The following is a 72,089-nucleotide window of genomic DNA, read 5'->3' as shown; positions in this document are numbered from 1 at the left end:
TCAGTGGCTATTAGCCACAGTGTGTATATATATATATATGTGTGTGTTTGTGTGTGTGTATATATAATTTTCGGCCACTGTGCGACACAGAGTGTTGGACTGGATGGGCCATTGGCCTGATCCAACTTGGCTTCTCTTATGTTCTTATAGCAGATTTTTATCAATGATATTATTATTACAATTGCATTTCGGTGTGGATCAGGAATATTTGGGTTACAGAAACAACAAATTGACTACACTACCCACTACTCCCAGAGAGTAGTGGAGCAGATGATCTCTGAACCTACCAGGGGTGGGGCGATCCTGGATTTGGTCCTAAGTAATGCCCAAGACTTGGTGAGAGAAGTAAAAGTGATCGCACCGCTTGCAAGAAGTGACCATAACGTTATTGATTTCACCATTTGTATAAATAGAGAGTTGCCCCAAAAGACCAGCACAACCACATTTAACTTTAAAAGGGGTAAATTCTCTGAGATGAGGAGGCATGTGAAGAGGAAACTGAAAGGAAAGGTAAATACAGTCAAAACCCTTGGGGAAGCTTGGAGGCTATTTAAAACTACAATCTTAGAAGCTGAGATAAAATATATACCACAAGTTAGGAAAGGCACAAACAGTTATAAGAGAAGGCCTGCATGGTTAACAAACAAAGTAATGGAAGCTGTAAAAGGTAAGAAGGACTCCTTTAAGCAGTGGAAAGCTAGTCCAAGTGAGATTAATAGAAGGAAACACAGGCAGTGGCAAATCAAATGCAAGACTGTGTTTTTTTTATTAATGCCATATTAATCTGCCAAAGGTAACATTTTTTTTCACCATCACACATACCTGGAAAACCTGTTGTTGGTTTCAAATGTTCTAAAATGTACAAATATTTTTCAATTTAAAGATATATCTGAAGTGTTTCAGTGCAAACCCTGGCTTGTCCTGAAGAATGAGATGAATCAATCAAGAAAAAAACCATGATTGGCAAATCAGAACAAAACAAAACATGGCCCTCAGTTAACAACCCAGAGAGTGGAGAAGGACCTTAGAAAACAGAAATATATACCTCATTAAAAATGGTTTGCCATACAATCATATTCTCATGAATGATGAATTTTTCTCCTTCAGCTGCATTGGGATTTACCTGTCCAATTTTTACCCTGTGGAATGACTTGTTTGGGAATGTGATCACGTTTGTTATATCAAATCCATCTCCCATATCCCATTTATCATTAAAAGAGACTCTTTCTCCAGCTGAGTTATTAAATGCAATGCCTTGTAGAACAGGGTGGACCTAGTTGAAAGCAGAAAAGGAAGCAAAACACTGAAGTCTGAGTGCTGATATAATACAAATGTTATAACTTCATATCATTTCAGAAAAACTAAGTCTATTAATTTTTCATTTACAGTGAATGAAAAGAAATATACAGTGACTATTTTGCTTTTCTGATTATCACTAGGAATAAGAAGGCACAAAAGTTGATTCTATATACTGTGTTTATTATCGGGCCAGTCAGGAAAAGTGCTCTTTTTCTACCATCATAGACATGCTAAAGAGACATTTTCTTGGATCAATTGTACCTGCCATGCTAAAGAGACGTTTTCTTGGATCAATTGTACCTGCCAAGGTTGGACATCATAAAGTTCCATTATTCCACCACTGTCCATTGCCCTGTGATTGAATTGGGATGAGTACAGCACATGAACAGCATGTGCTATGGCATAGACAGCATTGTAAATACTGTAGCTGTGACCAGTCATGCCCATTTCAAAAAGGGAACTAGGAAGACTCTCCAACCTCTCCTCCCCAGTACATGTTTCACTGATGGCCACTGGCTCCTGGGGATTGGGATAGAAACAGTCAAATGCCTGCTCCCAGAAAACCTTGAGAAAACCATTCTCTTGTTTCTCAAAGGGCTTTACATCTTGAAGAAAGTTCTGGAAGCCAGGAGGTTCATGTGAGTGAAATGTGAAGGAAATGGTTCCATAGAAGAACTCAAAATCCCATCCCCTCTGAAGACTTGTCAGTGAAAAATCAATTTGTGGTGTCATAATCCACACTTTTCTCAATGATGCATCTTCCTTATAACTGGGATTGCCTAGAAATAGAAGAGTGAGGCCCAAAAGGACCGCTGAGTCTCCATAGAGGATAAATGTGTTGGCTTTGCAGTCTCTAAAAGGTAGATATATATTTAAAAACATATCAGTGACATCATCCATGTCGTTCCAATTGTGTTGGGTGGGAATTTTCAGTCTCAAAGCTGAGCAGATGCCATTTTGGGAAAGCAGTGGCTCCAGGGCCTTCAAGAAATGCTCTCCCTGGTCATCATCCCCAGCAAGAAGGGCAACCCAGTTCCACTGGAAATGGAGAAGTAACTGGATGATCCCGCAATTCAGATGAGCTTCATTCGGAGCCATGTGGTAAAAGGAAGGGGACTGGTTTGCATCCCTCTCTTCTGGGGCAAGTGAGCCATACGTCAGCTGAAAGGAATTGTACATATATATTAGATGTGTTAAGAGAACTGCAAGTGTCTTGTTTTATCAGAATAGTTCATGAAGGAATCTGCAGATCTAGCAAGAGTTGAAACATTGTTCTCATTGGTTCATCACAGCTGGTGGAGACCTAGGGTGATTTGTTGAAAATCCAAGTTTTAAAAGCATCTCATACTTTCACTTGAACATGTTGCGTCGCCTAATAATGAGTCAAGAACTGGTCTAATGGTCAATAATGCCTATTTGGTTGGCAGTGGCTCTCCAGGCATTTATGTTAAGGGTTTATCAGGTCACCTAAACCATAACTTTAACTGAGGATGCCAGAGACTGAGGCTGCCACTTTATCAGCAAAGCAGATGCTTTACTGCTTATCCTCAGTACTTCCTCATTATATCATCCTTGTTCTTCTCCTCCCTTGAGTGAAACAACTTTCTTTGCATTCATTTTTACTGACATTCACACCCCATCTTCTTTTACATCCCATAAAACTCCCAGAAAAGAAGAAAAATTGCAGATTTATACCCCACCCTTCTCTCTGAATCAGAGACTCAGAGCGACTTAAAATCTTCAATATCTTCTCCCCACTGTGAGGTGAGTGGGTCTGGAGAGGGCTTTCACAGCAGCTGCCTTTTCAAGGACAACTCCTGCGAGAGCTATGGCTAACCCAAGGCCATTCCAGCAGGTGCAAGTGTATGAGTGGGGATTCAAGCCCGGTTCTCCCAGATAAGAGTCTGCGCACTCAACCAGTACACCAAACCACTAAACCAAATAATAATTGGTTACATCACTTCTTCTAATCATAGACCTTATTTATTTGATTTGATTTTTAGCCCGCCGTAGAACAGGCTCAGGGCAGGTTACATCGTAAAGACAGTCAACAGTAAAAACAGTAAAAGACCAATTTAAAATATATACAATCTAACATTACCTGTGGAATCTTGTAGAGACTGAGGATGTCTGACTTGAGGAAGGAGGTATCAGAGCTAAATCTCCCAACGACAGCAATTATGTTTTTATGGGCATCACATTCAAAGTTAGGTAAATATCGATGCACGTTAAAGAGCAACCTGAGGGTGGTCTCCTTATCATAGCAGCTGTCATAGCTGTGAAACCCAAGAGTGACATTGGGCAAGAATGTGGGATTTTTGTTGATTTCTACTATAGCAAACACCATAGCCAGGACACGTTGGTAGGATTTTGTAGCTGTACTATAAGAGATATGGAGATACGAAAAACAATGATGTCAACAGGAGAAGGAAAAAAGCTCGAGAGATGAGTGTTTTGTCACGCACTGGAACAAGAAATTGTGGAGGAGTTTGAATGTGAGCATGTCAATTTGTTTGGGTGTGCTACCACACAGACGTCTAACCATTAGAAGATGGTAGAACACAAAGCCTGGCAATTCAATAACAACGCTTTCTGAGAAATCTTTTCATCTCACTGTTCTATGTAAAAAAAATTATAAACTCTTGTCCTACTTCATTATGACCCAAAGAACAGTTCCACTCTTGGTTGGGCGAGGCTGTGGTGACTAAATGAAAGCACCCTCCCCAAGACAGCACAGAATGTAGAGTTAGCAGAGAGTTACTTGTGCAGTGATTCAAATAAGGGTGCTACAAACATCCTCTGCCTATAAAAGTTTGGAGGATGTCTGTTATGTATATGGACTCAAGGGAAGACTTTGGATGTTTCCGCTCGGCTCATTGGAGCCATACGGACTGAGCTTGGGGACTTGGCAACAAAGGGCTGCAGGATTAAATCCCTGCAGCCCAGGACCAATCACAAGCCCCCACCGGTTTGAATGACCCAATAACGTGCTTGCGCAGGAACCCAGAGATGTATATAAGTTTGGCCCATGGGCCCCAACGCCAGTCTCGTAATGTGACCTTATACTCTTATTAAAAGAGCTTGTTATCACTTACTCTGAGTCTCTGCCATGCATAAAAGCCACTATATAATAATGTCTTAATGCTGTCTGCTTCCCCTCTAGCTCAGGAAAGTCTTCCTTCTGGATGCACGCACGACAGATGGATCGTAAACAAGCCTCAGGCAATAAGATTCTGAATGTGATTGGAAAAGAGGAACCCAGAGCGGGGGAGGGACAAACACGGGTCTATCTTCCCCACCCCAGCCCCTTCAACCATCCATATCCTTCCATCAACTTGTATTAAAATGCAGGGTTAGGCAAAGTGCCCAAGAGGTACCTAATGATTCCTTACTAAGGATTCCTGTATAACTCCTGAGCAGGATATTGTCTGAAGTCTATTTCATGCACATGGTAGAAAAAATGAGAAGCAATTTCACCAATGAGGAGATCTCCCAGCTGGAACCATTCAAGAGGAACAGGGAGTGCATCCTTCATGCCACACTTGGTGGGCTCTGCTTTGCATGCAGTTGAAGGTAAAAGCAGCAGCATGACCACCAGCACTAGTTCCAACATCCTGCCAAGAATGAAAATCAGTTCAGTTTGCTTTATTACGGTCCATGACCAAATACACAGCACAATGCAGGCCAACAACAACCACATAAAAATTGTAAAAATCAAGATGGACCTAAATAGGTGAAACGTAAGATATTTAAAAAATAAATGTGAAAATAACATATAGGACATTAGTATGAATAATAAGATATGGCAAATAATACAGTAGTGGTCAAAAATCTTCTAGCTTAATAAATATAGTACATATAATAAAAAAAATAAAAATTATACAGCTCCAGAAAGAAATGTTAACTGGAATACACTGGTTAAAATTACAATCTGGTACCTCGACATTAACTTGTAAGAACCATAAAATGCAATTTGATTGCATGGGAACAAAATTTGGCAACTTTATGCATGGTCTCTGTATTTATATCAGTTTCAGTAGCATTTGTGATGGTATACAGAGTACTCAGGCCTTTAAGAAAAGATAAAATACAAGCTTGGAAATATTCAAAAAACTGTCAGTTCAGGACCCCTTCTTTACAAAATCCTCACGAATTCTCCTAGCTGACGCCATAAATTTGGCACAATTAATTGTGAATTGGGGGTTAAAATCTGATAACAGCGTATTTCTGATTTTGAAATCAGAAAATCTAAGACATCCCTCCAACAAAGAATAAATGTACCTGGCTCGTATGCCAGGGTATAGGCCTCACCCAAACAAAACATGGGGCATTTTCCCACAGAGCTTACCGCGGAGCGACGTCCCTCTTCACCGCGCAGCGTCTGGATGGATTTCCCACCAACTGCTCTGCAGAACCATGAAGAGCTGCGGCTTTTGTGTTGCTAACATAAACTGGTTTTTAGCGGTTTACATTTGCAACGGAAAAGGCCCGGCAATTCCTGGTTCTGCGGAGCAGTTGGTGGGAAATCCGCGCAGATGCTGCGCGGTGAAGAGGGACGTCGCTCCACGGTAAGCTCTGTGGGAAAACGCCCATGGTCAATCATTTCAACTTTATCTTCACCACAAAGACAAACCCACTCAGCCATAGGCAGCTTTCTAAAGCAGCCCTCAATGACTGCTGAAGGAAAGATATTGCAAAGGGCCATAGAAAAGGCCCTTCTGTGGGATGGTAGTGTTAGAGTTGAGAGATAGGGGACTGGAGCTAACACATATCTCCTTTGAGGGGGAGCTAGAAAATCCGGGAGCTTGACAATATCATTCTGTCTCCTTCTTCTGCCTTCTCAGACTCAGGTTTCCTTCAAGAGGCTACTATGAAGCATGGTTGAGTCTCCAGATTTCCTTTCTGGAAAGAAACTGACTTTCCGTGATTAAGATTTCAGCAACAAAAGCCCATGCCTGTTCAGAGCAAATATGTTCTGATCACAAATCTGTCTTGGGAAGGCAACACCTGAAGAATCAATAGCTTGATGGTTTTGTAACTATTTCGATGTTATTTCTATTTCTAGAATGGTCTCAAAGGCCAAAGGAGCTTTGGAACAGAAATCAAATCACAGTGATTTGTTCAATTCCAGCAGGAAATAATTACTTCTTGCAGCAGTAACTTTAGAAAGTTTGGCACCAGACAGGTTAGAGTTTTGTCGGCTTTGAACACAAGTTTGTTATGTACCTTAATGCAAACAAAGGGAGACAGATTCAAAAGTGCTATGATGAGCAAATATGAAGAAAATGAACCTGTGACTTTGGTAGTGGATCCAATGCAAAACTTTCTGTATGTGCAGACAATGTTGAATTGAATTAACTGGTGTCCAGTTGAACTAATTCTTTCAGGGGTTTTTTTTTGGGGGGAGGGAGTGAATAGTTTTATTTGTTTACAAAATTCATCCTTTTGGCAAGTTTCTAAAAGTGGCTCACAGTTTCTATTTTAACAAGAAGATCTTTTGCCCTAGATCCATTAGGGGATAGGATGTAACATTCTGAATACATTGAACTAAGCCTGCTGAGGAAATATTGCCAATCCCAATTGTTCCCCTAAGTTTTCTCCTGTTCCAGTTGTCCCACTCTTTGCTTATAAATCCATCAAGGTTTTCCTGCAGAACTTGGAGTCCACCAAAGTGAACACCAGGCAATCTGGTTTGCCAAGAATTCTTCATGGGTTTCAAGCAGGCAATAGAAAAATTAGGGTTGCGGAACCCGAGATGTTTAACTCACTTGGTCAAATCATAGTTCAGATTGAACTGCGATACTAGCAATGAATCAAAGTAACTACTCTAGATATCTCCTGAATGTGTCTATCATCCGCCTCTCTGTCTACTGAGATTGCTGCCACCCACAGAAGGAGCACTTTAAAAATTTATTTTAAATACATTCATATAAAAAAATTATTAGCTGCCTTTCTACCTTAAAAAAAACTTGAGGCAGCTTACACTGTACATAGTAATAAAATATAGTAAAATGCAAACCATATGTAAGATCCATGTATTAAAATCATGGTTGAAAATTGACAGAAGGCAGAATAGTGGATTAAAATTCACAATGAACTGTCATTATCAGCTGCTTCCTAAAGTCTGAGAGTGAAGGAACCTGGGGTGAAATTCTAGCAGGAGCTCTTTTGCATATTAGGCCACACACCCTGATTTATCCAGTCCTCTTGGAGGCCCTGTACTAAAAGCCCTGTAAGCTTTTGGAGGATTAGCTACATTAGGGGGGGGGGGGTTGTGGCCTATTATGCAAAGGAGCTCCTGCTAGAATTCCACCCCTGGAAGGGACTGAGTATACTTCCTTGGGGAGGTTGTCCCATCATCATGGAATTAACATTCAACCCTGCAGCTGAGTAGCTGGCATCCAGAAGAGAAGAAGCCCATACTCTCTTCACATAAAATCACTACAAATAGATAATCACATTATATCTGACGCTGCTTGGCCTGAAGGTGACCCTTGAATGCTACTCAGAAAACCAGCTTGGGAAACTATTTGGAAGTGATTCAAAAGGCTGATTTGCAAGGCATTTTGTCTTCCTCCCAAATGAAATAACGATGGATTTCTTGGGGAAAACACTGCCTTGTTTTGCATTAACCTCTTTCATCCCCAAAACTTCTTCCACTTAGTATGCTTATCATTGTTTAGTGTAATCCTAATACCTGATAGTAAGAGCCCCTTGGCGCAGAGTGGTAAAGCTGCGGTACTGCAGTCTGAACTCTCTGCTCAAGACCTGAGTTCGATCCTGGCAGAAGTTAGTTTCAGGTAGCCAGCTCAGGTTGACGCAACTTTCCATCCTTCCGAGGTGGGTATAATGAGTACCCAGCTTGCTGGGGGGAAAGTGTAGATGACTGGGAAAGGCAATGGCAAACCACCCCGTAAAAACTCTGCTGTAAAAACGTTGTGAAAGCAACGTCACCCCAGAGTTGGAAACGACTGGTGCTTGCACAGAGGACTACCTTTACCTTTTTAATACCTGATAATATCTCCCCATTCTATACACTCCAACTCCTCTCAGTTGTTTGATATCTCTGTCCAGAGAGAACCATTCGGCATGATCTCTGTCTTTGAAAAAGTTCCTGTAAACACATCAAGGCTATAGTTCTTTTGATGCAAACACATCAGCATTCCCTTAGATATCATTTTTGGATATAAATATAAGCACACTGCCCCCATTACAGGGTTTGTGTGTTCCTGACATCAATATAAGAACATACGAGAAGCCATGTTGGACCAGGCCAATGGCCCATCCAGTCCAGCACTCTGAGTCACATAAGAACATAAGAGAAGCTATGTTGGATCAGGCCAATGGCTCATCCAGTCCAACACTCTGTGTCACATAAGAACATAAGAGAAGCCATGTTGGATCAGGCCAATGGCCCCTCCAGTCCAGCACTCTGTGTCACATAAGAGAAGCCATGTTGGATCAGGCCAATGGCCCATCCAGTCCAACACACTGTCACACAGTGGTAAAAAAAAACCCAGGTGCTATCAGGAGGTCCACCTGTATGTCCAAGGCACGAGAAGCCATCCCACTGTTGCCCCCAAATGCTGACTGCTTTCTCTTCTATGAATATATGAGACTGGTATATATTCCCCTCCCTCGCCAGCATTTCCCGCTACTACCTTTATTTGCCTCTGAGTTAGTGTGTGTGATTTTCAAGTGTACTCTGTGTGTGTATGCTTTTGCTTATATTATTAGTTCTCAATAAAAACGCTATTAGTTGAACATCAGCCTGGTTTATTTCAGAATGCTCTGAGGGAAAGGATCCCTGTATACAACGGTGGATATCCCAAGTTACCCACCTTTTGCTAGTTAATTCCCCCCATCAACTAAATATCAGGCCATTTTGAGTAACAATGGGGCTGCCACTGAACAACCCTCACTCATTACCCATCAGACAAAGAAACTGGACCAATGGGACAGCTAGCGTGGCCACTCCCTGTGAACTCAGTTCCTTGGCAGGAATGTACAGAAGAAGAGATCCCAATGACAAGCCATGTAGGGCTTTAGAGGTCAACACCAACACTGAATTGGACTCAGGAGCAGGTGGGAAACCAATGTAATTTTTTTACAACTGGGATCATAACATCCTAACATTGTTCGCTGACCAGTGGCTGCTTTATTCTTCACTAAAGGTAGCCTCCCCACCCTTTTCAAAGGTTTCCTCAAGTATAGCACATTGCAATAATAATGTACCGGATTCGCTTCAAGGTGCTGGTTTTAACCTTTAAAGCTCTACATGGCCGGGGCCGGCATACCTTAGGGACCGCCTTTCCCCATATATGCTCCAGCGAGCACTTTGGTCCGGATTGCAAAATTTGCTGGTACTCCCCAGTGTCAAGGAAGTGAGGCATGCCTCTGTTGTCTTTTTTTGTGGGCTTTTTCTTTGCTGATCCAGTGTTATGGAATAGGCTTCCAGAGGAAGTTAAAAGATCTGCATCTTGCTCACAGTTCTGTAGAGCTTGCAAAAGAGAACTCTTTAGAACAGATTTCCCTCTTCAATGTAATAGCAGTGTATGTACAATGAAAGACAGCATTTTATGGTGAAGGTTATTTTTAAAGCTTGTCTAGTGGTTATTCTGCTGTGTTGGAGGGTTTTTTTTTATAGAAACCTGTGCTTGTACTGGTTCTTATTGTTGTTACCCACTTTGGGTCCCAGTTAGCTGGGAGAAAGTGAGGCTTAATATTTAAGAGAAATCCAGAATGAAAGATCTAGAAATATCAGATTGTCAATTATAAGAACCGTTTCGTCTCCATAGAAGATAACTGCATTGGCTTTGCTGTCTCTGAAAGGTAAATACTTACATATATACAAAACCAATTTCAATGACATGGATTATATTACTGATATATATATATATATATATATATATATATATATATATATATATATATATCAATGATATAATCCATGTCATTGAATTTGGTTTTGTATGGAATTTTCTGCATCAAAGCCCAACAGATTGCATTTCGTGAAAGCGATGGCCCCAGGAGCTTCAAGAAATGTTCTCCACTGTCATCATCCCCAGCAAAAAGCCCAACCCACATCCTTTAGAAATTGAGATGTAACTGGACAATCCCCATATTTCGATGAGCTTCATTTGGAACCATGCAGTAAAAGTAAAAGGAAGCAGATAGTTTTCCATCTCTTGCTTCTGGGGTTAATGATCCATAAGTCAGCTAAAAATTAGTGTTCACATATATTGAACGAGTAGAACCACTAAGAATTAAAACCAAACACTGTTCTGGCTAATTTATCTCAGCTTTTAAACAAATAGGATAGTTTCTGGGGAATCCATGTGCTGAAGGTATCTCACATTGTCACATAAACACACGGAGATGCTTTATACTGAATCAGGTGACTGGTCTGAAGGAATTCCGCTTGTTTGGCAGTGGGTCCCCAGGCATTTATATATTTTTAAAATGTTTTGAGGATGTGTTATTCCTTTCTGCTGCCCTCCAGAAATGTAAATATTCTTCTTTGTGAATCAAGACATGCCAGATGGACGGCAAACAAGTCTTATTAAAGATTATTCTGAATGTGATTGAAAAGAAAGAGTGCTGGGACAGAACTAGGGTTCTTTTTCTCAACATCTTTTCCCTTGCACATTTCAAAGTTCAAGGGTGAAGCCAGGCCACGTTCACAAGAGAAATATAATAATTCTTTAGTATGGATCCTTATGCAACTCTTGAACTGGATGTTGATGGACAGCTATTTCATAAAAGTGATAAACTATCTGGAAAACAATTCCACCTATGAGGAGATCTCCCGGCTGGTACCAGTCATGGGGAAAGGAGAGTAGATCCTTCATGTGACACTTTGTGATCTCAGCTTTCTGTGAAATTGGAGGTAGAAGCAGCAGCACTAGTTCGAACATCGTGCCAGCAATGCATATCTTTCCTATGCCTATTTACAGCCTCAGCCAGCCTTCATCAGGCTACATGGGACACCAAAGGAAATTATCTGAAAGGAAGGGAATTCATCATCAAGGCGGGAGGGGGGGAGGAGCTGGCAACAGAAACACCTACTGCATCAGAGTGAAAATAGTCATAGAATCATAGAGTTGGAAGGGACCTCCAGGGTCATCTAATCCAACCCCCTGAACAATGCAGGAAACTCACAAATGCCTACCCCTAAATTCACAGGTTCTTCATTGCTGTGAGATGGCCATCTAGGTTCTGTTTTAAAACCTCCAAGGAAGTCTGACGAGCTGGCTTTAAAAGGCAACTGGCAAAAAAAGTTATCACACTGACATTTTGTTCTTCCTTCCAGCTACTGATGACTCTATGGTTCTATAACTATTTCAATACTTATCATCTTCTAGAATTTTCTGAAAGCCAACAGAGGTTTGGAATGAAGATCAAATTACAGTGATTTGGACAATCCCAGTGGGAAATGATTCATTTTGCAAACAAGAACCCTAGAAACTTTCATACCAAACACTTTTTTGTGTGGCTTGGAACACAAGTTTGTTCTGCTCCTTATCATAGGAAAAATGTAGGCACATTTAAGACTAGTATGACAACCAGGGGTGGAATTCTAGCAGGAGCTCCTTTGCATATTAGGCCACACACCCCTGATGTAACCAATCCTCCGGGAGCTTACAAAAATAGCCTTGTAAACTCTTGGAGGATTCGCTACATCAGGGGTTGTGTGGCCTAATATGCAAAGGAGCTCCTGTTAGAATTCCACCCCTGATGACAACCAAAGATGAAGAGGATAAAGTCATGATTTTGATAGGGAACTTGATGCAGAACTTTCAGTATATGTAGTCAATTTGCAGTACATTTATGCAGAAATCACAGTGAGTTCAGTGGACCAAACTCTAGGCATAGTTTTTGTAGACCACAATTTAATTTATTGAGAACATTCATTGATTCAGCCAGAGTTGCTCAAAATGGTGCTCTGTTTCTATTCTGAAAGGAGGCTCATTGCCCAAATCCTCTTGTATCTAGGAGACAGGTGTTAAGTTTTTTGATATGACAAAGTAGGCTGCTATGGAAATCCAAGCTGTTCCCCTGAATTCTGTCATGTCTCCCTGTTTGGTCATGGATCCATCATAGCTTTCCTGCAGAATTTCAGCCCATGGAGTTGACAGTCACATGTTCTGGTTTGCCAGGACATATTTATGGGATTCAAGTAGGCAACAGAAAAAGGATATTTTTGGAGTACCAAATAGGGAGTGGTATTTGGCTTGCTTGGTCAAAACATATATATATGGTTGAACTGCAGCGCAATGAATACATTAGCAATGAATCAGAGTTTCTAATAAAGAATATCACCTGAAAGATGTGCATTGTCTCCCTATCACTCTGTTTGGATAGCCACACCCAAAAGGAACTCCCACATTGCAGGTTTTCTATTGGTGACCTTTTGGTCTTTAAGTTCAATACGTGGTAGTAGAGATAGAACTTCATGACCTGGGGCATGCAGACTTGAAGGATGGCCTTTGCTGAAATGAGCTGCTGCAGCGGTTTTGCTCAACAAAGCAATGCTCTTGGCAGAGACTGACCAAGAGAGAGATCTTGGGGTCATGGAAGATAACTCACTGAAAATGTCGAGACTGTGCAATTGCAATAAAAAAGGCCAACACAATGCTGGGAATTATTAGGAAGGGAATTGAAAACAAATCAGCAACTATCATTATGCCACTGTACAAATCGTTGGTGCGACCTCATTTGAAATACTGTGTACAATTATGGTCACCACATCGCAAAAAAAGATATTATAGCATTGGAAAAAGTGCAGAAAAGGGCAACTAGAATGATTAAAGGGTTGGAACACTTTCCCTATGAAGAAAAGCTAAAATGCTTGGGGCTCTTCAGCTTGGAGAATTGTCGACTGAGGGGTGACATGACAGAGGTTTACAAGATTATGCATGGGACAGAGAAGGGAGATAAAGAAGTACTGTTCTCCCTTTCTCACAATACGAGAACTTGTGGACATTGAATGAAATTGCTGAGCAGTCAGGTTAAAACAGATAAAAGAAAGTAATTCTTCACTCAAAGGGTGATTAACACATAGAATTAATAAACAATGAAAAAAACAACAACACATGGAATTAACTACCAAGGGAGGTGGTGGTGGCTACAAGCAAAATCAGCTTCAAGAGGGGATTGGATACGCTTATGGAGCAGAGGTCCATCAGTGGCTATTAGACACAGCTTATCATTGGAAAGGTCTGTCTGGGGCAGTGATGCTTTGTAATTCTTGGTGCTGGGGGAGGGGATAGTTGGAGGGCTTCTAGTACTCCTGATGGCACTTTGGGTTTTTTGGCCACTGTGTGAAACACAATGTTGGACTGGATGGGCCATTGGCCCGATCCAACAGGGCTTCTCTTATGTTCTTATCAAGGGCAGCATGTTTCTTGACTGATCCTGAGATGCTTCTCAGAGGAAAATAATATCAAGTAGCTTAAAGAAGAACCTAGCTATTTCTCCCAACCAAAGTTCTTCTGTGGAGTCACATTGGTGTCCCCCCCAAACTTGTGAAATGCTTAAAACTAATTTCTGACATTCTATAGTACATTTCAAGAAACAATAACCTGTCTGGCTCCTGAGACAAATCCTCCCTTCCGTTCTTTTCACTGGTTAGTACCCTGATTTGACCTAGTGGACCATGCTCCCAAATGAGATCAGGAGGGTCTGTAAAATTGAGTTGTTTCACCAGACATTCAGGTTGAGGCAGCAGACATGAAAGAATATGCCCCCACAACAGTCAATTGCTTCAATTGCTTCAATTACTCCATGGATCATTCACATTTATTGTCTCCAGTAACAGCTGAGTTGTTAAATCGAAATGATCCACCACCTTTTTCTGGCATGGGCTTACTAAGCACTGAAATGTAACTGACTGCTGAACTTCCCGTTAGGTATTTTAAATGAGTCATTGGAATTCTTCCTTGGAATTAATGTTTTGTAGATTCAATGTTTTATGGAATGTTTAATTGTTTGATAAAACAGAAGGCATTCTGAGTCTATTTGCAGGGTATGTTGGGATATAAATCTTAATCAATCAATCAGACAATGTAAAGTAAAAAATCCCCTTCTTAAAACTTCACTACCTTTCCTATCTTTTATAAGTGTGCCATCTTGTTGGTGTGTGTGTGTGTTAGGACAAATGTAACTAAAGAAAAAAAGAAAGAAAGGGTGCAGTCAGACAGAACATTAACCGCAACTCACCCACGCCCCCCATGCGGAGTTAAAGCGGACGTCCAGACATTCACATCTGTCAAACGATGTGGAGTCGTTATCATCCCAACTTGCTCCGCATGAATGGCGCATTAATTTGACAGTACATAAAGTCCAGCCCTTTTTCAAAACAGCAACACAAGATCGGCTTTTTGTTGTTTGGACAGCTGACGCGCGATACTGCCTCCCACCCAGCAGACATGCACATTGCCAGATCATCCGGGAATCTGAAATGATGCTTCTGCTTCTCCAATCAACACAGGATCAGAGGGGGGGAAACGTTACCCCACTTTTCAGAACAGGAAAAAAATCTTTTTTTTTCAATGTGAGGTTTTCAAGATATCATTGTCACTGCCAATTTCTAGGAAAATAATTCCTGCCAGTGCCTTGGTTTGGATGGGCAATGTTAATGCCGGAAACTTTCCCCCTTCCCCCCCTGCCACTGAAGCAATGTTTGATTTCCCAGCTCCAAGCAGTTGGGCGCATTCTCAATGGACTCCCCCCCTCCCAGAAATCACCATCACCGTGTGATCGATCAACTGCGTTTCACTAACGGGACCAACTCTTTATACGACCATTCATATGAACATCGCCACATCATAATTTTCTGCCCCGGTCCAGAAAAAGGCTCTTCCTTCTCACTTTAAGTGGTCCATCTTGCAGCACCCAATGAGAGGAAATAGGAATCACAATGGTTAGTTAGTTTTTTCTCCTTATTAGTGCCTCTTTCCTGTTCAGCTCAGGTCTCAATACAATGATATAGCATTTGGGGGAAAAGATACAGCCTAGTAACCCAGCACTAGACACCAAAATAGAAAAGATCTCCACGGCTGTCATGGATTTCCCTTTGCTGCTCAGATAGGCTGGAACAAAAGAAACCCAAACACTACAAAAGATCAGCATGCTGAAAGTGATGAACTTGGCTTCATTAAAACTGTACGGCAACTTCCTGGCTAGAAAAGCCACAATCAAGCTGATGAGAGATAGAAGCCCCATGTAGCCCAAGACAACATAAAACATAGTGACAGACCCCTCGTTACATTCTAGTATGATACTTTTTGTCAGAGACTCTGTGTCAAAATCAGGAAAAGGTGGTGAGGTTGCCAGCCAAACCATACAAATGCTGGCTTGAACAAGGGAACAGGAAAGGATGATGGAGTTAGCCAGCCATTTCCCCACCCACTTCCTCATGCTGGACCCTGGTTTGGTGGCCATGAAAGCTACAACCACAGTAATGGTTTTGGCCAAAACACAGGAAACAGCCACTGTGAAGATGATGCTGAAAGCAGACTGTCGGAGGAAGCAGGTCACCTTCCTTGGTCGGCCAAGGAATAGAAGAGAAGAAAGTGAGCAGAGCAGGAGAGCGATGAGAAGTACGTAGGTGATCTCTCGGTTGTTGGCTTTGACGATGGGGGTGTCTTTGTGCTTAATGAAGATTCCGAGCACTGTGGCTGTGAGGAGGGAAAAACAGACAGCTGAGGAAGCCAAACTAATTCCTAAAGGTTCTTCAAAAGACAAGAAACTCAATGACTTGGGGATGCATCCATCTTTGTCTTTGCTTGGATATTGATCACTGCGGCATTTGATGCAATCGTCCATATCTGAAAGAAAGAAAATAAAAGATGAAGAGGGCCTATCACATTGATAGTTGACACGGGACAAATTATATTTGGTGCAGAAGAAATGTGGAGAACATTGTTCATTTTTACTTTTGGGGTTTCAAATGGTGCTATTCCAAAAACCCAGATACCATCTGGGTTTATTACAGCTATTATTGTTATTTTTATGGTTGTTATTGTTGCCATTGTTGTTCTACATTGCTTTTAGGTATTTATCTTTATGCTGATGCAACAAGACTTTGGTTTCTGATGCCAGTCTCCAAGTTGTACCAGTTGTACCAAAGTGAGCATTGCACAACCAGTAAGCTTTCCCAGTATGATGCTGAGGATCCCACTCATCCCTTGTCTTCATTACTCAGACATAACCCCAGGTTTTTTTTTTTATGGGGCAAATTGAGAAGATGTCTTTTAGTGGCTATTAGCCACAGCTTATTGTTGGAACTCTCTGTCTGGGGCAGCGGGGGGGCACAGTGGAAGGGCTTCTAGCCCCACTGGTGGACCTTCTGATGGCACCTGGGGTTTTTTGGCCACTGTGTGACACAGAGTGTTGGACTGGATGTGCCACTGGCCTGATCCAACATGGCTTCTCTTATGTTTGTTTTTTTAAATGACTGCTTTTCAATGGACCCTTCCTTCATACAAAGCCTGACCAGACCATTTGGTTCCAGAATCAATGTAGGATTCAGAACTTGTAGACATAGCTATGGGAAAGCATTGTGAATCCCCAGATGAAAGAAACTGAATTTGGTGACCATTCTGTAAAACTGATGGTAATGCAGAATAAGGATTTTTTTGCCATCACTCAGTTTTATTGAGGTTTCAGGGAAACCCTGGATGATGCCAATTTTTGACACTGCAAAGGCTCACTGTGTTACTTCTCCAGTGAACAATTTGCAGGTAGATTCACTTCTATCCAGCATGACTTCAATATAATTTATGACCATTAAAGTTTAGGGTGATACCTGTGAGTCATATGGGACTACCCAGATGGGTAATTAAAGTACCCATAAAAGAAGCAATCATCTTGGGAAAAAGACAGTCCTGAAATGTATTCCTTGTGCCCAAGTGATTTCATCAATTATTCTAGTCTAATCATTCAAAAGTATGTTGGCTTTATATCAGCAGACTCCTTGGTTGTGACGCATTGATAAGATCCTTTTCTAAACCATTTTGGAAAAGGTTTTGGATCTGAAATTACTTAGGCTGCCTATTGGATGCGTTTCACAAAATTAAAGAGAGGCAGAAGTCACCATAACAAGGCTTCTTTCAATTCCATTAAAATGTGACAGTCAAATCATCTGAAGTAACTGTACATAGTGATGCGTGATATCACCTACCTGTTTGGCTTGAAATCTTCCCTTCTGGGCATGGAACACAATCGTAGCAGCAAAATTCCTCCCCTTCTCTCTTTTTCTTATGATAGCCAGGTTTGCAGTAATCACTACACACAGAAAGGGGCACTGTCTAAAGAAGTTTTGGAAGAGAAACATTAGACATTAAAGTTTATCAGCTGAGATATGCAGAAAGACATCAGCAATTACGATCATCATGATATCATTGTGATATCTACAACCAGTAAAGTCTTCACCCACTACAACACATGTTTTATCATTGATATTATTATTACAATTGCATTTCTTTGATGGATCAGGAATATCTGGATTATGCAGACAACACATTGACTACACCACACACTGTCACCTCCCAGAGAATAATTTCCCCATCGCTGTCATATCTATCTGTCAAAGTTAATGAGGTTTTCAGGGGGGGGGGGGGCAATTTTTCACTATCTCAAATGTCTGGAAAATATGCAATTGGTTTCAATTTTTTTAAAAAATACAGATGTTTTAATAATAATAATAATAATAATAATAATAATAATAATAATAATAATAATAATAATAATAAGTTTTTATTTATACCCCGCCCTCCCCACCAAGGCAGCCTCAGTGCGGCTTACAAGCATGATATAAATATCATGATATAACAATAAAACAAGTAATAGAATCAATAAACAAGTGACATAAATAAATACAATATATAAGTTAACATTAAAATTAATCTAAAAACAGTACAATGGTGCTACAATCTCTGTTTGTACAAAATGGCTTGATATTAATTCTGGTTCCATCTTAAAAGGCTAGTTGGAAGAGGGCGGTTTTGCAAGCCCTACGGAACTGATCAGGATCCCATAGGGCCCTCACCTCTTCCGGTAGCTGATTCCACCATTGGGAAGCCTTTATAGAGAAGGCCTGCTCCCTGGTTGTTTTTGGTTTGGCCTCCTTAGGCCCAGGGATTTCCAAAAGATTTTGTGAGCTGGAATGCAGTGCTCTCTGGGGAACATATGGAGAGAGGTGGTCCCTAAGGTAGGCAGGTCCTCGGCCATATAGGGCTTAAATTTAAATATATATTTGAATTGTTTGAATACATGCTATGACCTGTCTTGAAAATGAGTCTAATAAAGCAAGAAAAAGACCACAATATGCAAATCACAACAAAAAAATGGCCCTCGGCTAACAACCTGAAGAGTGGAGGAACACCTAACAAAACTGAAACAGATACCTCATTAAAAACAGTCTGCCATACAATCATATTCTCATGAATGATGAATTTTTCTCCTTCAGCTGCATTGGGATTTACGTCTCCAATTTTCACTCTGTGGAATGACTTGTTTGGGAACATGACCAGGTTGGTTATATCAAATCCACCTCGCACTTCCCTTTTACCATTAAAAGACACTGCTTCTCCAGCTGAGTTGTTGAAGGTAATGCTTTGTAGAACACGGTGGACCTAGTTGAAAGGGGCAAACAAAGCAAAACATTGGAGTCTGAGTGTTGAGATATGCCAATGTTCTTCTTTCATATCATTTCAAAATTTCAAAGAAAAAAACCCTGTTATTTTTTTCAGTTGAAGAAGACTGACAGTACACAGTATTTTTTTTCCTACTCTGATTATCACAAGGAATACGAATGCACAAAAAGTTGACTCCAGATTCTGTATTTTATTATTAGACCAGAGACAAAAAGTAGGATATTTTCTCATCTTCTGCCAACATAGACATGGTAACAGAGACATTTTCTTGAATCAGTATTACCTTCCAAGTCTGGAGATCTTGAAGTTCCATAATCTTCCCACTATCTGTTGCCTTGGGATTGAATCTGGATGAATATAGTACTTGAATAGCATGTGCTATGGCATTGACTGCATTGTAAATGCTGTAGCTGTGACCAGTCATGTTCATTTCAAAAAGAGAACTAGGAAGACTCTCCAGACTCTCCTCCCCAGTGCATGTGCCACTGGTGGCCACTGGCTCCTGGGGATTGGGATAGATACAGTCAAATGCTTGCTCCCAGAACACCTTGAGAAAACCATTCCCTTCTTTCTCAAAGGTCCTTACATCTTGAAGAAAATTTTGGAAACCTTGAGGCTGATTTGAGTGAATTGTGAAGGAAAGGGTCCCATGGAAGAACTCGAAATCCCAGCCCCTCTGAAGGCTTGTTAGTGCAAAATCAATTTGTGGTGTCATAATCCACACTTTTCTTAATGACACATCATCCTTATAACTGGGATTGCCTAGAAATATGATGGTGCCAAGCATTATTAGGGCCATTGAGTCTCCATAGAAGATAAATGTTTTGGCTTTGCAGTCTCTGAAAGGTAAATATGTATTTAAAAATATATCAGTGAGATAATCCATATCATTCCAGTTGGGTTTGTTTGGAATTTTCTGTATCAAAGCCAAACAGATGCCATTTTGGGAAAGCAGTGGCTCCAGGACCTTCAAGAAATGTTCTCCACTGTCATCATCCCCAGTGAGAATCCCAACCCATGTCCATTGGAAATGGAGAAGTAAGTGGATGATCCCCATATTCAGATGGGCTTCATTGGGGACCATGTGGTAAAAGGAAGGGAACTGGTTTGCATCCCTCTCTTCTAGTGCAAATGAACCATACGTCAGCTGAAAAGAATATATGTTTTAGATGTGTTAAGGAACTCGTTGACTGCAAGTGACTGATTTTATATGACGATTTTGTGAAGGAAGTTGTAGATTTGGCAAGAGTTGATTCATCTCAGGTGGTGGTGACATAGGATGGTTGTTGGAAATCTGTGTTTTAAAAGCATCTCACACTATTACGTAAACAGATTGTGTTGCCTCATAATGAGTCAGCAACTAGAATAATGGCCAATAATGGCTATTTTGATTGACAGTGCCTCTCCAGGTATTTATGTTAAGGGTTTGTCACATCAACTAACACATAAGCATAACAGAAAATGTCAGAGATTGAATCTGCCAGTTTCTAAACAAAACAGATGTTCTACCACTTATCCCCAGAACTTCTTGACTTCTCCTTATTCTATTTCCTTGCATGAAGCAACTTTCCTTGTATTCATTTTTACTGACATTAACCCACCCCCCCATCTTCCTTAACACTCCCCAAACTCCCAGAACATAAATATAATGATTTTTACATCCTAATCACAGATCTTACCTGTGGAATCTTGTATAGATATCTGACATGTGGAAAGAGGTATCAGAGCTAAATCCCCCAATGACAGCTACTATGTTTTTGTGGACATCACATTCATAGTTAGGAACATATCGATGCAATTTATAGAGCAAACCAAGGGTGGTACGATAGGTCATTTTCATATCATAGCAGCTATCATAGATGTGGAACCCAAGAGTGATGTTGAACAAGAATGTGGGGTTTTGGTTGATCTCTTTTATGGCAAACACCAGAGCCAGGACATGCTGGTAAAATTTTATCATTGTACTGAAAACAGAGATATGAAGATATGAAAGGAATAATATCAACAGGGGGGGAAGTTTGAGAGATTAATGTTTTGTTACGTATTGGAAGAAAAATTCTGAAGGAGTTTAATTGTGAGCAGGTCAGTGTGGTTGTGTGTGTTACTATACATGTTTGAACATTAAAAGATAATACAGCAAAAAAAGCCTGGCATTTGAATAGCAACACTTATTGAGATATATTTTCAACTCACTGTTTTATATATATATATATATATATATATATATATACATACACACACACACACACACACACACACTACTCTATCATGAGCCAAAGAATAATCACACCCTTGGTTGGGCTAGGTTGTTATTAATAAATGAAAGAACACTACACAAGACAGTACGGAATACAGAGATAGAGAATTTCTTGTGTGGAGATTCAGATAAGGGTGTTATAAGCATGTCTCCATCAACAAAAGTTTGGAGAGTGTGTTAATGCTGTCTGCTGCTCTCCAGCTCAGGAAGAGTTGTTCTTTCTGGATGAAGACAAGTTTTTAAAATGACTAATTTTATGGACTACAAACAAGCTTTGATCAATAAGATTCTGAATATGATCGGAAAAGAGGAACACCGGCGGGGAGGGCCAAGAGTCTTCTTCCCCGTCCCCTTTGACTACCCATGCCCGTCAATAAACCTGTGCTAAAATGCAAGGTCAGGCAGAAATACCTAATAATTCCTTACTATGGATCCCTGTATAACTCTTGAGCTGGATGTTGTTCGAAGTTTATTTCATGCAAATGGTAAAATAAATGAGAAGCAATTTCACCAATGAGAAGATCTCCCGGCTGGAACCATTCATGCAGAACAGGGAGTGGATCCTTCACACCACACTTGATGGCCTCTGTTTTGGATGTAATTGAAGGTAGAAGCAGCAGCAGCACTAGTTCCAACATACTACCAGGAATAAGAATCCTTCTTGTGCCTTCTCACAGACTCAGCCTTCCTTCATTAACATACCTCTTCAGAGCAAAAATGATCTGATAGCATGTCTGTCTTCAAAAGGCAACTTCTGAAGAATTAAATTCATCTTCAGAGAGTTCTCCTTCCAGCTGTCAATAGCTGGATGGTTTTTATAACTATACATTTGCTATTTCTAGAATGTTCTCCAAAGCCAAGGGAGCTTTGAAGGAGACAGCAAATTACAGTGATTTGGACAATTCCAATGGGAAATAACTACTTTAGAAAACTTGGTACCAAACAGGTTACATTTTTGTCTGTTTTGAACTCATGTTTATTATGCATCATTTTTTTTAGCATTATTGCTGGGACTTGTCCTGAGCATGTTTGCAAGGAGGGTAGAATATAAATAAAGAAAAAAAAATAAAATCTGAAGTAATGCAAGCAAAGGGAGACAGATTCGTAATTGCTCTGATGAGCAAACTTGAAGAAAATGAAGCTGTGACTTTGATAGGGGATCCAATGCAAAACCTTCTGTATGTGCAGACAATGTGCAGTATATTTTATCAGAACTCATGGTGGTCAATCAAATTAACTCCTTCTCCAAGGTTTTTTTTTTTTGTAAAATGGTTTTATTTATTTACAAAATTCATCCTTTTTGGCCACAGTCATAAAAGTGACTCACAGCTTCCATTCTAAAAAGAACATCATTGCCCAGATCTATTAGGGTGTAGGGGTGTAAGATTCTAAGGCTTGTAGAGGAAAAATTGCGAATCCCACTGGTTCCTCTAAATTTTCTCCTGTTCCAGTTGACTCACTATACCTTCATGAATCCATCAAGGCTATCCTGCAGAACTTTGGTCCAGTCAAGGTGAAGGGCAGACACTGGTTTGCCTAGAGACCTTTATGGGTTTCAAGTAGGCAACAGAAAGATTAGGGATGTGGAGCTCAGGGTGAGAAAGCATGCTTGGCTTGTTTGGTCAAATCATAGATAAAACTAAACTGCAGCACTAGCAATGAACCAGTTTAACTAATAAAACATATCTCTTCCTAGATGTCTGTAGTCTGACTCTTTGTATACACAGATCGCCGCCCTCAGAAGAAACATTTTTTTCAAAAAAATATATTTCATTTAAATATATTCATCTAAGATATTTATTAGCTGCCCTTCTACCTTATAAGAACTGAAGGCAGCTTCCAATGTAAATAGTAATAAAATATAATAAAATGTGTAGAATATGTAAGACCCACAACTTAAAATCATAGCTTAAAACTGACATTAGGAAGAAGAATTAATCAAAATCTGTTAAGAATAATCTGTCTTCCACTGTCTTCTAAAGATCAAGACTGAAGGGGCTAGGCACACCTTCCTGGGGTGGTTGATCCATAATATTGGGACTTCCACTGAACAGCCCTTTCTCGTGTACAAATCAGACAAAAAAAAAGACCCTAGATCAATGAAACAGTCAGTAGGGCCACTTCATGTCAACTCAGTTCCTTGGCCGGAATGTGTGGGAAAAGATACTCCCATTTCAAGCCAGGTAGAGTTTTAGAGGCCAACACCAACAGTGTGAATTGGACTTAGAGCAGATTGGAAGCCAGCGTAATTATTGAAGGATTTGGATCACATTATTCTGATAATGGGCACGGACCAGCAGTCTAGCTGCAGTATGGTTCACTAGCTGAAGCCTCTGCACCTTTTCCAAGGATTTCTTCAAGTACAAACCAGTTTAGAAGGACCCAAGGAATGGATCATTGTGAGTAGATCAGAATGAGTTGGGAATGGGCACAGCTGGCGCCCCACCTGAAGCTGGGAGAAAGCCCTTCAAATCACAGGATTTCTTAAGGTGGTTTCTTAGGATGATTAGAAGCAGGAAAGGTAGGGAGGCAGTGGGGTGCTTGGATGACCAAGGGGTAAAGGGATTACTGAATGATGATAGCGAAATGGCTGAGAAGCTGAATGCATTCTTTACCTCTGTCTTCAATGTGGAAGATGAGAAGTGTTTGCCCACTCCAGAAATTATGATTTCAGGAGGAGTGTTGAAAGACATGAGTCAGATTGAGGTGATGAGAGAAGGTCTTACAACTGATAGACAATTTAAAAACTGATAACTCACCAGGACCGGATGGCATACATCCAAGAGTTCTGGAAGAACTCAAAGGTGAAATTGTGGATCTCCTGACAAAAATATGTAATCTTTCATTAAAATCTGTTCTCTTTCTGAAAACTGGATGGTAGCTAATATCACCATGATGGCCCCATGATTAGCTTAGAAATTTGGGGTACAGCCTTGGTCTCCGCTGACAACCACCAAAGAAGAGCACTGGTTTTGCTTTTAAATCACTGAAATGATGGCAGTGGAGTTTAATATGGTCTGAACTGGTGTCTTGCCACCTCCTGATTGATATGGGAGCTTGTTGGGTCAAAGTGTAGAAGGAAAGAAAAAAACACAAATTGAGTTGTTCATGTTTATTTATTTGTATACTTGAAATTGTTGTTTTTCTAAATTTTGAATATTATAATTACCATTTTATATTGCCCCCCCCAGTCGGAATAATGAGACAGAAACAGAAGTGGAATAAAGGGCCACTTTATTAACTTAAACGGCAAGGGAAAAAACATGGAGACAGATCAAGCCAGGGGTCAAGCCAGACCACCTCCTTGACCTGAAAATGGGTGAGCCCCCAAAGCCCCGGGTATGAGCCAACCCAACGGCTCAGACCCAGCCAGCCCAGCTACATGATCCCACTCACCAAAGCTCCACCATCCTCAAAGCTGTACAGCCCGGAATGTGGACACTCTCCATGTGATGGGAGCCCCAGCCTCCCCGGAGCCAACCTTGGGCCGTACAGCTTAACGGTCACCCAGGGAGGCCATTCACAAAAATGGTGCGGTGCCACAGGAGCTCACCAATCCCCAACATATTCCCAACAAAAACAGCCAGTGACCAACTAATTAAATGGCACCGCCAATCCAATTGCCAGCACCCACTACCCACAGTACAGGGTAGGCAAAAACACTCCCCTGAATTGGCCAATTGTCAGGGGGTGAAAAATTCCTACCCGGCCCCTATAAACAGGTGACCAGCTTTTGCCTGTACTGCATGATGGGCGGGCCGAGAAATTTTCTAAACTGCGTTGCAGGGGGCGGGGCTGGCCTTTTAAGGCCGCGCCTAGCCCCCACCGACCCTGGGATGATCCAACTGCCTCCATCCAACCAGGGAGGCAATGAACGGCGATTGACTGCTCGGCAGACAGCCATTTTGCATTCAAAAAGGGAATTTACTGATTATTTTCTTTAAACTCCAACTACCATAATGAACTCACCCATCTGTACATAATTTCATGATTTATTCAAGTTATAAAAATGTGCATTATCATCTGGTATGCTAACATAGTTGTGGCAACAGATAATTAGATTAAATTCTTGTATTCTCGGAAGCGTATTATAGAAATCACCCAACACTTTGTGTAAAATGACAAATTAAGCTTTATTGGAGAACTATTTTACAAAGTGATAACTAATATGCTGCATGGTACAGCATATAACAGGAGGAGAAGAAAAAAGCAGTTAGCTCACAACTGAAACCAGAATGCTCGGAGATGCAAATTAGCATCCTCAAACTAACCAATGAACAAACAGTACTTCACATTCACAATACCTGATGTGCTGTCAGGACCCGCGTGTGGGAGTAGGTGGGGTAGACACCTGCCTAGGGCGCTACCCCACCTGAGGGAGCCACCTGGCACCCCCTTACTCCCTTGCACTTTGGAAGCCTCCAAAGAGCGCAGCATTTTAGCTGCACCCGGCTGCTTTCATCCCAAAAGTGGTGGGCTGCCGCTAAATGCCGTGCTCTCTAAAGAGATTCAAGGAAGCCTCCAAGGAAGTCTCCGAAGAGCCAGGTCACCCTATGAGATGACATCACTTTGTTACATCATCGTGGCACACGCACGCATGGAATGACCGGGGGGGCACGGCACCACGGTCTGCCTCTAGTGGCAGAACCCCTAGTGCTGGGTCTGCTAACACAGATACATTTCCCTGTGGAGGCATTACCTTCCAAGGCTGGAAAGCTTGAAGTTCTGCTATTTGACCATTGATCTTTGCTCTGTGATCCATCTAGATGAGCACATGGAATAACTAGTGCTCCCTTCTCATTTGGTGGCCAAAGTATTTCAGCTTCAGCTCCCAGGGAACAGTCTGGTTTGATTTGCCTTAGAACTGACTGATTTGATCTTCCTGCAGTCCAAGGGACTCTCAAGATTCTTCTCCAGCACCACAGCTCAAAACCATCTATTGTTCTGTGCTCTGCCTTCCTTATGATCCAACTCTCACAGCCATACATTACTACTGGGAATACCATCGCTTTGACAATATGGACTTTTGTTGGCAGGATGATGTCTCTACTTTTTATTACACTGCTCAGGTTCGCCATAGCTGTCCTCCCAAGGAGCAAACATCTTTTAATTTCATGGCTACAGTCACCATTTGCAGTGATCTTGGATCCCAGAAATGTGAAGTCTGTCACTGCTTTCATGTCTTCCCCTTCTATTTGCCATGGTGTGACTGACCTTAAATAGTCAGATTCATAACTTGAAGACAAAAGGGGCAGTGACCACTGGGCAGTAGCCCTGACTGGAGTGGACATTTGATCTTAGGCCTATCGAATGGTTCCCATTGAGGGCCAATGGAGTCCAGGATTCTCTTACCATGTGACAATCTGGAAACCAGGTGGTAACTACCTGTGACACCTCCAGGAAATTTTAGCAAAGGAGGAAAGGAAAAACAATGGATGTGTCCAGTTGGAAGCTAGTCTCGATGTTGGGTATTGACCTGTTGACGAGTCCCTGGTTCCGTTGGTGCAACCTCCTTTCATCTGATCCAGCAGGAGTCCATATGCATAGATGTGATTGCAGCTGCGAACGTGATGTGGCTGCTTTGCAGTAATGATGGCTAAGAAGGAACTGAATTGTCCTTGTTCCATCTTCCCTCTGGAAAATGGCTCAGTTCAGTTCAGACCTTTATTGGCATAAAAGCAATCATGATTTACAATCAAAAGTAGGTACAAAGGCCTGAAGTATAGTAAGAACAATACAATCAATTAAATTACAAGCAAGCAATACAAGCAAGCAATTAAAATGGCAGCCAATAATACTAATCGAAAGTAGACACCCAGCAATTAAAATACAGTGGTATGCCTAGATTTAATTTTATAGGCTTCTACTAAGAAATTCGCAACACATGTAGTAATGTGGGGATTAACATCTTCTAAAAAAGTAGGTTAGAGTTTTCCTATTAGGAAATACATTATGTTGGAGATATTCAGCTAAAAATTGTCTATGTTGTGAGGCCAGGAAAGGACATTCCAAAATAATATGGGTTATAGAATCAAGGACTCTTAATTCACATGGACATAATCTATTTTGGAGAGGTATCTGTCTGAACCTACCAAAGAGAACTGTTGATGGGAAGGCATTTAAAGGCGCCAGAGTAAAAGTCCGATAGAATGGGGAATCTAAAGTTTTTTTAAAAATGGGGTATCTTCCCATGTCTTTGGAGTATACCTAGATTGGCTGCAGAGCAAACAGGGCGATGTGAGGGGAACACTTTTTGTATTTGTGATCCATAAGCCTTAGTTGGATTGTTCTTAAAATATATAGTTCATCACATAAGAAAAGAGTGTCCACCTCAATACCAAGTTTTTGTAGTTTCTGGGTAAATGAGAGAGCCAAGTAATGCTATGACTGTCTTTCATCAGTTAGTCTAGTAAACTTCCTGGATCCGTTCTGAAATGAATTTGTAGCCAGAATTTAAAAGCCATAATCCAGGCTCTGGTTTCTAGAAGATGTAAACCTAGCTCTGCACAAATGGATGAGTAGGGGACACATTTGGGAGCACCTAAAATCTGACGGTTTTGAGCAGACTTCGGAGGATGGTGGAAGACAGGAGGGCCTGGTGTGACTTTGTCCATGGGGTCGCAAAGAGTCGGACTCGACTGTGCGGCTGAACAACAGCAATAAAATTTGACGGAAGAATGATGATTGCACATTCTCCACATGGGGGCTAAAGGCTCCAATCCACAAAGGCATTCCATATAGCAATTGAGGAAGGATTTTGGCATTGTAAATTTTCAGAGTTGCTGGAATGAACGGGTTACCTCCTAAGAAACAGAACTATTTAATTTGTGCCAGAGAACATTTTACTAAACTTACAGCTCTATCACGATGTGTTGGCCATCTAAGGTTGTAGTTAAAGGTAATTCCCAGACACTTGTAAGCCTTCACTGGTTTGATTTCTTCTGTACCAATGCAGCATTTAAATAGGTGCCAGCTCTTTGAGAAAAAAGCAGGATTTTTGATTTTTCATAATTAATTACCAGTCGATGGCTTTCCCCCTGGCTTTATTTATTTATTGATTTTATTTATATCCCGCCCTACCCCACCGAAGTGGGGTGGTTCATGGTTTCCCTCTCAGTGTGGTGAAGCCTAGTCAGTAGTGGTGGGGATGACTGGGACTGTAGCCTTCCTGCCTGTTACTGTGTATTTGAAATGTGCATTCAGAGCCTTATGTATGGCTCTGTGTTAGTCTCTGGGATAAAACTCCCCATTCCTAGCACTATTTGACTTAAGTGCGAGGAGTTGAAATGCAGTCTATTGCAGATGACCACCCATAGCACACAGTCCTTGGTGGGTGGTTAAGAGGGGATCTTTGGGAGACCATGGCCTCTGGGTCCCAAGAGTGGGGGGGGGGACCACTTTCTTTTGCTACCAAACTTTTTCAGAGCTGTTGTAGTCACAAATGATTATTTCCCATTGGAATTGTCCAAATCACTGTAATTTGATTTCCATTCCAAACCTTCTGCGGCCTTTCAGAAAGTTCTAGAAAGTAAACAGCCTGGATATAGCTTTAAAGCCACTGAGGACTGATAGCTAGATGGAGGTACTCTCTGAACATGGAAGTGATTTTCCCTCACGTTTTGCCTTTTCAAGCCAGGTATCCCATTGGGGGGTTTTCTCTCTGAACTGTCATATGTTTGTGTTGCGGAAAGTTTTACCATGGCAAATGCATTTTCTTTTAGAACATTTATTGGCAGACTCCGCTGCCACCCAAGGTAACCTTATGAAGGAAGGATAAGCCTATTACAAAGATGTGAGGAAAATTCACAGTGCTGACAGGATGTTGAAACTAAGGGTGCTGCTGCTTCTGGTTCTGCCTCCAATTGTCTGCAAAACAGAGACCACCAAATGTAGCATGAAAGATCCCCTCCCGGTTCCACATGAATGGTACCAGCCAGGAGACCTCCTCATTGGTGAAATTGTTTCTCAGATAATTTACCATTTGCATATAATAAACTTCAAAAGACATCCAGCTCAGGAGTTGTATAGGTTACCAAAGTAAGTCATTATTTTTGCTCTTGGGAACTTGGCTTCACTCTACATATTAACATAGATTTATGTTAAGATGTGCAAAGAAAATGAATTCTAGAAGGAGGGGGGAAGTGAATTTTTGTTCCATCTTGGTGCTCCTCTTCTTCAGTGACATTTGGAATCTTTTCTAGTTGGGCTTTTTTTGCAGTACATCTGGCCTATTTTCATCCACAAAGAATAATTCTTCCAGCTCTAAAAGGCAGCAGAAAGCAGTAACACACCCTCTAAATTTGCATAGACAAGGACAAGCGTATAATATGCTGACCTGAATGACTGAACATAACATAAGAACATAAGAGAAGCCATGTTGGATCAGGCCAATGGCCCATCCAGTCCAACACTCTGTATCACACAGTGGCCAATATGTGTGTGTGTACACACACACACACACAATTGACTGCCTCAATAAATCTTCCTATTTTCTCCACTGTCTTGTGTAGGCTTTCATATATTCTGTTCTTTTGGACTATGATAGAATGGAAGAAAAAAAAAGCTGTCTATAGTAATAATTCTCTTATCATCATGGCCAACTCGAACATGGCCATTGGCTAACATTTATGGAACAAACAATTGGCCCATCACACATTGGTCAGTGTTTCTGGCCTTCCATCAGCTGACTTCCCTGCCTTGCTTGCTCAGGCCCAGGAATGTTGAACAAACTGCCAGAAGCAGTCTTTCCTAAGAGTCAGCCACATCTCCAACTCTTCTCTGCGTCCTCTCTGTCAACTGGCCTCAGAAAGGGCTTCAGAGCTACTGCAGCCTCACGAAAGGCACACTCAGCTTCTGAAGGCTGGAGAAAAAGCTAGAGTCCTGAAAAGTGGCTGTTGCTAGGCAGCCCAGGCTGCTTTGGTCAGGAATGGGAGAGGCCTCAGGTTAATAGAATGAACCCTCCATGTATTGTCTGTAGTTCAATTGTGATCCCAGGAGATATTCAGGCTCCACCTGGAGGTTGGCTACACTAGTTCTGGCGGCACCCTCTGGGTGCCTTGATGCTACCAGACATTTCATCCCAGGGAACTGTGCTTGCTAATTTCCTGGTGAGGGCTGGAGATCACTCAGAAATGCTTTCCAGATGACAGACATCATCTCCCCTCGTGGTGGTAGGGAGAGTGATTTATTAAGGCAGTCATTCAGGTCACTTGGGTGGGTGGAAAGACAGCAAGGGTGAGGTGCACTCATCCAAAGCCTCTTTCTAGGCCCTGTTGTATCTCCCTCCACAATGGGCCTTATTCCTAGAAATATATAAGACAGAATTGAAAATATATCTCAAGTTCCATTTTTCAAATATGAGGCTGCATTATCTTTTAGTGTTCAAACATCTGCATAGTCATAGACATACATGAACACACACATGTTCAAACTCCTTCACAATTGCTATTCCAAGTCATGATACCTCTCAAATGATTTATCTGTTGATACCATTGTTTCCATATCTCCATATCTCTGTCTACAGTATGGTGCCCAAGCTCCACCAGCATGTCCTGGCCTTGGTGTTTGCTGCAAACAACATCAACAAGAATCCTAGAATCTTGCCCAATGTCACTCTTGGGTTCCACATCTGTGACAACTACTATGATACGAGAATGACATATCGCAGTACTTTTGATTTGCTCTTCAAATCGCAAAGATATTTTCCAAACTATGAATGTGATACATACAAAAATCTAGTAGCCATCATTGGGGCATTGAGCTCTGAGACCTCATTCCACATGTCAGACGTCTTAAGCCTCTACAAGATTCCACAGGTAAGAATTGTGATGAGAAGAAGTGATTCAACAAACTACATCTTCTCTAGGACTTTTGCTGGGGTTAAGAGAGATGGAGAGATGTGAATATTTGAAAAAAAACAATAATAAGTTTGCTTTGCATATGTGAGTAAAATAACAGTGAGAAGGCAGTCAAGAAAGGCTGGAATGAAGTGGTGGAGCATCTGCTTTCTCAGCAAAAAGGTCCCAGGATAAAATCCTTGGCAACTCTGGATGAAAGGGTCAAGTAATAGGCTCTGTGAAGGATCTCCATCAGAATGCCTGGAAATGTGCTCTGAATCAGAGTACAAAATACCATATTTGATAGATTGGGGTCTGGATCATTATAAGGGGAATCCATGTGTTCACAGATAATGTTCAATTTTTTTGAGAGAGAGAGCTCCAGGAATTTCCCTATATACGCACAACCTGAAACGAGTAGACCAAAAGAGCCTTTGACTTTAACTCTTGCCAAATCAAAATTTCTTTCACAAAACATCCATGTGATTACTTGTACTCAAGGGGTTCTTCTAACATACATCTAACATGTGTGTACTTCATTTTAGCTGTCATATGGTTCATTTACCTCAGAGGAGAGAGATGCTAAACAGTCTCCTTCATTCTACCGCATGGCCCCAAATGAAGCCCACCAGAATATTGGGATCCTCTGGTTACTTCAACATTTCCAGTGGACATGGGTTGGGATTTTTGCTGTGGATGATGACAGTGGAGAACAGTTCTTGAAGGTCCTGGAGCCATTGCTTTCTCAAAATGGAATCTGTTTAGCTTTGACGCAGAGAATTCCAACCCAAACCAGTTGGGATGAGGTTAATTTCATCCCTGAGTTCTTTGTAAATACATATTTACCTTTTACAGAAACTAAAGCCAATACATTTATTCTTTATGGAGATTCAATGGTACTCGTGTTATTTTTTACTCATTTAATTATGACCGATCCCAGTTATAAGGAAGATGCATCATTGAGAAAAGTGTGGATTATGACACCACAAGTTGATTTTGCATTAACAGGCCTTCAGAGGGGCTGGGATATTGAGTTTTTCCATGGGACTCTTTCCTTCACAATTCACTCAAATGAACTTCCTGGCTTCCAGAACTTCCTTCAAGAAATAAATCCATATAAGAAACAAGGAAATGGTTTTCTCAGTGACTTTTGGGAACAAGCATTTGACTGTTCCTATCCAAATCCCCAGGAGCCAGTGGCCATCAGTGAAACATGTACTGGGGAGGAGAGGCTGGAGAATCTTCCTAGTTCCTTTTTTGAAATGAGCATGACTGGCCACAGCTACAGCATTTACAATGCAGTCTATGCCATAGCACATGCTATTCATGTGCTGTACTCATCCCGATTCAATCACAGGGCAACTGATGGTGGTAAAATAATGGAACTTCAAGATCTCCAGCCTCAACAGGTAATGTTGATCCAAAGAAACCTCTCTCTGACTATGTTGTTATAAGATTATACAATATTCTGCTTTCCACAAGTGGTCCAGTGATATAACCAGGATTCTATGACTTTATTATTTATTTATTTTTGCTTTCTTTTTTCTTGTGATAATCAGAGAATGGGATGGGTGGGGAATGTACAGTATCCTTCATGTGAAAAAATAACCATTAACAGGCTAGAAAGTTTAACAATGGTGTATCTCAACATCCAGGCTATAATATGTTGCTTTGTTTCCCCCTTTCAACTAGATCCACCCCTTTCTACAAGGCGTTACATTCAACAACTCAGCTGGAGAAACACTGTCTTTTAATGATAAATGGGAAATGGAAGGTGGTCTTGATATAACGAACATAGTCACATTCCCAAACAAGTCCTTCCATAGAATGAAAATTGGAAGGGTAAATTCCCATGCTGTTGAAATTCAAAAATTTATCATCCATGAGAATACTATAGTGTGGCAAGAAATTTTTAACAAGGTATGTATTTCATTCTTCTCAGAGGCTACTTCACTTATCAGATGGCTCAGGAACTTGTTTTTATTATTTTTGTTATTATTTCTTTCCTTATAGTCTTTTTATTTGTTTGATCAGACTCAATGTTCAAGAGAGGCCACAGCCTGCATTCAAACACTAGAGAGATATGTAGCTTAAAAATGCCAAATATCTTCTTAATTACTCTTTGTATGGCAAAAGTCATAAACAGAAAGCCATCACACAAGATATGCTACTTTAATTATAATGTGATTTTACTACAGGAACCAAAAGATTAGCCACATGCAAAGTTACTTGTTTATCTTCATCTCTAAATAACCAAGAAGACTTAGAAAAGGAAAAATCAATTCAGTTTCAAATCTGAAAAAAATCAAGACAATCCAAAAGATTTGCCACCACAGTAGGGCTTTTATGTATTACTGGTTATTAAATCAGAAAAAAACCCTAAAATTTTACTGGTTTAAATTTCCCTTTTGGAGGTGACAAAATAAACCAACAATAGCAATAAAAGTTCATGATCATGACTACTCTCTAAATCCAAACTAATCAAATAAAAATTACAAAAAAGGAAGTACTTTTTCAACCAAAGGGTGATTAACATGTGGAATTCACTGCCACAAGAGGTGGTGGCAGCTACAAGCATAGATAGCTTCAAGAGGGGAATGGATAAGCATATGGAACAGAGGTCCATCAGTGGCTATTAGTTGCAGCTTATTGTTGGAACTCTCTGTCTGGGGCAGTGATGCTCTGTATTCTTGTGCTTGGAGGGGGGGGGCACAGTGGAACGGCTTCAAGTCCCACTGTGGATCTCTTGATGGCATTTAGGTTTTTAGGCCACTTTGTGACACAGAGTGTTGGACTGAATGGGCCATTGGTCTGATCCAACATGGCTTCTCTTATGTTCTTAAAAAGCAAACCAACAATTCTGCCAAAGAACATGTGTGTGTGTCTGTGTTGGATTAAGCTGCTCCTGAACATAGATTCAGCCTGGGCTCAGAAAAAAAAAAATAAACAGCCAGGCTTACCAAGGACAACCGCTTACGAACCTAAAAACAATATCTGAACTACAATCTACAAACAATAAACCCAAACAAAAAAAAGAAAAGAACACATTAAAACCTTATCATCCCAATAAACCAGTAAAAGTAAAAACTACAGGGAAATAGAAGAGCAGTTTAACACAGCTGCAACGCCACTCAACCAGAACTGGAGGTACTTAGTACTGACAAAAGGCATGCAAAATACCTGCATTCTTTACCACATTCAAAAAAATTGCATATCTTCCAAAAATCTGAGATAATGAGAAATATTTTTCACTATGCCTTCATTAAAATTGGTAGATTGGCATGTCAATCATGGTATACTTTTTCTTTGATGGGAGACGCAGAGGTGAGTAGTCCATTCCTTTTCTTCATGCCCCAATAATAATAACTTAAGGGTGATGAAAAAATAGGTGGAGTACATAAGATTTAGCCCTTGCACAAAGAAAGAAAGAAAGAAAGAAAGAAAGAAAGAAAGAAAGAAAGAAAGAAAGAAAGAAAGAAAGAAAGAAAGAAAGAAAGAAAGGAAGAAAGGAAGGAAGGAAGGAAGGAAGGAAGGAAGGAAGGAAGAAAGAAAGGAAGAAAGGAAGAAAGGAAGGAAGAAAGAAAGAAAGAAAGAAAGAAAGAAAGAAAGAAAGAAAGAAATCTTCTGCTGCTCAAGATTTGTGAATCAATGAGCTTCTAAGAGTACAAAAGGAAAGGAAAGTACATAAGGAAGGAAAAACTGATTGTAGTGAGCATACATGAAAATCAGTGTATGAATGAAGGGAAAAATTTGTTATTCTTTATTTTTAAGATTTGAGTGGGATCGCCCCCATAATTGCTTATATTCTTGTAGGACTTTGGTGGCTTGGAATTAAAATTAATGCACTTTTTGTGCATAATGTGCTTTGGGTTTACTTGTATAGGTCCCTGAACCAATTTCCACCAACTGTCCTGTTGGGGAGAGGGGAAGAAAAAATGAGCAAGAATCTCAGCTTTGCCATTATTCCTTATGTGGGGCCAGGGGGAGGATTCCAGGAGGAATGGTTGGTTTTCAGCCATGACATTAAAATTACAGGGATTAAAATGCTGCCTTTCTGCTAAACAACCTTCACATTTCAAGACAATTAGACAAAGGGTTTTACCACTGAACAAACTGGCAGAGAGAAAAAAGGCAACTTGCCTTCAAAAATGATTGAGGGACAATTCTGTTCTTCTCCATTGCAAAGATCCAATCAGAAGGGTAAAATAAAATTGCCCTGGAAATCAGTAGAATCAACAAAAAACAGAATTGTATGTTGAATTGCTGGAAGCATCCTTAAAAAAAAAGATCGTTCAGGAATAAGGATTTGTGATTCCCAAGAATCTCAGATTTTTATTCCTGTTTTGGGAAATCACTGTGACAATCCAAATTAGCAATTTCCATGTAAAACATTTGATTGTAAACTTCATAATGATCAGTACTGCTCACTTGTGTCTTCATACCTCTGCTGATGCACAATAATACTACTTCCTTCCAAAACTCCCTTCCCACTTTTTCAATAGGCAGTGCCCCTATCTATGTGCAATGATTACTGCAACCCTGGCTTTCATAAGAAAAAGAAGGAAGGGGAGACCTTTTGCTGCTACGATTGTGTGCACTGCCCAGAAATGGAGATTTCAAGTCAAAAGGGTAGGTGATGCAATGTGTCATCATTCAGGGTTAGTTCAGATGATCTGACAGGGTTCACTTTCTAACAGGAGCTGCTTTGCATATTAGGCCACACAACTCTGATGTAGCCCATCCTCCAAGAGTTTACAGTAGGCCCTGTAAGAAGAGCCCTGTAAGCTCTTAGAGGATTGGATACATCAGGAATGTGTGGCCTAGTATGTAAAGGACCTTCTGCTAGAAAGTGAGCCCTGCTATTCAATTTTGATGGAATGGAAGAAAAGAATCATTTTGTTTATCTTCACCCATCTCTCTCTTAGTGAAGATTGTACCTCAGGAAGACCAAAGTATTTTTATTTTGAAACCTACTAAAAGCTTGGTTGGAAAAGGCTCTTGGCAATCCATCACATTCAAGAAATTTTGTTTCTTGAATGATTTGCCCATGAAGTGGTATGTGTCAATGACCAACTGTTGATCAAATTAGTTGGGTTCAAGATGTACATTGCAGGACAGCCTTTTTCAAGATGTTCCCTTTAAGAAAAATTCAAAAAGCTTTTTTATTGAACACATAAACATCATACATAGAAGAAAGCAAGATAAAACAGTAAATAAGCATTGAAGCATAATACATAATTAATAAAGCATGATATCTTATAGAGATCCAGGACATTTTTTGTAGCAGGAACTCCTTTGCATATTAGGCCACACCCAACTGATGTAGCCAATTCTCTTGAAGCTTTCAGTAGGCCCTGTAAGCTGTTGGAGGATTGCCTACACGAGGGTATGTGGCCTAATATGCAAAAGAGATCCTGCTACAAAAAAAGCCCTGAAGAGATTAGATGATGAATGATTCTTCTATTCTTCTGAGTAGATCAAATAGCATTTGACATTCATAAACCTCATACTATTCAAAAATCCGTACCACTATCTTTGTTACAGGCAGTCCTACTTCATCTCAAGTCTGTAGAAAAGGTGTTCCCTTTTTAAAAGACACTTTAACTACTCCATTGGCCTGGCTGGGTAACCACACATGACTGCAGCTATGATCTTGAACTATACCTGTCAAAAATGATCTTGAAGTACTATTGGATAAAAGTGACTACATTCCCAAACTGTCTAAGAAATCATGTCACAGTGGGCCTTTGATGTGTCAAAATAAGCCAGGACTTCCTCAAAAATTTGAAGAAAAACAACAATAAATGGGATCACACTATAAATAACATAGAAGAAGAAGAAGAATCGCAGATTTATACCCCGCCTTTCTCTCTGAATCAGAGACTCAGTGTGGCTTACAATCTCCTATATCTTCTCCCCCCACAACAGACACCCTGTGAGGTGCGTGGGGCTGAGAGGGCTCTCACAGCAGCTGCCCTTTCAAGGACAACCTCTGCCAGAGCTATGGCTGACCCAAGGCCATTCCAGCAGGTGCAAGTGGAGGAGTGGGGAATCAAACATGGTTCTCCCAGATAAGAGGCCATGCACTTAACCACTACACCAAACTGGCTCTAGTTTGTTGTGATTTATATACATACGTATAAATAGCAAGAAACAACAACAGCAGTGATATATGGGCTACTGTACTTTTTAAAATACAATAAATTTCACAAATATCTTTTGCACAAAGAATTAACAATAGCAACCATAAAATTGTGAAATAATCATTTTCGACAGCGTTCATTCTTGTGTTCTAGTACAGCATTTCCAGCAGAGTACATTCTATATTAGTAACAAGTTGTAGACTCATCTCATGTTGCCACTTCATCAGACATCTTAATATCTTCCTCTTGTTGGACTGTGATAAGGTGCAAGCCAGTATCTTTTTATCAGCAAGTACAAAACCTTCTGCTTCTGTCTCCATAGGTACAAGTACTGAGTCTCAATGAAAGAACCACCTTAAAAATACTGATAACAATGCACTAACAAAGGTTGGCACTGAACTAATATTGTGTATTTTTATGACCCTGGGATGAACTAATTTTCCCCTTCAAAATTATTAAACTTTACAATTGCAGGGAAAGAACATATACTTCAGACTCACCCATTGTTGAAATTCACTTTTATATAAGGAGCAAGTCATTCATTTTTCTTTACGAGGTTCCAGATCTTCTGTTCAATAGCTGGCACCAATGCTCTCCAAAACTACAAGCAATAAGTCCTCATGAAGCAAAAAAAAAAAAAAAACACACAAAAACCTATATAATTTATATAAAGAGCATTCCATTCTTCATTTTTAAGCAGGAACAAAGCCTTTTCTTCTATTGCTGGCAAAAAACTCTTAAAATACTAAGAGATAATCCTTCATAAAAGAATGTTCCTCATAGTTTCATGCAGCTGGTTGTACATGTTCACTACCTTGAAGGTACAGAGATTAATCCAAACCATGGTCATGTCAAGCATCAATATTTTGCAATAATCAAGTGTTTGTTCTTTAATCAAAGACTTGTTTTATTGTAAAACTCCATAGCTTGCTCCAAGGATGGATTCCTTGGAAATAATGACATACATAGTATTGAATAGTATCTTAGAGGAAAACTTCAAAAGATAACTTCAAAAGAATAACATAAATATGCAAATTGAGTTGAGGGTTCAAAGGGTACTTTTTAGTATCTCCTTTATGGCTAAGGAATGTTAGCTAATTAGATGTTAGCTAATGACAACATCTCCATTTCTCACACATTCCCTGTGAACTGATAAGGCATGGCTGTGTGAATCTGGGGGAGAGGCATTCTACACCATTAATACAAGGTTACACTAAACATCCTGGGTCCAGATGGATTTATTATGCATTATGCATCCAAAAGGGGGGGGGAGAGAAAAGGGGGAAGAAGAAGAAAGGGGAAAAGACAAAGGTGATACTCTGCTGTTAATCTGGCACGTTTACTAGGTACAAATAAAACCAGCATTTAGAAATAGCATGCTTGACAGATCAAGGTTGCCATCTTACTTATATGCTGTCCTGTATGTAACGTTAGCTCAATTATTTTTAATCTAACACTCTTCGAAAGGCAACCTATCATTTCACATGTAATCCAGATTTGAGAATAATAAAGAAACCAGTTTGCATGGGGAAAAAAAAAAACCCTTTCCTTTCCCTTTTCCATTTTATTTCTCTAGCATTCTTTATCATTCCAGTAGATAAACACTCTTTTTATTTTATGGCACCATAAAATAAGAGTGTTTATATATTGGAATGATAAAGAATGCTATTCATAACATGCTTAGGATGCATACAGAGCATGGGGTTGACTCCATTAAAAAATAGAACAAAAAGAAATAGAAAGAAAAGGGGGTGGGGGGAGAGGAAGAGGAAACATGAAATGAGTCCACAACTAATTACCCATATAGAATGTACTCTGTAGAAAATGCTATATTAGAATACAAGAATGAACTCTGTTGAAAATGGTTATACAACATTTTTATGGTTATTGTTATTTCTTTGTGTTAAAGGTATTTGTGAAATTTAAAAGTGGCTTTATTTTTAAAAGTATTGTGGTCCATAAATCACTTATTATTATTATTATTATTATTATTATTATTATTATTATTATTATTATTATTATTATTATTATTATTATTATTATTATTTTGTATTTAGGACTTCTTAAAAGCTGGATGAGATTTACTGATGGCACAAAAGATCTTATTCTGCGCTGCCATCAGTGTGACAAAGTGGTCACAAAACTGAACTCCACCCTGAACTCTGCCCTGCCTTTAAATCTGCTTCTCATCATTTTTTCCTCCCCTTGCATTTTTACACAATGTCCAATCCACTGTTATCTCATTCCCTAAGTAAATAAAATGGGCAGATTAGGCTCTATGAGATGGAAGGGAGCATCAGTGAATTATAAATTCTGATTTACCTTGAAGTAAGGGAAAAAAGGGGAATTGAAGGAGGGTGAGTAAAGTATTGTTCCATTAACAATTGAAGTGTGGGAGAATTCTCAGGTTGCAATACTCACCTTATTTCTTCATTTACAAAAAAACACCCTTATTGACTCCATTGTTGAAAGTAAATAAAAATATATCCTATATTATCTGATAAAGCAAAGATCTACTCTCCTCCTAAGCAGATCTAGGTATTAAACTAGTGGTTTGGACTACAGCAAAAAATAAGCACCAGCAGTAGAAATTCAACTTGAATAACATTTTCTACTTTGCTCTCATATGAAATATGGTTATGAAACCTATATATATGAAATCTCATGTCAGTAGCTACTGTGACAGCCCTTCTTCATCTTTCTTTTCCAGATATGGATGATTGCATCAAATGCCAAAGCGATCAATATCCAACCAAGGGCAAAGATGGCTGCCTTCCCAAAACAATAACTTTCCTCTCTTTTGAGGAACCCTTAGGAATAAGTTTGGCTTCTGCAGCAGTTTCTTTAATGTTTGTCACAATAATTATTTTAGGAATTTTCATTAAGCATAAAAATACCCCCATTGTTAAAGCCAACAACCGAGATATCACCTACATACTTCTCATTGCTCTTTTGTTCTGCTTCCTCTCTGCTTTGTTATTTCTTGGCCAACCAACAAAGGTCACCTGCTTCCTCCGCCAATCTGCTTTCAGCATCATCTTCTCAGTAGCTGTTTCTTGTGTGTTGGCCAAAACCATCACTGTGGTTGTAGCTTTCATGGCCACCAAACCAGGGTCCAACATGAGAAAGTGGGTGGGGAAAAGACTGACCAACTCAGTTGTCTTTTCCTGCTTCCTCATTCAAGCAGCCATTTCTTTGGTATGGTTGGGAACCTCACCACCATTCCCAGATTTTGACACCCACTCACTGACTGAAGAGATCATAGTAAAATGCAATGAAGGATCTGTCACAATGTTTTATATTGCTCTGGGCTACATGGGGTTTCTGTCCCTCATCAGCTTGACTGTGGCTTTCCTAGCCAGGAAGTTGCCGGATAGTTTTAATGAAGCCAAGTTCATCACGTTCAGCATGCTGATCTTTTGCAGTGTTTGGGTCTCTTTTGTTCCAACCTATCTGAGCAGCAAAGGGAAATCCACGGTAGCCGTGGAGATCTTCTCTATCTTGGTGTCCAGTGCTGGGTTACTAGGCTGCATCTTTTCTCCAAAATGCTATATTATTTATTTTAGACCAGAGTTAAACAGGAGACAGGACCTAATAAGGCGAAAAAATAATAAGGTTCATGGGTCTTAATATCTTTTCTTCTGCTTTCCTGAATGAAGCCAGAACCAGCTAAAATAAGAATAAAGACATGGGCAAAGTGCTTTCAGTGTATTTCTAAGGTTTGAATTTGTGCCTAGTGAAGACTTCCTGGCATTGCAAAAATGAGAATTTAAAATGATGTTTTAAAGAAATTGCTCGCTCTTTTTGAAGTATATGTGGTATTACATGGGTCTTCCTCCTTGCAATCATGTTTTTATTGATTTTATTTACTACGATGATGACGACTGCAGATCCATACCCCGCCCTTCTCTCTGAATCAGAGACTCAGAGCGGCTTATAATCTCCCATACCTTCTCCCCTCACACCCTGTAAGGTGGGTGGGGCTGAGAGGGCTCTCACAGCAGCTGCCCTTTTAAGGACAACTCCTGCGATACCTATGGCTAACCCAAGGCCATTCCAGCAGCTGTAAGTGAAGGAGTGGGGAATCAAACCTGGTTCTCCCAGATAAGAGTCCGCACACTTAACCACTATACCAAATTGGCTCATACTTACTTAATTAATTTATACTGCACCTGTCTATCTAGTCGGGACCAAAGCTGTTTACATCATTTTCCTATCCTCTATTTTTCCCTCACAACAGCATTGTGTGGTAGGTAAGGCTAAGAAGTTGTGATTAGCCCAAATGAGCCCAGTTGTTTTTCGAGCGCACAGTGTGGTTTTCCCACTTTGAAAGCTTCAATTTACCACTGGCCTGCTGGCTGGTGGGAAAACTCCACCCCCAGACACTCCTAATGTGATTACATTACTTCCATTCATTTATGTCTTCTGTTCTCTCTAGAGCCTTTTGACCTGCAAGATAATCCAGAGATAGTTAAAGTTCATGGTGCTATTTAGAGGAAGGGTCTGTTGCTTGTTTCATTTATGCCATTCTTCATCCTGTGGCGCAGAGTGTTAAAGCTGCAGTACTGCAGTCCTAAACTCTGCTCATGACCTGAGTTTGATCGCCGGTGGAAGCTGGGTTTTCAGGTAGCCGGCTCCAGGTTGACTCAGCCTTCCATCCTTCCGAGGTCGGTAAAATGAGTACCCAGCTTGTTGGGGGGGGGCAAGAGTAGATGACTGGGGAAGGCAATGGCAAACCACCCCGTAAAAAGCCTGCTGTGAAAACATTGTGAAAGCAACGTCAACCCAGAGTCAGAAACGATTGGTGCTTGCACCGGGGACCTTTCCTTTCCTTCATTGATACTTACCTTGGTGATGGTTCGAAATGAGAGAGTATAATAAATATTGTTGATTTTTAGGACTTTTCAGTTATTTGGATTAAGAATTAATAAAGTAGCAAGCTTGTGTCTTCCTTTCTTTCCTATTGGGACTTGTTATCAAGTTGGTTCATATATAGCCTATTGAACCAGAGAGAGGGTATGTTCTCAGGTTAAAATCCAAGGACGAGATTTTTCTTCAACAGTAAAAAGAATAAAAAAGTACAAAAATAGAGCTCTAAAACAAGAAACTTAATATAGACAACAGACAAACAAGCTTCAAAAGTGCTAAGCTTGTCTTCTACCAGGTTACTGGGAGCCAAGATCAGTAACAATGATAAAAACAGGACAACTGAAATCTATAATTTATAGGGGAAGAATCATCCCAAAGGCACCCACTTATATGTGGTGTGCCACAGGGTGCAGTTCTCTCCCTGATGCTATTTAACATCTACGTATATGTGCCCCCATGCCCAGATTGTCAGGAGGTATGGGGGGATGGGGATGGGATGTGACCAATATGCAGACGATACCCAGCCCTATTTATTGATGCGTGGCCACTCCAACCGTACCTCGGAAAATCTAGACCTGGCCGTTCAAACTGTAGTTGCTCTTCAATGAGATTAATCGACAGGCAGCTCAGCCAATGTGAGAGCAGGTGAACTGTGGCCAGTCTGTCTGGAGAACTATATTATAGGGCAGATTCTGTTATCAGATTATCTGAAGTCCCAAATTGATATTTAACATCTAGTCTGTAGACCCTTTCCTTTAAGCAGTGAGCCCTAAGCAGTGTATTGGGTGGGGAAAGCATATATCCACAATGAGAGAGCAACCTGGTGTTGTGCCTGCGCTGCAGCAGCTGGCCATGGTATCTAGCAACTAAAAATTAAAAAAAGATTCCCCAGCAGTGCCAGGAACTGCCATGGCATCATTTGTGGCCATCTTGCTGCCACATTCCATTTCAGAGTTGTTACAAGATGAGGTCAATGTAATGGAAAGGGCAGGCATGGCCAAGGAGATTCCTAAGTCAAGGAGGCTGAGCCAAGTGTCCATCACAGCCAGGAGGTGGAGAGGGAAGGGCCACAGGACCTATGCACCACCTCTGCTGCAGACACACCCCTTAAAGAGACAAGTATCTATCTCAAGCCCCAGCCACTTATCAGTGGGCAAGGAACAATTCATGGTGGTGCTGTGCACTCAGAGTGCACGGGCTCCCGGAGGCTGATGTTGCACAAGAATGTGCAGGGGCAGCAACCAGATACAGTACCCACAGTGGCCAGATGGGCACCCGCATTGCTGAGGGCATCCACATGCTAGCCTTAGTGCAACCCCTGATGGAGGCACAGCAGTAGGAGGGCTGAGGGGTGCAGCGGGTGCCAGGAGAGACTTTAAGAAGTGTCCCAGTAGCCTCTCAAGATATTCCTGTCTCCCACACCTGCGTCCCTTGCAATGTCCATAGGCCCAGCAGCTGCTGTTACAGGTGCTACTGCAGAACCTCTCCTCGCCAAGGACTGACATTTTGTCTCTGATCCACTCCTAAAGGTTGCTAGAGGGCGAGGCAGCCTTGGGCTCTCTTCGTCAGGAGTTGGAGCACATCACTTAGCATAGACTTTTGGGGTGGGTAGTCCGAGGATCATGTCTTCTTTTTTTTTCACAGAGGAAAACTTCTCTTCAAAGAAGAGAATCATGTTGTTCAGGAGAGCCTCAGAGAATACCCAACTTCAACTACAAAAACCTGTAACTAAGACTGCAATTAAGTCTTCCATTTACTCAATTCACTAGGGAGATGCAGTAGTCCATAACAAAATGAATAACAAAGACAGTGAAAGCAGGTATAAATATATCCTTGTATTATTCAGAACCACCGAAGGGTCATGGTTTCCCGCCTATCAGCAGCCAGACTTATCTCAGGGAGCTGTGATCATGTAGGTTTTCATGACACCACTTTAGATGCCTTCAAGGGGATCAGTGTTCAGTGTGGAGAACAGCAGGTATGGTGATACTGCTGATATTGCTGTTGCTGCTTCTGCCTCCACTAGTATGTCAGGCACATGCTGTTAAATGTAAGACATGGCATCCCCATGAGATTGTTCACAAGTATCTTCATCCAGGTGATCTCATTTTGGGTGGTCTTCTTTATCAACTCTGCTTCACCTCCATAGCAAAAAACTTCACCAGTGAACCTTCACGGCCACAAGCTGAGCCTATGGTGTAAGAAATTATTCTTTTTCACATACGATATTCTGTTTAGATTGTATTATGCAGAAAACCAATACATGGAGAGGCTTCAGCAGCTGCATTGAATAGAGGAGTCTCCATTATGCTATCGTAAATGTGCATCTTTGTGCTTCTAGTGTCCTGGCCCCACTGGTGGACCTCCTGGGTTCTTTTGGCCACTGTGTGACACAGAGTGTTGGACTGGATGGGCCATTGGCCTGATCCAACACGGCTTCTCATGTTCATGTTCATGTGCAGAGTTATTCTGACTTAAAGCTACTGATTTTCAATTTAAAGTATCTCCTTTCCCTTCAACTGAGTCCCTTCTGAAGTGCAGAGAGAGCTCTTTCACAACAGTTGAGGCTTGGCAATTCTATTTTGCACTGTATGTGCCAGGGGGACATGTTTAATGCAGGGAATCAAAATTACAGAAGGAATTTGAAATGTGGGAGCCAGAAGAATCAAACTAGGAGCGGGTATGTTTGATTCTCCAGCAGGAATTGTTTTAAGATAAAACGGGGTGACTTCCTGAAACAAATGTTGGTAAATATACATATATAGTCAAGGTTCAAAGGATTATTAGGCACCATACAGGATGTATTTTCAGTTTCATTATTTTCATTTCTACTCGAATTCCCATTCTCCATTAAACATCAGCAACCATACAAGACATACTCATAGCATCAAGACTTGTCTCTTGTCAGTCTAACGCATCAATACTTCATGGAAGGAAAGGGCTCAAAGATGGGTCAACATGCAATTGTTCTCCAAATTTCCAAAGGCCTTCTTCTGCATTTGAAAACAAAGTCATTTGGCTCTTGTTCTTTCAATCCAGTTTCATTAGATTTTTTTCTTCATTACTTATGTTAAGTGTCAGCTTATAGCCAGATTTAAATTCAGTCTTGTCTCAACAGAGGTATGCAGCCATCCCCAGCTACAATCTGCCGGCAAACATAGCAGTAATTTTTCCTTAATTTTAATTCCAATGAGAAGGTTCAGTTGATCTGTATTTCTTAAGTGGTTCTGGAGATTCACATTATGCAGATAAGGATATTCTTAATAAAATTTTGTGAAACGTTTAAAAAAGAATATTTTCACTTTCTTTGCATTTCTCTTGCTTACAGCTTTATCATTTGATGTCTTTACCCTGGCCTATTGTAAATTTATACTTTATTGATATAGTATAATCAGCATCACATTCTGAAGAGCAATATGCTATTAGACATTAATATATCTTACCGTGTGCAAACCATGTTGGTTCAGGGGTTGACTGACTTGTAAACTATTATACAAAACTATCATGAACATCGGGGGGAAATACACAAAATCACAATTTTCCAAATCCACAATAAGATAGTAAAAAAAATATTCCAAATGTCTTCACAGTGCAATGACCCAGAACTACCAGCATATTTTGGCCATGGTTTTTGCAGTAAAGGAGATCAATGAAAATCCCAGGCTCTTGCCCAATGTCACCTTGGGTTTCCGCATCTATGACAGCTACATGATTGCAAGGTGGACCTATCAAGCCACATTGCAACTTCTTTCTCCCTGGAACAGGCTGGCCCCCAACTACAGGTGCAACATCAAAGACAACTTATATGCGATAATTGAAGGACTTGCCGCAGCAACATCCTATATGATTCCGAGTGTTTTGGCCATGTACAAAATTCCTCAGGTAGGATATATGTGTGGAGTGTGAACATTTTAAGGGATTCATACATTCCTTACTTTTCCAATTGAGACTGTGCTGTAAAAAGAGGAAACAGTGTTTTTCATGTGGAAAGGAAGATCTTGCATTTTATGACGATAGAAAATGTAAGCAGAAAATAGATCTTCATTATATTTCTTTACCCAACTGTAACTCCATCATTGACTGTATATTGTACTTCATGTCCACTGATCTGTGGGAAAGAACACAATCTGTATCAGCTCTTTGATCCTGATAATACATATTAAAGATCTATTTTTTCAATGTAATCTTTTCCATCCCCTTTCACATCTTCATAGCTGCGTTCCTCACTATTCTGATAAAATTGCCCTGCCCTGGAATGCCCAGGCAAGCCCAATCTCAAAATAAAGCAGGGGCCAACCCTCACAAGTACTTGGATGGGAAACCCTCCAAGGAATACCAGAGCCAGAATTCAGAGGCAGGCACTAGCAAGCCACCTCTCTGAACATCCAAGCACCACTTGGGGTGGCCAGAAGTCAACCATGACTTCTAGGTACACACACACACACACTCACAAACACACACAATACTCACCATTAAAAACATACATACATCTACTAAAGTAAAAGTTCTGAGGAAATAATTTTGTTGGCCTACTAAATGATATTGTTCTATTCAGTATCCCTGTCAAGCTTCAATGGAGGCAAGTTGGTTTTTGTAAGAGGCATCACAGAATGGCCCCAGTGACCCATAGGTTTTGTTTTGTTTTGATTCTCTTAGATATCTAGACACTCAGTGGTCATCCAGAGCCTCCACCTGGTCATCTCCTGAGTTCACCCCACATATATGGGTTTCTTAACCATTCCAGTTTATAGAAGATTCTTCTTTTTATCCATATTTAATAAACTACTCACTGCTGTTTTAAATGTATGCTATTGTAAAAAGCGCTACTCTGAGTATTTGTGTGGATGTGGAACTATCTGGTTCTATCTATGGATCAAGCCTTATTCTTTTGTAAAAGATATAATCAATTAAGATCACAGCTGATTGTTCCTCTAGTTCCTGATATTGACATGCCTGCAGCAAGTTAGTTCCAATTTTTGCTAGATGGTTTTGACCCAGCTATTACACTTCCAGTAGTGAAATTTATGTTGGGCTTCTTTGAATATAAAGACATGAGGAAAATCTAAAGAATTTATGTATCATCCAATAAATAAAGTCTAGAAAATAAAATAATTAAAAAGGAAAAAACCCTGCTTTACAGTTCCACGTGGTTAACTCACAGGTTATAGGCTATGAGCTTTGCCATTAGTGAAAGTGAAGTCTTCTCCTTTAGTCCACTGTTGATCAATGTCAGAAATTCCTACCAGAGGGCCAGCAATTTTCCTCTAATTTTTACCTGCAGTATGAAAAAAAAATCAAATCAGAAAATAATCCACCGAGAGAATTCCAAAACACAGAGACTGAAGTGGATAGAATGAGCTGGGTATAGTTACATGGTGATTACTTCGCAGCTGGGCACAATGTAAGTGACTGTAGAATATGATTACTGCGTACACAACGCAGAATCTTGGCAGGGCAACTTTCTGTCTGGCAAACATGTTGGTTGGGGCATTTGTGAATTTGCAAATGCCACCATATTGGTCTTATTCCGAAGGTCTTTTGATCCCAGAATGGACCAATCATTATGGTATCTACAGCAAAGGACTTCAGAATCATTGAATCATACTTCACAGGACAATATTGTATATAACAACCTATGAACACATAAAAATTTGCTGTAGAAATATAGGACATAATAGTCATAGCAGAATCTCAAGAAAACTTTGATTTAACGCCAAGGAACAATTATTGCTGTTCTTTTCGTTTGAAAAGAAAAAAAAATCAAAGACCTACATACCTCCACATCTCCATATTTCATTCTGAAAATATTTCTGTTCCTGTTATATCATAGCAAATTATGAATTTTGTGATGTTTCCTTACTGAACTTAGTTGTTTTCCCATGGTCTCTTAGGGCCAAAAAAGCCTGTGCTATAGTTGGATTTCACTTTCCTCTGTTGTTTGTTGGGTGTTAATTTTTTTTCAAGCAGAGGCTAGAAAACGCCCTGCTTTTGTCCCCAAAAATTTCAATCCTTTTGGCATTGTATGCTTTTGGAATTATTACAGTCCACACAACTCATTTTTTTTCTTAGTTCTCTTATGGGCCAGCTCCACTGATGACAGATATTACCCAGATCCTGTAGTTATACCAAATGGTCCCAAATGAAGCTCTCCAGTTCAAGGGGGTTCTGCAATTGCTTCTCCATTTCAACTGGAAATGGGTAGGATTCCTTGGTGGAACTGGTGTGAATTTAGGATGGTTCACACAGAACATGTTTCCTGAATTTTCCAACAATGGCATCTGTTTTGCATTTGTAGAAACAATCTACACTTTAGGGATGGATAATCAGTTCAAAAATTATGATAAATGGGCAGAAGAGGTATATAAAAAACTCATGAACAGCAAAGCCAATGTTGTGATCTTATATGGAGATATCCAGTCCATGATTCTTTTCAGGCATCTGCTAAGTACACCAGCATTTAAAGATATGCTACAAAAGCCAAAAGGAGAAGTTTGGGATATTACTGGCCACATGGAAATGAAATCATATCCAACCCAAACAGAATGGAATATAGAATTCTTCCATGGTACATTATCACTTGCCATTCACTCCAATGAAATCCAAGGTTTCCAACAATTTCTTCAGAGCAGAAGGCTTTCGGACAGTACGGAAGATGGTTTCATCAGGGATTTCTGGGCCCTGGCGTTTGGATGTCTGCTCCCAAATTCTTCTCTTATAGGTAACGGGGAATTTAAGTACACAGGTAACTGCACTGGAGAGGAGAGGCTGGAAAATCTTCCTCTGCCTTATTTGGAAATGAGTATGACAGGCTACAGCTACAGCATCTACAATGCTGTCTATGTTGTGGCCCATGCGTTACATGCTGTGTCTTTGTCTATGTCTCACGGAGAAGGAAAGGCAGAGAAGCTTCAGAGTCTTCAACCTTGGCAGGTAATGACAACAATATTGTAATGTGAGGGTTAGTTAATTCAGCACTGTTAGAGCCGCTCATATAGAGGTACTTTTTAATCTATTGCTGTTGGTTTTTCCATGGTTTTATCCCAGATATCCGTTTTTATGGGAACAGGTTTCTCTTATGAGTGTGCTGATTATCTATCTGTGTATTTGCCTATTAATTGCCTGAGGAGAATATATGTGTGTGGCCTTGGCACATACAGACCTGCCCCACCATGATTTTGGATTCTAGACACATGCAACAATAATTCTGAAGTGTTATTTTGGGTAATCTATGAAGGTGTCACCCAGTGTTCCCGGGGAAGTGAACATGTATGGCAATTCACTTATGCACCCTGAACTCTGGGCCTCCTGGGACCTAAGCCTGAATTCTTGGCAGATTGTATTTTCCCCATAATAAAGTGAGACCAAAAAGTAAAAATTGTATTAACTAGAAATGAATGGATTGAAATTGACTAGTCATGACTAAAAATGTAGACATCTTTGATAATTAGAAGATCAGTTGATCCCTGGAACAGATACATGGATGTGTGTGTGTGTGTGAAGAACATGGGAAGAAAGGCTGGAGAAGAGAAGGAAAGATGGTCCAAGGAGTAAGCTTGGGCATCAGAGAGAAAGAATTACACTAAGCACTTGGTTAAATAGCACGGAGGGGCTGGCAGAATCCAGAAACTGGGGATCTGCTTAAAGGGGCTTTGGGAAAGGCCAAGGGAATCTCTATGGCAGGAACCTGGAGGTTTGACAAATCAATAGAGAGGAGCTGTGTGGGGACCTTCAGATATAAACACAATATATTTTCCCACTGCACCTTATTTTTCCAGTTTGGTGTAGTGGTTAAGTGTACGGACTCTTATCTGGGAGAACCAGGTTTGATTTCCCATTCCTCCACTTACACATGCTGTAATGGCCATAGGTTAGCCATAGTTCTTGCAGGAGTTGTCCTTGAAAGGGCAGCTGCTATGAGAACCCTCTCAGCCCCACCCACCTCACAGAGGGGGTCTGTTGTGGATGGAGAAGAATAGGAGATTGTAAGCCGCTCTTTGTCTCAGATTCAGAGAGAAGGGCGGGGTATAAATCTGCACTCTGCAGTCTTCTTCTTCTTCTGTTTCCTTGTCTTTCTTAGTGCTGCGTAGGTTTACCACCATTTTTCTCTTCCAAAATAGATTACCCCATCATTAGTTTCAGTTGAGTAGACTTATACACATCAAATCTCCTCATGGATGTTTTGCTCTTAAACGGAGCAGATCATCTGAGAGATCTCCAAGAATCAATGGTTGCCTCCCACTGACAAGTGATGCTGTGATAGCAGTGATCCTTCTTTTTTTTCTCATTTGCATGATGCTGGCTATGGTATCTAGCAACCAAAAGTGAAAATAAGATTCCCCAGCAGTGCCAGGAATTGCCATGGCATCATTTGTGGCAATCTTGCTGCCACATTCCATTTCAGAGTTGTTGCAAGGTGAGGTCAATGTAATAGAAAGGGCAGGCATGGCCAAGTAGAGTCCTAAGTCAAGGAGGCTGAGCCAAGTGTCCATCACAGACAGGAGGTGGCAAGGGAAGGGCCACAGGACCTATGCTCCACCTCTGCTGCACACACACCCCATAAAGAGACAAACACCTATCTCAAGCCCCAGCCACTTATCAGTGGGTAGGGAACAATTAATGACGGTGCTGTGCACTCAGAGTGCACCGGCTCCCGGAGGTTCATGTTGCACAAGAATGTGCAGGGGCTTCAACCAGATACAGCAGCCACAGTGGCCAGATGGGCACCCGCGTTGCTGAGGGCATCCACATGCTAGCCTGAGTGCAACCCCTGATGGAGTCTCAGCAGTAGGAGGGCTGAGGGGTGCAGTGGGTGCCAGGAGAGACTTTAAGAAGTGCCCCAGTAGCCTCTCAATGTATTCCTGTCTCCCACACCTGCGTCCCTTGCAATGTCCGTAGGCCCAGCAGCTGCTGTTACAGGTGCTACTGCAGTCCCTCTCCTCATCAAGGACTGACATTTTGTCTCTGATCGACTCCTAAAGGTTGCTAGAGGGCAAGGCAGCCTTGGGCTCTCTTCCTCAGGAGTGGGAGCACATCACTTAGCATAGACTTTTGGGGTGGGTAGTCAGAGGATCATGTCTTCTTTTTTTTTCACAGAGGAAAACTTCTCTTCAAAGAAGAGAATCATGTTGTTCAGGAGAGCCTCAGAGAATACCCAGCTTCAACTACAAAAACCTGTAACTAAGACTGCAATTAAGTCTTCCATTTACTCAATTCACTAGGGAGATGCAGTAGTCCATAACAAAATGAATTAAAAAGACAGTGAATGCAGGTACAAATATATCCTTGTATTCTTCAGAACCATCGAAGGGTCATGGTTTCCCGCCTATCAGCAGCCAGACTTATCTCAGGGAGCTGTGATCATGTAGGTTTTCATGACACTATAGATGCATTCAAGGGGATCAGTGTTCACTGTGGAGAACAGCAGGTATGGCGATACTGTTGATATTGCTGTTGCTGCTTCTGCCTCCACTAGTATGTCAGGCACATGCTGTTAAATGCAAGACATGGCATCCCCATGAGATTGCTCACAAGTATCTTCATCCAGGTGATCTCATTTTGGGTGGTCTTCTTTATCACCTCTGCTTCACCTCCATGCCAAAAAACTTCACCAGTGAACCTTCACGGCCACAAGCTGAGCCTATGGTGTAAGAAATTATTCTTTTTCACATACTGTATTCTTTTTAGATTGTATTATGCAGAAAACCAATATATGGAGAGGCTTAAGCAGCTGCAATGAATGGAGGAGTTTTCATTATACTATCGTAAATGTGCATCTTTGTGCTTCTAGTATCCTGGCCCCACTGGTGGACCTCCTGATGGTGCCTGGGTTCTTTTGGCCACTGTGTGACACAGAGTGTTGGATTGGATGGGCCATTGGCCTGATCCAACACGGCTTCTCATGTTCATGTGCAGATTTATTCTGACTTAAAGCCACTGATTTTCAATTTAAAGTATCTCATTTCCCTTCAACTGAGTCCCTTCTGAAGTGCAGAGAGAGCTCTTTCACAACAGTTGAGGCTTGGCAATTCTATTTTGCACTGTATGTGCCAGGGGGACATGTTTAATGCAGGGAATCAAAATTACAGAAGGAATTTGAAATGTGGGAGCCAGAAGAATCAAACTAGGAGCGGGTATGTTTGATTCTCCAGCAGAAATTGTCTTAAGATAAAACGGGGTGACTTCCTGAAACAAATGTTGGTAAGTATACATATATAGTCAAGGTTCAAAACATTATTAGGCACCATACAGGATATATTTTCAGTTTGATTATTTTCATTTCTACTCGAATTCCCATTCTCCATTAAACCTCAGCAACCATACAAGACATACTCATAGCATCAAGACTTGTCTCTAGTCAGTCTAACGCATCAATACTTCACGGAAGGGAAGAGCTCAAAGATGGGTTAACATGCAATTGTTCTCCAAATTTCCAAAGGCCTTCTTCTGCATTTGAAAACAAAGTCATTTGGCTCTTGTTCTTTCAAACCAGTTTCATTAGATTTTTTTCTTCATTACTTATGTTAAGTGTCAGCTTATAGCCAGATATAAATGCAGTCTTGTCTCAACAGAACAAGCTTTATCATTTGATGTCTTTACCCTGGCCTATTGTAAATTTATACTTTTTTGATACAGTATAATCAGCATCACATTCTGAAGAGCAATCTGCTATTAGACATTAATATATCTTACCGTGTGCAAACCATGTTGGTTCAGGGGTTGACTGACTTGTAAACTATTATACAAAACTATCTTAAACGTCGGGAGGGGGGGGGGAATACACAAAATGGCAATAATTTTCCAAATCCACAATAAGATAGTAAAAAAAAAATATTCCAAATGTCTTCACAGTGCAATGACTCAGAACTACCAGCATATTTTGGCCATGGTTTTTGCAGTAAAGGAGATCAATGAAAACCCCAGGCTCTTGCCCAATCTCACCGTGGGTTTCCGCATCTATGACAGCTACATGAATGCAAGGTGGACCTATCAAGCCACACTGCAACTTCTTTCTCCCTGGAACAGGCTGGCCCCCAACTACAAGTGCAACATCAAAGACAACTTATATGCGATAATAGAAGGACTTACCGCAGCAAAATCCTATCTGATTCCGAGTGTTTTGGCCATGTACAAAATTCCTCAGGTAGGATATATGTGTGGAGTGTGGATATTTTAATGGGATTCATACATTCCTTACTTTTCCAATTGAGACTTTGTGCTGTAAAGAGAGGAAACAGTGTCTTTCATGTGGAAAGGTAGATCTTGCATTTTATGACGATAGAAAATGTAAGCAGAAAATAGATTTTCATTATATTTCTTTACCCAACTGTAATTCCATCATTGACTGTAACTTTATTGTACTTCATGTACACTGATATGTGGGAAAGAACATGATCTGTATCAGCACTTTGATCCTGATAATACATATTAAAGATTCATTTTTGCAATGTAATCTTTTCCATCCCCTTTCACATCTTCATAGCTGCGTTCCTCACTACTCTGATAAAATTGCCCTGACCTGGAATGCCCAGGCAAGCCCAATCTCAAAATAAAGCAGGGGCCAACCCTCGCAAGTACTTGGATGGGAAACCCTCCAAGGAATACCAGAGCCAGAATTCAGAGGCAGGCACTAGCAAACCGCCTCTCTGAACATCCAAGCACCACTTGGGGTGGCCAGAAGTCAACCATGACTTCTAGGTACACACACACTCTCACAAACACAGACAATACTCACCATTAAAAACACACACACATCAACTCAACTAAAAGTTTTGAGGAAATAATTTTGTTGGCCTGCTAAATGATATTGTTCTATTCAGTATCCCTGTCAAGCTTCAATGGAGGCAAGTTGGTTTTTGTAAGAGGCATCACAGAATGGCCCCAGTGACCCATAAGTTTTGTTTTGTTTTGTTTTGGTCCTCTGAGATATCTAGACACTCAGTGGTCATCCGGAGTCTCCACCTGGTCATCTCCTGAGTTCACCCCACATATATGGGTTTCTTAACCATCCCAGTTTATAGAAGATCCTTCTTTTTATCCATATTTAATATACTACTCACTGCTGTTTTGAATGGATGCTATTGTAAAAAGCACCACTCTGAGCATTTGTGTGGATGTGGTACTATCTGGTTCTATCTATGGATCAAGCCTTATTCTTTCGTAAAAGATATAATCAATTAAGACCACAGCTGATTGTTCCTCTAGTTCCTGATATTGACATGCCTGCAGCAAGTTAGTTCCAATTTTTGCTAGATGGTTTTGACCCAGCTATTACACTTCCAGTAGTGAAATTTATGTTGGGCTTCTTTGAATATAAAGACATGAGGAAAATCTAAAGAATTTATGTATCATCCAACAAATAAAGTCTAGAAAATGAAATAATTAAAAAGAAAAAACCCTGCTTTACAGTTCCGTGTGGTTAAATCACAGCTTATAGGCTATGAGCTTTGCCATTAGAGAAAGTGAAGGAGTTTTCCGAGTCTTCTCCTTTAGTCCACTGTTGATCAATGTCAGAAATTCCTATCAGAGGGCCAGCAATTTTCCTCTAATTTTTACCTGCAGTATGGGAAAAAAAATCAAATCAGAAAATAATCCACTGAGAGAATTCCAAAACACAGAGACTGAAGTGGATAGAATGAGCTGGGTATAGTTACATGGTGATTACTTCACAATTGGGCACAATGTAAGTGACTGTAGAATGCGATTACTGCTTACACAACACAGAATCTTGGCAGGGCAACTTACTGTCTGGCATACATGTTGGTTGGGACATTTGTGAATTTGCAAATGCCACCATATTGGTGTTATTCTGAAGGTCTTTTGATCCCAGAATGGACCAATCATTATGGTATCTACAGCAAAGGACTTCAGAATCATTGAATCATACTTCACAGGACAATATTGTATATTACAACCTATGAACACATAGAAATTTGCTGTAGAAATATAGGACTTAATAGCCACAGCAGAATCTCAAGAAAACTTTGATTTAACCCCAAGGAACAATTATTGCTGTTCTTTTCTTTTGAAAAGAAAAAAATTCAAAGACCTACATATCTCCACATCTCCATATTTCATTCTGAAAATATTTCTGTTCCTGTTATGGCAAATTATGAATTTGGTGATGTTTCCTTACTGAACTGTTTAGTTCTTTTCCCATGGTCTCATAGGGCCAAAAAAGCCTGTGCTATAGTTGCGTTTCACTTTCCTCTGTTGTTTGTGGGGTTTTAATTTTTTTTCAAGCAGAGGCTAGAAAACGCCCTGCTTTTGTCCCAAAAAATTTCAATCCTTTTGGCATTGTGTGCTTGTGGAATTATTACAGTCCACACAACTCATTTTTTTTCTTAGTTCTCTTATGGGCCAGCTCCACTGATGACAGAAATTACCCAGATCCTGTCGTTATACCAAATGGTCCCAAATGAAGCTCTCCAGTCCAAGGGGGTTCTGCAATTGCTTCTCCATTTCAACTGGAAATGGGTAGGATTCCTTGGTGGAACTGGTGTGAATTTAGGATGGTTCATACAGAACATGTTTCCTGAATTTTCCAAAAATGGCATCTGTTTTGCATTTGTAGAAACAATCTACACTTTAGGGATGGATAATCAGTTCAAAAATTATGATAAATGGTCAGAAGAGGTATATAAAACACTCATGAACAGCAAAGCCAATGTTGTGATCTTATATGGAGATGCTCAGTCCATGATTCTTTTCAGGCGTCTGCTAAGTAGACCAGCATTTAAAGATATGCTACAAAAGCCAAAAGGAGAAGTTTGGGTTATTACTGGCCACATGGAAATTAAATCCTATCCAACCGAAACAGAATGGAATATAGAATTCTTCCATGGTACATTATCACTTGCCTTTCACTCCAATGAAATCCAAGGTTTCCAACAATTTCTTCAGAGCAGAAGGCTTTCGGACAGTACGGAAGATGGTTTCATCAGGGATTTCTGGGCCCTGGCGTTTGGATGTCTGCTCCCAAATTCTTCTCTTATAGGTAACGGGGAATTTAAGTACACAGGTAACTGCACTGGAGAGGAGAGGCTGGAAAATCTTCCTCTGCCTTATTTGGAAATGAGTATGACAGGCTACAGCTACAGCATCTACAATGCTGTCTATGTTGTGGCCCATGCGTTACATGCTATGTCTTTGTCTATGTCTAACAGAGAAGGAAAGGCAAAGAAGCTTCAGAGTCTTCAACCTTGGCAGGTAATGACAACAATGCTGTAATGTGTGGGTTAGTTAATTTAGCACTGTTAGAGCCGCTCATATATAGGTACTTTTTAATCTATTGCTGTTGGTTTTTCCATGGTTTTATCCCAGATACCCGTTTTTATGGGAACAGGTTTCTCTTATGAGTGTGCTGATTATCTATCTGTGTATTTGCCTATTAATTGCCTGAGGAGAATATGCGTGTGTGGCCTTGGCACATACAGACCTGCCCCACCATGATTTTGGATTCTAGACACATGCAACAATAATTCTGAAGTGTTATTTTGGGTAATCTATGAAGGTGTCACCCAGTGTTCCCGGGGAAGTGAACATGTATGGCAATTCACTTATGCACCCTGAACTCTGGGCCTCCTGGGACCTAAGCCTGAATTCTTGGCAGATTGTATTTTCCCCATAATAAAGTGAGACCAAAAAGTAAAATTGTATTAACTAGAAATGAATGGATTGAAATTGACTAGTCACGACTAAAAATGTAGACTCTTTGATAATTAGAAGATCAGTTGATCCCTGGAACAGATACATGGATGTGTGTGTGTGTGTGTGTGTGTGTGTGTGTGAAGAACATGGGAAGAAAGGCTGGAGAAGAGAAGGAAAGATGGTCCAAGGAGTAAGCTTGGGCATCAGAGAGAAAGAATTACACTAAGCACTTGGTTAAATAGCACGGAGGGGCTGGCAGAATCCAGAAACTGGGGATCTGCTTAAAGGGGCTTTGGGAAAGGCCAAGGGAATCTCTATGGCAGGAGCCTGGAGCTTTGTCAAATCAATAGAGAGGAGCTGTGTGGGGATCTACAAATATAAACATAATATATTTTCCCACTGCACCTTATTTTTCCAGTTTGGTGTAGTGGTTAAGTGTACGGACTCTTATCTGGGAGAACCAGGTTTGATTTCCCATTCCTCCACTTACACATGCTGTAATGGCCTTGGGTTAGCCATAGCTCTGGCAGATGTTGTCCTTGAAAGGGCAGCTGCTATGAGAACCCTCTCAGCCCCACCCACCTCACGGGGGGGGGGTTCTGTTGTGGACGGAGAAGAATAGGAGATTGTAAGCTGCTCTGTGTCTCAGATTCAAGTTGAAGGGCGGGGTATAAATCTGCAGTCTGCAGTCTTCTTCTCTTTCCTTGTCTTTCCCAGTGTTGCATAGGTTTACCACCATTTTTCTCATCCAAAAATGGATTACCCCATCATTAGTTTCAGTTGAGTAGACTTATGCACGTTAAATATCCCCATGGATGTTGTGCTCTTAAACAGAACAGATCATCTGAGAGACCTGCAAGAATCAATGGTTGCCTACCAGTGACAAGTGATGCTTTGATAGCACATATCCTTCTTTTTTTCTCATTTGCATGATGCAGGAGGAAGTATTAAGCCTCTACCTGTGTTCTCCTCCAGTCTGCAGATGGGATGGGCTGCATGTCACTGGGAAGACCAAGAGTGGTTTCTTGTTGGCCCACCTTGGCAGTCTTTCTTGTTAGACTGTGAAACCAATCACTTTAGCTCTTTTCTCCTACAAAGTAGGGGATGATTGATAACCCAACAACAAAGCAATATAACTTAAAGTCAGTTTCTGCCGATCTGCCCATGACCAGTAGCATATATTTAGCACTTATGTTGATAATATTTCTCAGGCTAGTTTTCAAATTACCAGTAATTCAATGAAAGCCGTAATATTTACAGTATCTCTGCATCTACAGTAAAATAAGCATATTAGACCACAACATAGGTACAGAATTAAGCGTTATGGGGAATGGAAATCTTTTTTCCAAAATTCCCTTTTTTACATATAGTCACTGATCACTCAAATTTTATCAAAGATTTTAGGTTTTCATGGCTGGCAACATCAGTAGGGTTTGTAGAATCTTTCGGGCTCAAGTGCCGTGTTCTACTGGAGAAAGTTTTTCTTCCAGATATTTCATTCTCAGCTTCGAAGAACATCCTCAGTAGCGTTGCAGCCAGAGCAGGCGCTCTGACCTTCTTGGCTGCTGTGCATTGAGTGAGGCCAGGGCTGCTGGAGAGCTGCTATTTCTAGGCTGGAGGGGGTGTGTTGAGAGGGCAATTGGTTTGTGGATGTGCCCATTGTTTGGTGGGGCTTCCTGGAAGGGAAGTGATAAGGAAACTGGCTGTTGAATGTAACCATTGTTCTGTGTTAATTGCTGGGACGGTTGGAAGGGGTGTGAAGATAATGAAGATGGTTGTTGACTGTGCTGATTGTTCTGTGGAATATGCTGGTTGTTCTGTGACCTTCTGCAATTTATAGTCTTTAGGGTGTTTTGTATAGCTGGAAATCAAGATTGGTGGATGGAAATGCTTCCCATCAAAGAAACCCTTGTTCAACTACAACACATCTTTCCTGATGACATCACTTCCCTATTCCACCACGTGCTCACCACTACCTACTTCCAATGGAAAAATATCTTTTATGAACAGATTGATGGCGTTGCCATGGGAAGCCCCCTTAGCCCTGTCATCGCTAACATTTACATGGAAACCTTTGAAGATATAGCACTAAGATCTGTCCTCCTTAAACCACGTTGCTGGCTCCGATATGTGGATGATGTCTTTGCCATCTGGAGTCATGGAGAGGCTGCTTTGAACAACTTTCTCCTTCATCTGAATTCAGTCCATCCTCGTATCCATTTCACCGTGGAGAAAGAAAACAATGGTCAACTTGCCTTTCTTGACGTCCTCATCTCCCAGAAAGATGACGGAAAACTGGGCCACATTGTATTCAGGAAACCCACACACACCGACCGCTATCTAAATAAGAATTCCAATCATCATCCTCGCCAAAAACGCACAGTTGTAAAAACCCTCATCCACCGAGCATCAGGCATCTGTGAACCAAGCCAACTCCAGCAGGAACTACACCACCTCAACCAGTCACTGCAGGCCAATGGATACTCCCAGCAAGAAATTAGAAGAGCCCTCCATCCCAGGAGACCATCCACACCAAATCCCGAGCCACTCACAAATGTAGGTACAGCCTTCCTTCCCTACATAAAATCTGTCACTGACCGCATTGGCAAAATTCTCAAAGGCCACAATGTTGACACAGTCTTCAAGCCCACACAACAGATCCTCCACATGCTGCGCTCAGCCAAAGATATGAGAGATCCACTTTCAACCCCTGGAGTCTACAAAATACCCTGCTCCTATGGTGCAGTCTACATTGGCACTACCCAACGCAGTATCAACACCCGCCTCACCGAACACAAGAGACACTGTCGCTTTTTTCAGCCAGAAAAATCAGCTGTAGCTGATCATGCACTTCAAGAAGGAGACCACGTAATCCACTTTGAAAGAACTGAAGTCCTTTCTACGGTCTCACATTATCATACCCGCCTGAACAGAGAAACTATTGAGATTTACAAACACCAACACAACTTTAACAGAAAGGAAGAAGGCATTTCCATCCACCAATCTTGGTTTCCAGCTCTGCAAAACGCCCTACAGACTATAAATTGCAGAAGGTCACAGAACAACCAGCATATTCCACAGAACAATCAGCACAGTCAACAACCATCTTCCTTATCTTCACACCCCTTCCAACCCTCCCAGCAATTAACACAGAAGAATGGTCACATTCAACAGTCAGTTTCCTTATCACTTCCATTCCAGGAAGCCCCACCAAACAATGGGCACATCCACCAACCAATTGCCCTCTCAACACACCACCTCCAGCCTAGAAATAGCAGCTCTCCAGCAGCCCTGGCCTCACTCAATGCACAGCAGCCAAGAAGGTCAGAGCGCCTGTTCTGGCTGCAACGCCACTGAGGATCTTCTCCGCAGCTGAGAACGAAACGTCTGGAAGAAAAACTTTCTCCAGTAGAACACGGCACTTGAGCCCGAAAAATTCTAAAAACCCTAACTCTAATTTTACTTTACTATTTAAGATTGCCTTCTTTTTTATTTCATTTTGATCTCTCTTCATAATTTTCTGTTATACTACATGGCAGTAGTTTGTTCCTATTTTTGTAAATCATTCCTTGCAGGGTTTGTTTTTACAGTAAAGTACATTGGCTTTAACATACACTATAATATTCCGTGTTTATTATCAAAGAACCTAGTGGACAGCCCTGTTGGTCTGAAGCAGTAGAACAAAGTAGGAGTCAAGGGCACCTTTAAGACCAACCAAGTTTTATATACACAAAAGCTTATGTTCTGAATAAAACTTTGTTGGTCTTAAAGGTGCCCTTGACTCCTACTTTATTCTATCGAAGAAACTGTTTCCTTCCATAAATCAGCTTCTCTAGAGACAAAAAACAGGAGGAAGATGGGAGGAGAGAAGAATAAAGTTGAATGTGGAAAAAATGGAAAAAGTAGGGAAGTGAAACTATTCCAGATAAAAGAAGTTTTACATGCATTTTCATAATGCTCTAAAATTACAGTCCAACTCCCATTATAGGTCATGTTTGCTATTTCTTTCCTTCACTGCCAGTTCCAGTAGTTCTTTTGTCCAGGTTTCAAAATGTGGTGGAGTTACAGTTTTCTCACCTTCCTGAACACCATAGGATGATGCTATATATAGCAGGACGATAGGAGGCTTTGGGAAGAGATCGTCACATAGGAGTATCTGCAGATGAGATTATGAAATTTTCAGAACCTCCATTCCTGCACTTCATATCTTGGCAGTTCTGTTTTAATCAAAAAGGAACTGATTTGATACAGATTTCCCCAAGGAGGAAAAGAATCAAATGTTCAGATTTCAGTGAGGAAACTGGGTAAAGGTGAATCAAGAGTTTCTTGTGCTAATGCTTCATAGAAACCTAATGCAATCTAAGAATGACAATGCATTGAAACTTTTCATATCTTCATATCTTTCCTGTGGACACTGTATAAGTTGGATCCAGCAAACTGTTTTGTTCTTTCTCACTCAGTTCTTACAATAGCTCCTGCTCTACATAGCTTTGGTTTATATATGTTCTATGAACTCTAGCACTATCTTTTTGAGTGGGCAAAGGAGACCCTTTTTCTCTTTTTCACCATCAGAAATTATAACTGGATCTAACCCAGTGCCATGCAAATCTTATTAAACTCAGGAGCAACACTGAAATATGATCAGAGTTTCTCTCCCATGCTTCACAAAATAAGAATTTTGACTGAAAGACCAAGGAAGGTATAATACTAAGTGGTAAGAAAGCATAGGATTCTGCCAGTGGCACAGAAATCAGCTATAGCCTTATTATTTCCATGCATTTTGAGCGCAAACAAATCCCCCCCCCTTTATTTTAATGTCAAAATTGCATAGGAAAGTTAAGAAGTCAGAGTCATAAAGTTTGTTCCCCTACCCTCCAGCATTCCAAGCTAAAACATTTAATTGTCAAGTGCCCTTATTGATTTTCTTCAAGTCCCCATTTGAGTCATAGAAAATGCAGCCATTTTGGGTTCCCTCTTAGTGTTTGGTTGCTGATTGAATTCTTGTCCTGTTGTGGTAGCTCGCAGTCATCAGGATCCACTGTTTTGTACTTCTCTAAATTGGAGAAGGCCACTTCCATGGGCAATTCCTCCACAGAAGTCCAACAGCAGGTAGCTATCTTGGATTTTTTAGATGCCTGTAATTTTGTTTCATATAGTCCATCCTTTCAATGATTGCTTGCTGTTCATGTTGGTAGGTTTCTAAAGGAGTGCAAAAGTTCAGTCTCTATAGAGTTTTCTAAGTAATTTTGTGTTAGGTTGGCAGAATGTTGTTCTATATGGTCCCTTCTAAAATTCAGATGTGGAAAGTTCAGCTTTGAGATTGCTGTAGGCTCTGTCTAATTAATCAAGTCTTTGTTTGGGGGAGCAGAGGTTTTTTTCATTGTTGTCTCTGCTGTTTGGCAGTTTCCCCTCCTGGGGTAAAGTTCTTGCACTGTAATATCTTTAAAAAACCCATGCTGTAAAAACACCTCTTATATTCTTGATTTTTGCCTATGAAGCAATGAGGAGCGTTTAGAGGAAGAGAATAAGACTTTCCTTACTTGATTCCAATGCCAAGAAGCTCAACTGCTATTAAAATGTAGCAGGGAAAGTCCTGTGCCGTCCAATCAATAGTAAATCATACTCACAAACGAGGTCTGAGGCAAGGTCAGGAAAACAGCGTCTTTATTTAACGTGCATAAGCGCTCTATACACGGGCTTCAGAGAAACTCTGAGCAATGACCGTAGTTACCTGCCATCCTTTATAGGGTGCCTCCACCCACTCACTATCTAAAACAGTCTCAGCTTCCCAGGTCCCTGGGACACTGACAACAACATGCATCGACCACAATTTATGTGATGTACTAGTCTGTTGGTTCTTCTTCCTAGGTTCGTCCTTCTATGGCCCTTCCCCTGCCAGCTGCACCCTGTTTCCTTATTAAGAATATTATCACACACATTCCTTATTGCTAAATTGCTATTATCTTGCATATATGTTCTACCTGCAGAAAGAGGAAGTTCTTCCTTAAGCTCGCTGCTGGGGCTCCAGCTGTTCTGTGCTTTTCTTGAAAGGTCACTAACCTTTCGTCACCTCCCTGGTTTCCTGAGGCCTCAGCAAGCTGACTTCTCCTTTGCTTAAAACTGCCACTAAAAACTATTTTCTAAAAGCACTGTTACTTCCCTTCATTCCAGCAATGCTAAGCCATACATATTGATTAGACATTGACACCACCCCTGGATCAATAAGAACAAAAGCTATATCAATACCCAATCAATATGCATGATCCACTGCTATAAAAACACTTGCAGATGGATTGATCCCAAGTAGTTCACTGAGACATCTCTCGGCCTGGAATTTATTCTCCCAAATTGGCAACAATGCCTTGTAAATAGTCATACAGATTTTATACGGCTGGAGATTCAGAGGCTGTTGGTTCTCACAGTTGTCATATTTTCCAACAGTCCCTTGGATGCTTCCAGTCTGAAATTTAGCTTCCCCAACCCTCTATTGATTGAAGGTATTTTGAGTTGTTGATGCTCTAACAGAGAATTATTGATATTTATTAACTGTGGAGGTCAGCCCTGCAATGGCTGCGGTGAGAGATTTAAGTTGAGTTTAATGTTGTCAATGCCCTTAATAATGCACTCAACAGTTCTTGCAATTAGGTCAAATTGGTTACAGCTCGTTTTGTATCAGAACTTCCCTTTCAGTTTGCAGGCTCAGCTGCTGCCTCTCTGTCTGCAAGAGCTGCCCCAGGCCGGCTACAACCTTGCTTTCTATCTGAGGAGGTAATCTCCTTTTCCTCTGATAATTCAGACAGTTCCAGAAGGGGACGGAAGCAATTTGCCTTTTCAATGGTGTATTCCATATCATGTCTGTCAAGCTTTCTCTTTGGAGCAAAAAAAAAAATCTATTTTAGTCTTCTTACACTCTGGCAATAAGCCAGGCTCTTTGAGATCTCTTGGTCACTTGCTAGAGGCCATGAGGTAGTTTTCAAATTCCAAGGACTCGTGTTTACTGCTGCCTAACCTAAAATATACCAAAGCAGATATTTAAACTTCAGAACCTCCCACCATCTCATTCAAGAAAAAAAATGGAAAATTGGGTAAAGAGATAAAAGGATAAAATCTCAAAAAGAGCTGAAAACAAGCAGCCATCTCCATTAGCAGGAAACTGGAAGCTCTTTATTTTAATGCAGGGGCGTCAAACATACGGCCTCAGGCCGGATCAGGTCTGCAGAGGGCTCTAATCAGGCCCTCCAGCAACTGGCTGTCATCTGCTTCATTCTCCCTTGCCTGCTTTTTTCAGTTGCCATTTTGTGTTTCTCCTCGTATAAGCCACAGCAGCAAAGCAGCCTTCCCTCTCCCCCCTTCTTTTTCCCAAAGAGAGGAGGGAGGAGCAGCCTCAGCCTATGAGGGAGCTTGGCTCTATAGCTCTGTTAGGTGATTAAGTTTGCCAGGCTCAATTAATCACCCTGCAGAGCTACTGAGACAAGCCTCTCTTCCTTCTAATGAATGACTGAGGCTCCTTCCCCTCCTCATGCCCTGGGGAAGGAAAGATAGAGCCAGAGCTTCCTTTGCAGTCCCCACCATCAGGAGAGCTACAAAGAGTGCTTTTAAGACTAGTGAAGGTATGAGCTTTTTGCTTTGCTACAGAGAGAGAGAGAGAAAGTTTTGCTGGGCTTGTTATGGGTGTTACTGGGTTCCCCTCCTCTTTTTCACTGTACTCATGCCCTTTAGTCTTTCTCAATAGGAAAGCATGTGAACTATTTAGAAGAGAAATATCAGCATTAGGCTGAGAGTGTGTTCCACCCCAGGTTTACCCTGCAAATTTTCTTATTTTTTCTTTCACATTTTCCTTTGATTGGGAGTCTTGAAGCAATTTCTATACAAAAGCTCGCAATGCCCAGCTGCTTCATGTTCCTCTGGGTCTTAGGCTCAAAGCACTGACCATGAGATGTCTGTAATGAATGTCAATGAATCAAAAGTAGGTTTGCAACTTACAGATGTGCACACCCGAACAGCACATATCCAAGACTGGTACAGCACAGACATTGTCTGCAGTTTTTGATGCAATAATTCATAGCAAGAGGTGACATTTATCAGAGACTGTAAAATAAGATATTGCAAGCATGCTAATATTTTAAGCATATTTTATTTTAAGTAAAAAAACCTTTCTTTGTCTGTGCTCTTTTAAAAGTTTATATGTCCACTATCTGGCATTACATTATATGATACACAAGGCCTGGTCCGACAAGGTCTCATTTATGTCAAATCCAGCCCTCAAAACAAATGAGTTCGACACCCCTGTTTTAATGTGTCTGCCTATCTGGGACATTCAATTGCCTATTTATTTGTCTACTTTTCTGTCTAGCTCCACCACTTTCTGAAAGGTCTGTCCTTTAACAACAGTGCTGGTGACAAAGTTTCCTTTAATGAGAATGGGGAAATAGTTGCAGAATTTGATGTCATCAATTATGTCACTTTCCCAAACAAATCTGTCATTCAAACTAAAGTGGGAAGGGTGGATCCCCAGGCGCCTCTGGGCCAAGGAGCCATCATGAATAAGGATGCCATTGTGTGGCACCGCTGGTTCAACCAGGTAGGACTTGAATTTTGGGAACGTTCCGTTTTAATAAGAGATATTGGGAAGGAACAGCGGGATGGAGCCATGCAGATCAATGAAAGAGAACAATTATATGAAGAGTTACTCCAGTGTGGATGCATTGAATTTTACAGGGTAGAGTAACTCTTCAAAGGATAGTATTATAAATATTTAGTTGTTCTCAGGTATCACATTTATCATCAAAATTATTCTTTATAGAACATAGATAGTTAATCTCTCATGTCATCCTTTGTGTAAGACACTGCATGCTACATTATTTCATTTATTATTATTTATTTTATTGGATTTATAACCCGCCCTCCCTGCCGAAGCAGGCTCAGGGCGCCTCACATCAATAGAAATTTACAATACTAACTATACCATTAAAACATTGAATAATATAGATAATTAAAACATATTAAAACAGTTTGGTGCTACTGTTAACATCCAGTATCTTCAGCCCTCCGGAGTATCCTCATCAGTATTTTAAAGGCAGCAGCATCTTTGCTTCAGACCGTTATCAATGATTCAAGTGGGTTGTCTCTAGGAACATAAGAAGAGCCATGCTGGATGAAAGGTTCATCAAGACCAGCATTCTGTTCACATAGTAGCCAAACAGCTTGTTATGGGTGTAACTGGGTTCCCCTCCTCTTTTTCGCTGTACTCATGCCCCCCAGTCTTTGACTGGAGCTGCCTTTAGAAAGTGCACAAGCAGGACAACTGCAACAGCATCCTTCTTCGCATGGACCCCAGCAGTTGATATAAAGAGACACACTGCCTCTGGCACTGGAGAGAGTAGGTATTTCTCATGGCCAGTGTTCCCTCTAAGCTGAGTTAGTGTGAGCTAACCCACAGATTTTTAGTCTCTGGCTCACAAATCTTTGTCTTCACACAGAGGGGATGGCCCCAAAGCAAACTAATTTGTGCAGCAGCCGAACTGATCACTCACAACTTTAATGCCAGTTGTTCACAGAGTAGAATTTTTGCTCATAAGACTGCACAGGTTAGAGAGAGGATTGCTCGTGGCTAGTAGCCATTGTGATTACAACCATGGATAGTCCCATCCTCCATGAATTTGTCCACTCTCCCTTTTTAAGCCTTACAGGTTGGTGACCATTACCATATCATGTGGCAGCAGCAATTTCCACAATTTAACTGTTCGTCCTGCTAAATAGCAGCTCACTGAACACCAGCTTTTGTTCTTATCCAAACAAGTTCTGAACATTGACACTCCTCTTCCTTGATTGGTGGGTTAGGTCCAGCCCCTTTCTCTGTGTAATGACAACTGTCATCCTGGAAACAGCAAAAGAAGGAAGGAGGGGAAGCCTTTCTGTTGCTATGATTGCATTCGATGCCCAGAAGGGAAGATATCAGACAAGAATGGTGAGAGTTCTGTGCAAGCTGATCAGACAGGCTGGCTGCAGTACAAAGCAACAGACATGCAAGATTAGCATTTAAATTGGTGTATAGGGGATGTCTTCCTCATTATCATTTAGTTATTTGGGACAGAGTGGTGACATCAAGCATTCTCTCCACTAGAGACACAAGAGACTGGATGCATGATCCTAGACATCCTCATCTTCAGACTCATATTGTAAAACTTTATATCCAATGATGAGTCAAATATCTATCTGTCTGTCTGTGTGTCTCATCTATGTCATCCATCTATCATTTCTCTCTCTGTGTTTATGTCATTCTATCATTCTCGCTCAATCTAAAATCATCTATCATCTACATCTGTCTGTCTGTCTACCAGTCTAATATCTCTCTATGTATCTAGCATCTAGTACTCCTCATGCAGCTATCACCTTAAGCAAAAATTAGAACACAATCAAAATAAAAGACCTTAGTATTATTTCCCTGCTTTTTATTATTGCTTCTATAACTTCTGCCAGTAAAAGAGTTACAAAATCATTTGTATCTGATAATAGCCATGTCACTGAGCTCTCATATTAAACAATTCCACATTTTTAAATAAAAGGATTGTTAAAATTGCACTCAACTTATTAAATATAGGACACTCTAGAACCATGTTTTCAATGGTTTCAATCTGACATACAAAGAACTGCATTTTCTGCAAACATATGATACTTTATTGTACCTACCCTCTAAGGGAAGAACATTAAAAGGAATCCAATAGGCACTTGTAGTACTGGCTTCTCACATACAGCTGTTTGTGAACTAGGTTCATTGCACATATGTATAATAACAGGAATGACGCTAAAAGAAGCTATGAAAGCCAGTTATTGCATTGGATTGTCATGTGATTGATGTGGCAAATGTTCTTTTTATGACATGAGTGACTGTTTTACATGCCCCAGTGAACAGTATCCAAATAAGAACCAGAATGCCTGCATTCCCAAGGTGGTCAGTTTCTTGTCTTATGAAGAACCATTGGGAATTGGATTAGCTCTTAGTACTCTTTCTTTTTCACTCATCACACTCCTCATCCTAGGACTGTTTGCAAAGCACCATGATACTGCCATTGTCAAAGCCAACAACAGAAATCTCACTTACACTCTTCTCATCTCACTCCTTCTCTGCTTCCTTTGTGCCTTATTATTCATTGGCCGACCTAAAATGGTGACCTGTCTCCTACGACAAACTGCTTTTGGCATTATTTTCTCAGTGGCTGTTTCCTCCGTCTTGGCTAAAATGATCACTGTGGTGATCTACTACCTTTTAGTTGTAAAGTGTGTACTACTTTTTAGTATCTCCTTTATGCCTATGGAATGTTAGCTAATGAGATGTTAGCTAATGACAACATCTCCATTTCTCACACATTCTCTGCGAGCTGATAAGGCATGGCTGTGTGAATCTGGGGGAGAGGCATTCTACACCGTTAATACAAGGTTACACTAAACATCCTGGGTCCAGATGGATTTATTATGCATTATGCATCCAAAAGCGGTGGGAAGAGAAAAAGGGGAAGAAGAAGAAAGGGGAAAAGACAAAGGTGATACTCTGCTGTAAATCTGGCATGTTTACTAGGTACAAATAAAAGCAGCATTTAGAAATAGCATGCTTGACAGGTCAAGGTTACCATTTTACTTATGTGCTGTCCTGTATGTAACGTTAGCTCAATTATTTTTAATCTAACACTCTTCCAAAGGCAACCTATCATTTCACATGTAATCCAGATTTGATAATAATAAAGAAACCAGTTTGCATGGAAAAAAATACCCCCCCTTTCCTTTCCCTTTTCCATTTTATTTCTCTAGCATTCTTTATCATTCCAGAAAATAAACACTCTTTTTATTTTATGGCGCCATAAAATAAAAGAGTGTTTATATATTGGAATGATAAAGAATGCTATTCGTAAAATGCTTCGGATGCATACAGAGCATGGGGTTGACTCCATGAAAAAATAGAACAAAAAGAAATAGAAAGAAAAGGGGGTGGGGGGAGAGGAAGAGGAAACATGAAATGAGTCCACAACTAATTACCCATATAGAATGTACTCTGTAGAAAATGCTATATTAGAATACAAGAATGGACTCTGTTGAAAATGGTTATACAACATTTTTATGGTTATTGCTTTGTGTTAAAGGTATTTGTGAAATTTAAAAGTGGCTTTATTTTTAAAAGTATTGTGGTCCATAAATCACTAATTATTATTATTATTATTATTATTATTATTATTATTATTATTATTATTATTATTATTATTTTGTATTTAGGACTTCTTAAAAGCTGGATGAGATTTACTGATGGCACAAAAGATCTTATTCTGCGCTGCCATCAGTGTGACAAAGTGGTCACAAAACGGAACTCCACCCTGAACTCTGCCCTGCCTTTAAATCTGCTTCTCATCATTTTTTCCTCCCCTCCATTTTTACACAATTTCCAATCCACTGTTATCTCATTCCCTAAGTAAATAAAATGGGCAGATTAGGCTCTATGAGATGGAAGGGAGCATCAGTGAATTATAAATTCTGATTTACCTTTAAGTAAGGGAAAAAAGGGGAATTGAAGGAGGGTGAGTAAAGTATTGTTCCATTCACAATTGAAGTGTGGGAGAATTCTCAGGTTGCAATACTCACCTTATTTGTTCATTTACAAAAAAAACACCCTTATTGCCTCCATTGTTGAAAGTAAATAAAATATATATCCTATATTATCTGATAAAGCAAAGATCTACTCTCCTCCTAAGCAGATCTAGGTATTAAACTAGTGGTTTGGACTACAGCAAAAAATAAGCACCAGCAGTAGAAATTCAACTTGAATAATATTTTCTACTTTGCTCTCATATGAAATATGGTTATGAAACCTATGTTCTCATGTCAGTAGCTACTGTGACAGCCCTTCTTCATCTTTCTTTTCCAGATATGGATGATTGCATCAAATGCCAAAGTGATCAATATCCAACCAAGGGCAAAGATGGCTGCCTTCCCAAAACAATAACTTTCCTCTCTTTTGAGGAACCCTTAGGAATAAGTTTGGCTTCTGCAGCAGTTTCTTTAATGTTTGTCACAATAATTATTTTAGGAATTTTCATTAAGCATAAAAATACCCCCATTGTAAAAGCCAACAACCGAGATATCACCTACATACTTCTGATTGCTCTTTTGTTCTGCTTCCTCTCTGCTTTGTTATTCCTTGGCCAACCAACAAAGGTCACCTGCTTCCTCCGTCAATCTGCTTTCAGCATCATCTTCTCAGTAGCTGTTTCTTGTGTGTTGGCCAAAACCATCACTGTGGTTGTAGCATTCATGGCCACCAAACCAGGGTCCAACATGAGAAAGTGGGTGGGGAAAAGACTGACCAACTCAGTTGTCTTTTCCTGCTTCCTCATTCAAGCAGCCATTTCTTTGGTATGGTTGGGAACCTCACCACCATTCCCAGATTTTGACACCCACTCACTGACTGAAGAGATCATAGTAAAATGCAATGAAGGATCTGTCACAATGTTTTATATTGCTCTGGGCTACATGGGGTTTCTGTCCCTCATCAGCTTGACTGTGGCTTTCCTAGCCAGGAAGTTGCCGGATAGTTTTAATGAAGCCAAGTTCATCACGTTCAGCATGCTGATCTTTTGCAGTGTTTGGGTCTCTTTTGTTCCAACCTATCTGAGCAGCAAAGGGAAATCCATGGTGGCCGTGGAGATCTTCTCTATCTTGGTGTCCAGTGCTGGGTTACTGGGCTGCATCTTTTCTCCAAAATGCTATATTATTTTTTTTAGACCTGAGTTAAACAGGAGACAGGACCTAATAAGGCGGAAAAAAAAATAAGGTTCATGGGTCTTAATATCTGTTCTTCTGCTTTCCTGAAAGAAGCCAGAACCAGCTAAAATAAGAATAAAGACATGGGCAAAGTTCTTTCAGTGTATTTCTAAGATTTGGATTTGTGCCTAGTGAAGACTTCCTGGCATTGCAAAAACTAGAATTTAAAATGATGTTTTAAAGAAATTGCTCGCTTCTATTGAAGAATATGTGGTATTACATGGGTCTTCCTCCTTGCAATCATGTTTTTATTGATTTTATTTACTACGACGACAACTGTAGATTTATACCCCACCCTTCTCTCTGAATCAGAGACTCAGAGCGGCTTATAATCTCCTATACCTTCTCCCCCCACAACAGACACCCTGTAAGGTGGGTGGAGCTGAGAGGGCTCTCACAGCAGCTGCCCTTTTAAGGACAACTCCTGCGATACCTATGGCTAACCCAAGGCCATTCCAGCAGCTGTAAGTGGAGGAGTGGGGAATCAAACCTGTTTCTCCCAGATAAGAGTCCGCACACTTAACCACTACACCAAACTGGCTCATACTTACTTAATTAATTTATACTGCACCTGTCTATCTAGTGGGGACCAAAGCTGTTTACATCATTTTCCTCTCCTCTATTTCTCCCTCACAACAGCCTTGTGTGGTAAGTAAGGCTAAGAGGTTGTGATTAGCCCAAATGAGCCCAGTTGTTTTTCCAGCGCACAGTGGGGTTTTCCCACTTTGGGAGCTTCAATTTGCCACTGGCCTGCTGGCTGGTGGGAAAACTCCACCCCCAGATACCCCTAATGTGATTACATTACTTCCATTCATTTATGTCTTCTGTTCTATCTAGAGACTTTTGACGTTTGACCTGCAAGATAATCCAGAGATGGTTAAAGTTCAAGATGCTATTTAGGGGAAGGGGCTATTGCTTGTTTCATTTATGCCATTCTTCATCCCGTGGTGCAGAGTGTTAAAGCTGCAATACTGCAGTCCTAAACTCTGCTCATGACTTGAGTTTGATCGCCGGTGGAAGCTGGGTTTTCAGGTAGCCGGCTCCAGGTTGACTCATCCTTCCATCCTTCCGAGGTCGGTAAAATGATTACCCAGCTTGCTGGGGGCAAGTGTAGATGATTGGGGAAGGCAATGGCAAACCACCCCGTAAAAAGTCTGCTGTGAAAACATTGTGAAAGCAACGTCACCCCAGAGTCAGAAACGATTGGTGCTTGCACCAGGGACCTTTCCTTTCCTTCATTGATACTTACCTTGGTGATGGTTAGAAATGAGAGAGTATAATAAATATTGTTGATTTTTTTAGGACTTTTCAGTTATTTGGATTAAGAATTAATAAAGTAGCAAGCTTGTGTCTTCTTTTCTTGCCTACTGGGACTTGGTATCAAGTTGGTTCATATATAGCCTATTGAACTAGAGAGAGGCTATGTTCTCAGGTGAAAATCCAAGGACCAGATTTTTCTTCAACAGTAACAAGAATAAAAAAGTACAAAAATAGAGCTCTAAAACAAGAAACCTAATATAGACAACAGACAAACAAGCTTCAAAAGTGCTAAGCTTGTCTTCTACCAGGTTAC

At 40.7% G+C, this 72,089-nt stretch overlaps 4 protein-coding genes across 4 annotated transcripts in view; 2 read left to right on the top strand and 2 right to left on the bottom strand.

Annotated features, from left to right (window-relative positions):
* Positions 1-4,912, bottom strand: part of LOC132583018 (vomeronasal type-2 receptor 26-like) — an 11,333-nt gene extending 6,421 nt beyond the window's left edge. Inside the window, exons 1-2 of the mRNA XM_060254685.1 lie at positions 4,692-4,912; positions 3,401-3,680 (exon numbers count right to left, since the gene is read on the bottom strand). Of these exons, the coding sequence (XP_060110668.1) occupies positions 3,401-3,680; positions 4,692-4,912 (501 nt within the window). The remainder of the gene's footprint in view (positions 1-3,400; positions 3,681-4,691) is intronic.
* Positions 4,913-15,228: 10,316 nt separating this feature from the next.
* LOC132583017 (vomeronasal type-2 receptor 26-like) lies at positions 15,229-24,665 on the bottom strand. Its single transcript, XM_060254684.1, has 6 exons — positions 24,613-24,665; positions 20,639-20,923; positions 19,243-19,306; positions 18,711-18,938; positions 17,486-17,612; positions 15,229-16,130 (listed from the first exon to the last, which is right to left on the bottom strand). The coding sequence occupies exons 1-6, from the start codon at positions 24,663-24,665 to the stop codon at positions 15,229-15,231; spliced, it is 1,659 nt and encodes a 552-aa protein (XP_060110667.1).
* A 6,075-nt stretch (positions 24,666-30,740) lies between these two features.
* Positions 30,741-51,040, top strand: LOC132583016 (vomeronasal type-2 receptor 26-like). The gene is made up of 9 exons (XM_060254683.1): positions 30,741-31,031; positions 32,243-32,461; positions 35,555-35,681; positions 39,906-40,816; positions 42,051-42,081; positions 44,163-44,262; positions 45,655-45,946; positions 48,783-48,806; positions 50,960-51,040. The coding sequence occupies exons 1-9, from the start codon at positions 30,741-30,743 to the stop codon at positions 51,038-51,040; spliced, it is 2,076 nt and encodes a 691-aa protein (XP_060110666.1).
* Positions 51,041-52,916: 1,876 nt separating this feature from the next.
* On the top strand, positions 52,917-70,525 carry LOC132583015 (vomeronasal type-2 receptor 26-like). The gene is made up of 4 exons (XM_060254682.1): positions 52,917-53,204; positions 65,064-65,291; positions 66,551-66,677; positions 69,621-70,525. Exons 1-4 carry the CDS (start codon positions 52,917-52,919, stop codon positions 70,523-70,525), a joined length of 1,548 nt encoding a protein of 515 aa, XP_060110665.1.
* The last annotated feature ends 1,564 nt before the right edge of the window (positions 70,526-72,089 follow it).

This window comes from Heteronotia binoei, chromosome 15, assembly GCF_032191835.1.
Source record: "Heteronotia binoei isolate CCM8104 ecotype False Entrance Well chromosome 15, APGP_CSIRO_Hbin_v1, whole genome shotgun sequence".
Classification (NCBI taxonomy): Eukaryota; Metazoa; Chordata; class Lepidosauria; order Squamata; family Gekkonidae; genus Heteronotia; species Heteronotia binoei.
The sequence above is the reverse complement of the archived record's forward strand: the minus strand, read 5'-3'. Positions and strand labels throughout refer to the sequence as shown.

Excerpts from the sequence above, each read along its gene's own strand:
- LOC132583017 (XM_060254684.1), bottom strand. The coding sequence starts at position 24,665 with ATGGAGAGTGTCCACATTCCGGGCTGTACAGCTTTGAGGATGGTGGAG. Across the intron at positions 17,613-18,710 it reads GGCAGACTGTTTTTAATGAG|ACAGTGCCCCTTTCTGTGTG; the intron begins GTATCTGTTTCA and ends AAACTTCTTTAG. Across the intron at positions 16,131-17,485 it reads GAAGATTTCAAGCCAAACAG|ATATGGACGATTGCATCAAA; the intron begins GTAGGTGATATC and ends TCTTTCTTTCAG.
- LOC132583016 (XM_060254683.1), top strand. The coding sequence starts at position 30,741 with ATGGTGCCCAAGCTCCACCAGCATGTCCTGGCCTTGGTGTTTGCTGCA. Across the intron at positions 42,082-44,162 it reads GAGAGAGTATAATAAATATT|GTGATCTCATTTTGGGTGGT; the intron begins GTTGATTTTTAG and ends ATCTTCATCCAG. Across the intron at positions 44,263-45,654 it reads CCACAAGCTGAGCCTATGGT|TGCAATGACCCAGAACTACC; the intron begins GTAAGAAATTAT and ends ATGTCTTCACAG.
- LOC132583015 (XM_060254682.1), top strand. The coding sequence starts at position 52,917 with ATGACTCAGAACTACCAGCATATTTTGGCCATGGTTTTTGCAGTAAAG. Across the intron at positions 65,292-66,550 it reads GGCACCGCTGGTTCAACCAG|GTCCAGCCCCTTTCTCTGTG; the intron begins GTAGGACTTGAA and ends TTGGTGGGTTAG. Across the intron at positions 66,678-69,620 it reads GAAGATATCAGACAAGAATG|ATATGGATGATTGCATCAAA; the intron begins GTGAGAGTTCTG and ends TTTCTTTTCCAG.